Source organism: Danaus plexippus, chromosome 27 (genome assembly GCF_018135715.1).
Source record: "Danaus plexippus chromosome 27, MEX_DaPlex, whole genome shotgun sequence".
NCBI lineage: Eukaryota > Metazoa > Arthropoda > Insecta > Lepidoptera > Nymphalidae > Danaus > Danaus plexippus.
This window is the reverse complement of record NC_083555.1, coordinates 1-72,089: the sequence shown is the minus strand read 5'-3', so window position 1 is coordinate 72,089 and position 72,089 is coordinate 1. Positions and strand designations below refer to the sequence as shown.

General features: G+C 33.5%; 1 protein-coding gene and 2 long non-coding RNA genes across 4 annotated transcripts; 2 read left to right on the top strand and 1 right to left on the bottom strand.

The window, feature by feature from the left end:
* Positions 1-13,365: 13,365 nt before the first annotated feature.
* LOC116775803 (uncharacterized) lies at positions 13,366-59,497 on the bottom strand. Of its 2 annotated transcripts, none has more exons than XM_032668804.2 (15): positions 59,431-59,497; positions 51,917-52,038; positions 30,941-31,602; positions 30,423-30,623; positions 29,817-29,921; positions 29,150-29,315; positions 28,065-28,175; positions 27,257-27,358; positions 26,842-27,003; positions 26,292-26,436; positions 18,759-18,919; positions 17,272-17,385; positions 16,598-16,687; positions 16,386-16,505; positions 13,366-16,058 (listed from the first exon to the last, which is right to left on the bottom strand). In XM_032668804.2, the coding sequence occupies exons 2-15, from the start codon at positions 51,954-51,956 to the stop codon at positions 15,706-15,708; spliced, it is 2,532 nt and encodes an 843-aa protein (XP_032524695.1). In that variant the 5' UTR covers positions 51,957-52,038; positions 59,431-59,497; the 3' UTR covers positions 13,366-15,705. The 2 variants fall into 2 exon arrangements, with proteins under 2 accessions (XP_032524695.1, XP_032524696.1); XM_032668805.2 differs by having other exon boundaries at positions 16,386-16,496.
* A 4,075-nt stretch (positions 59,498-63,572) lies between these two features.
* LOC116775802 (uncharacterized) lies at positions 63,573-64,580 on the top strand. The gene is made up of 4 exons (XR_004353866.2): positions 63,573-63,736; positions 63,903-63,928; positions 64,107-64,195; positions 64,413-64,580. It is a non-coding gene; the product is annotated as an uncharacterized LOC116775802 (long non-coding RNA).
* Positions 64,581-69,027: 4,447 nt separating this feature from the next.
* LOC116775504 (uncharacterized) lies at positions 69,028-69,899 on the top strand. Its single transcript, XR_004353839.2, has 4 exons — positions 69,028-69,106; positions 69,261-69,286; positions 69,376-69,470; positions 69,767-69,899. It is a non-coding gene; the product is annotated as an uncharacterized LOC116775504 (long non-coding RNA).
* The last annotated feature ends 2,190 nt before the right edge of the window (positions 69,900-72,089 follow it).

Below are 72,089 nucleotides of genomic sequence, written 5' to 3'. Positions count from 1 at the left end.
GCAGAGATTATGCGCTGTAGAGCAGAATTGTTCTCTAGTCGAAATTGTGCAAACATTACCCCGCGCTTCGTCGCTGTATGTATGTAATTATCCGTATATATGTTCGTAGGTATGTTCGGTAATTAGTAGCCAATTATAATACGAGCTCATCGATACATGTTCATTTTGTTCGACATTGAATTTCTAAATAAGGTATTTATTTGACGCTGGCTTTGGTTTCAATCAGATTTTATTAAATATCTTGTTCAGGGTTATAAAATGTGTGTTTATAATTAAAAAGTCACAAAGCGCAGTAATGTAGTAACACGCCTGTATTCAGACAAACACTTCATTATTTTAATGTGTTATAAAAACGTAGTTTCAAAGAGAAATGTTCCTAAACATGTTCGTACTCGTACAGTTGATACTGTTTATCAAATTTGAAATACAATTTGTAATGTGAAATATTTTTACTTTTAAAAATTTAAAATGTATTGCTGCTGTTATGAATAAAAATGTTCGACATTTTCACATACAGAGAGTGAAATACGTTCAAAATTTGCTCCGAAATAGATTATAAAATACATTTAAGAGGTGGGTTCCTACAAAGATATTTGAATACTAAAGTAAACTCTCTAAAACATCGAATCATGGGATTTAATTATTTTAACTTCAATATCCTACACTATATTTTGATAATTGTAGTGATTACGTTAATTTTTTTTTTTTTATAAATTAATCTTATATAATCTCATAATTACCTTCCAATTAATGTTTGAAATATTTACCGAACATCAATATTCCCTGTTTTTCATACCTATATATTTATAAATCAGATGATAAGCGATACGCTTCGTTTATTCGTACCAAGAACATGCGAGTTGCTTAAGATCTTAACTCGCTTCTCGACACGTTAATAAGTTTTAATATGAATTAGACCGCTTTTCTTAACAGAACATGTCGAGGATGACAGCAAATCATTTTGCTGTTAAAGCCGATTCCATGTTCCCGATCACTCCTGCCTCCACAGCTCCAGTAACTTTCTGTATCTAACACAACTACTGAATGCCAGATACGTTAATAATATTGCACCAACTTTACGACCGACCCTCCAGTCTGATGCACCCTCTCGTTCTTTATTAACAATTAATATAAGACGCTTGCAAAGAAAACCGTATTCTACATTTGATCCGTAATATGATTCATATATCTTTTATTCCAATGAAAAACATATAGACTATTCAATCTCACAGATTGATCGTTTTTTTTTATGATTTTAGCGTTAATTATCATCAATCAAGGTTCCGAAGGTTCCAATACGTCTTCACCTGAGAAGAGCTCGATTTTGGACAGGAATACTCATCACCATTATAATATATTATTCAGTCGCTGGTCGAATTATTTTATTAGCTTTAATTTAAAATGTCTTAAGTTAAACTTTTAAAACTAAATTCATTAAAGTGCATTTGTTTTAGAATCTTATTAATTATCTAAGAGAAAGTGATATTCTTATGATGGTATCAGAGGGTTGAAGATCACTGGGAAATCTTTCAAACGTTCTCTATTACTTAGTACACAGTTTCTAGGATAAGTTAGTATCAAAAGTATAATAAATCTATTATTAACAAAATACTTGAGGAATCGACAGTATGTCTGACGTATAAACATTATTATAAAGTTCTGAGAATACTTCACGAAGCACGAATTTGATTGTAACTTTAGTGACGTCACATCCTCTTGCACATAACACTCAAATCGGTTAACAAGAATGTTATGTTTTTCGTAACTCTGATAAAATATTCATAAGATAGTTGAAGAAAATAATTCGCTTTATAAATAACATATAACTTAAATATCCTCAAAGAAATGTTAATTTACATTGTTCTACATAATATCAAAAATACTACAGTTATGATTTCTACAAGTGCTGCGAGTGCTACGATGGCTACGCCAGCTATTACAGCTACGACGTTGTAAAAATACAGTCTACGAAAAAAATTGTTGCGGTTTAAATTAATTAAAATATATGACGGTGAAAAGGCCTTCTGTTCAGATTGAATATATGTATCATATGTGAATCAAAATCTAAACTTATGTACGAAATATACAAATGCGGACAAAAACTATGAGCACCGCGGCTCTTATTTGAATGTATATTAGAGCTTAAATCGGATGGCAAGGTTTAACAATCAACGACGAGCCCATTTGAAAATGGACCATGTGACCTTATCCCAGGGCTGACATTCCTGTGTGTGGTCATAATCCACGGCCGGTTATAAAGCAAGGGATACTGCGACCGAACAATGGTGTATTGTCCCCGTAGGGTTGGAACTACAACTTCATGGAAGCTTTTCTGTAATATCGGTTTTCATTAGAAATTCTTTGGCATTTTATTGACATTACAAAAACGGATCTTCTATGATGAAGTAATAAAATACTCTCAGCGACTCTCAGGCCGATGTATGAATTATATGAAAAAAGGTGAATTGATGTCATTAGTTTTTTAGTATTTAATAAGTAAAAAAATATATTATTAATGGACGAGTGAATTTATATGAATAAGAATTACATTTTGTTAAATATATATATTTCTGTTACAATCGGTTTGTTCGAAACCCTGTTAGATGAAATAAAAAAAAGACAAATAAAATGAGAATGTTAAGATAATGTTTTTAAGTGGAACCTTTTATATAATAATGTATTTATTATAAAACCATTTTAACACACAACCCTTATTTCACTGAACGCAGTCAGTTATTCGGGATACTTTTGTTTCTGTTTTTGTTTCTACGTTAATCGCTCTGACGTCTTTATGGTCATGGGGCTTAAGGGAGTAATTTAAACAATAACAGCCTTTAATGGAGCGTAATAGAGGAGATTATTGTGTGCGAGCCTGGCTGGCGATGATTCACTGAGTGACTATAGAATTAAGAGGTAAATTTTTATAAGGGTTGGAAAGTTAAGGAATTTTTCTGTTTAAAATATGGTCTCTGTGTAATATTGATCTATTTTTATATCAAAATAAATAATTGCAATGAATTTCGTGGCGTATTATTTTACGCATTAATTTGGACATTAAACCTGACGCTGTGACCTCAAATATTGAAATGTGTATTGTATTCCATGAATAATACTGAATACTTTATGAACGCAAAGAAGCCTGTGTTGCAGTAAAAATGACAAAGGTTGATTGCTCAAAGCGAACTCAATATAACGTATTGTGTACGGAAAATTTTCAGCCGAAATTTTAGCAAAAATTTAATTGGGATTGTATTTGTTTAAGCATACTTCTGTTCAACATCGGACTCGTTAAATTATTAAAGGAATTTGTTTTATTTCGACGAAAGGGAATTAATTGTTTTGTGTTTGATGATTTATTGCTGCTCCGGCGATTGATATTCGAACGGGTATTGAAGTGGATGTTTGCTTATGTTTATGAATGTTCGCATTTATCTCGAAAACAGTTTGATCGATTTGCATGGCCCGGTTATTAAATACACTTGATGAGAATCTATAATTTGATGGTTAATAGAGCTGTTCGGAGTACCCACACGGTGTAAATGTCTGTTAAATATACAACATTTTAGAATGTCCTACAGCAGTTTAATTTGTAACTTGGTTTGTTGACTTTGATACATCTAATTAATTTTGCTTTTATTCTTTCTAATTATTATAAAAAGTATTAGTAACTTATTTAATAAGAGCATATTGTATATTTTATTATTAAGTTATAGAGACCAATTAAAATATTCAAAAATATTGGAAAATAAAATATCAATGTACATAATATTAAATAATTAATAGTATAGTTTATGCGAGCAATCTATTAGGTTTGTCGCCGCCATGGGGATCTAGCACCAGTTAAAAAATGTATAAAAATTAAAAACTCAAGCCAGAGTTTGGAAGCTGTTATTCTTTATAGTCCCAATAATTACTAAATAATCCTTTTATAAAAGTGTACTCAGCTGGCGAGAGCTTCTCCTTGCTTCTATCTCGATAGAATTAACATTTTGAGCGGCTTTAGCTCGGCTCTAGCGGGTTCACTCCGGTAATAGTTCAGGTACCTCGGATGAAAAGCGATCTTCATTAACTTTGGTTCAACAGTTTTTATCAATAATATAACCTTAAACAAGAGCACCAAGCGACGGCTCAATGTATTGTACTGATATTAATTTTATATTAAGGTAATATTGCTATTTAAAATTCAGGGTTTTTATTCGAACACATTTTTTCTTTGAACGTATTTGTTTTAATTCTTCAGGTTATATATAATAATAACATGCGCAAGACTAGATATATTGATCGAACAGATACTGAGACTAAGTAACACGTTTATATGGATATAAATACAAATGTATATGTTACAACTATCCAAGTTGAAACTAACCTGAAGTTTTTTTTTTTACATTCGATAATCATAGTTTTCTGAAGTTCTGAAACTGCAACGTTCTCTCTATTCGTATTTCGTTCAAAGGCAAGTATAAAAGATTTTTGTTTCGTAACTTTAGTAGCATGATATTGTTATATTCTCAACTTTTATCGCCAAAACAATATTTAAGAAATTCAAAAGTACATACAAATAAACTAAATTCTGTTAGCAAAAACAACCCACTCAGAGTAAATTTGTTTATATTTGTAAGCGGAGTCGGGGTGATATTTTAATTATTTTGAACTTCAACAAAAACATGTCGTGGTAATTTCACTTTGAACGTGTCTTATTAATATTTTAACTCTAAATTCGTTTAATTGCACTGTGTTGCACAAACATCTAAACACGGACACGGCAACGCTCGGCCATATCGTAAATAAATTTAACCATTGTTGGCGATGCCGCATCCGACAAAACATTGCGGTCAGACTGGAGCTATGAAATAAACCGACTCCTTTGTTAAGAACTTATATGTGGGTGTTTGGAGCGAGCGACGAACTTAAAATATAATAATATATAAATATAAATTCTTAGGAATGACTTGTGAGACAAATTTGATGATAACATTTTCATTAATTAAATTTAGCGTTCTTAATTTAAACATTATAATCTATAGTTCCCCCAATTATAAATGTATGTTATATTTCTTTCTGGAGTCAGTGAGAATCAGATGTGCTGTTGTGACATGATTCAGTCACACACAATATCAAACTAAACTAGATATTTCAACGGCATTTTGCTCGATAAGATACAGTTCTCGATGGTCTAATTAACTTTGCTTTATCTGACAACTCCATAATTTTTAGATCAATTGACTGTAATGTCTGAGGTGAGAACATGACTAGAACAACACTAACGTATGTCGAAGGATTATAGGGCTGTTCATCATTAGGTAGATATTCTGGTCATTCTTTTATCTTTGCAATATGTGAACAGAACACTCGTACATTACACGCGGAATTTTTGAACGTCGTCAATTACAACGAAACTGAAGCAAAACCATGGTCTTATAAACTCACGTCTCCTGGAGAATTTGTTCGTTATTCAGTATGTGACTATGTATTTGCAACATTTGTATATATTGATGCATTGACCGCTGTCGTCTCATGACTCACACCACACACCCGGCGGCGGTCAAAGTTAGTAACAAGAAATACGCTGACAGCGGCCGCTTTATTACTTTTATTGATCGGAAAAAACGCTTAGCTCGCGTCAATTGGAAACCATATCATAGAACTGAGAGATATATCGACGCTGCTGGAAAACAACTTAGCGCTTCATATTATTTGGTTTCCCTTACAGATTATATACGTATTAGTAACAATGGTTTATGTCTGTGTGTGTGTCTGTTTTTTTGTGTTTGTGCGTGAATGTTTATTTTCCTAGTCCCACCTTAAACAGTTTAATAAGTAATACAAATTTATTTTAATTTTAGTTTCGTACATATATTATAAATACATACCGTAGGGTGGGTTGAATAATTCAGTTTCACAATTAATATATTTTATGATAAAAGTTAATGTAAGCCACACTTTTTTCAACTTTTTACTCTTCGAAGAAAAACTTTTACGACGAAAGTCGTTAAAATAGCAAGCTATAAAAATATCAATAAAATTGATAATTCTGAAATCATAAAAGAAGCTGTGTATAAAAAATAACTTGAAAGATAAAATCCGATACAAATAAAATTAAAAGTTCGAAGTTAATATTTAATATATGAATGTAGGAGGCACTAAGACTTAATATATTATTCTATAAGGTCTTGTTGGTATCATGTAAGGTGCTTTATTATTGTGCACATTTTTGTTATAGCGAGAAGAAATGTATTCAGCAACATAATATCTCGCATAATTTGCAATCTCATAAACAGTCGAACAGAACGGGAACAACTCGTAAACGGTTACATGAACTTATTTAACGATTTCAATTTCTGTAACACGCTGAGAACTTTCGTTATAACCTCATTCATTAAGTTTCATGTAACGCGAGAGTAAGAAAAAGGGAAAAGTTCAAATTATATTCCCCCGGTTTCAGTTCACGACAATTTTACATTAAAATTATGATATACATACATTATTTTATGATATTACATTAGTTTTTGATAAGCCTAACAGGAGAAGTCTTGTAAAATTTTTAAACTATTTGATATGCTTACGTAATAAATACTATTCTAGTATCGCACACCAGACGCACCAAAGACCCTGCAACAATCTCCAAAGAAACAACTCAACGTACCATTTCATTTATACTTGTCGTTGTCTCGTGTTTTTTGGAAACGAACTTTCTGATATCATCTTCGAGATGATTTATACAACCCGCTGGAAAAACTTGCTTCCCCGGAGAATGGAAAACTTTCTGATGAATTTCCCTTTCACGTGTTTATATTTATTCCGCTTGTAAAAATGAATGCTTCAAAACTTCGGTTGAACGTGTTATCGAAACACTCGCCGATGATAAATAAAACAATTTATATACCATTTTATTATTAATTTTAATCGTAAATAGCAAGGCTTTATTAAACAGGCTGAACACTAAACCGTAATAAAATTAATTTCCAGTACGTTATTAGTACCAGGCTGACATAAATCAGTAGCAGTCAGAGCCAATCAAATTAGCATAAAGAACCACAATTAGCGAGGGAGCGTTTATAGTTAACGATAATGGTAACGAAAATTAATGTACCGGAGAGATTGTGGTCACCGCCATTTATAAAGGGGACTTTTTGAACAAAATGGCTGTCGGAGATATAGTTGTAAAACTGGATTTAAATAAGACACATTCAACAACTCGCTTCCGTATCCGACTTAATAACATTACATTTAATAGTTGGTGACTGAAGTCTTATTCGGTTTGAAATCTTTTTATTAAATTAATTGAGTAATTTCTTAGAAACACAAACTAAACATTTAAATAGATAAAGGTATTATTATTTATATGGGAGAAGACTAAAACAAGTTTAAGATATCCTTAGTACGATGTAATAGTTTACACTTCAACGTTAGTAGTCACTGAGTCTCCATTAGTTTTATCTCCGTTTATAATATTACAAAGCAAGTTGTTTTAATCCAACTTCTGGTATATTTAAACTAATGGTAAAAATATTGTTTCCTTAACTTTATAATCACACAATAGTTTGAAACAAATTGTATTTACCAGCGAGTTAATATATTTGTTTCAATTCTATTTCAAACAACGCGTTAACCGAATAGTTTAATAATTAAAATTAAATATTACTACACATGTTTGTCAACTATTTAATATTTTCTAGACTCCGGATGAAAACGATTTATTTTAATGACAAAAACGAACAGATGATATATTTTGTTTGGAGAAAAACTTTAAGATACTTTCTTTTAAAGTTGTATTTACAAAAAACCACCTTGATTCAAAAAGAAAAGATAAAACTCTTTGGCTAGTTATTATCTAATAAGAATATATATTTGATAATTTTATAATATTCGTCAATGAATTATTCGCAAACTTTTATTCAAGTTTTTCATAACAACCTCCCAACACTGTCAAGTCATCCCTCAGTCGTCCCTCAGCTACCGGCAACCTTAACAAACCCTTCACGAATTCTCCAAAATAATCCAATCGAAGTTCAGAGAAGAAGGTATTCCCGAAGGCTCACTCATCCATTCAAAGAAACGGAATCGAAACTGTATATGTTATATAACATCTAGTTTATATATTAAAACATTACCTTGTAGATAATGTATACACACACACACACATATACCGTAACTCCGACACTACCATGACATACATGTAATTATAAAAGAAATCTCCAAATGCTTGAGAAATATTTTCATTCAAAATATAATTCATGAATAGCCTTTACTTAGAATCTTGGATCATTACGAATATTATGAATAGAATTTACAATAAAAGATCACAATAATCAACAAAACAGAGAATATGAAGACGAAAAACAAACATACATACATACATAGAGAGTTGAAACACATAACTCAGTGCCTCGGAGGTAATAAGAGACTTCTAGAATGTGGATAAAGCAAGATAATAAAACATGTTGCAACTCGCAGGCTGTGTGCGTTCACAACTTGAAACTTTCGCCTCGGAGTCGACATTTGAAACTCACTAGTTTATGAAACTTTTTGTCTGTTAACTCGCGTTGCTGACAACTGTCTTACAACGCTCGCCTCTTAGCTTTCTTTTAAACAAAAAGAATTCATGGAGGAAGACCTAGAACCTGCCGTCTACAGACGTAGAAGATAACTATTTAGAAGAGATATTTGAAAAAGAAAGAAAGAAGAATTAACGTTTATTGATTTTATGTAATACAATCTTTAATAATCGCCTCGTTAAATTCAATTACTATATCGTATTTCTTTCATTATTGTCCCTCTAAATATCTTTGGGTATATATAACTCTGTATGTGTGTATGTCACTGAACTCTTTTAAAACGGCTGGACTAAATTAAGTGAAGTTTTTTATATGCATTTGGGTGGCACCCCATATAGTTTAGAGTCACGAATCTGCCCAGCAGATGGCGCTACAGACGATAACTAGGTTATATAAAATGAAAAGGCTACAACGTAACTTACTATATGTATTGTTTTAAAACATTTCGTACATTTCGCTCTGATGTTTAAGCGGACGGAGTCGAGGGCAAAAACTAGTATTACTATATAAACTCATATGTTACAATACGAGGATAGAAATTAAGAAAGTTAGAAATTGAATTCAGAGAAAGAGCGTAGTTGTTGAATATTATATAAATAGTTCTGGAACGAGGCAGCCTTCCAAACAAATAAAGAAAAACCGAGCGCCGAGAAAACTGAAGGAAGCGTTGGCAATTACACTTATAATAATACAACACTCATAACACATCATAAGACGACCGACACAACGCGTCCACCGAGCAACGCCAACATTTGTTTAGTTTTGATATTTCAAAAATGTTGTAACAGAAAAAACTATACATTGTATTGATTCTGTTGTAATATTAGAACAATTATTATGTGATACAAAGTCATACAACGCTCCATTTCCTATTTTCAGTGATGACAGTGTTGGTGAATACGGGGAGCTGATTTTTTGCCATAAGCCACTATAACGTGTTCTGTCGGTTCAAACGTCAATAGAATCAAGAAGTTTACTGAAGAACACTGAAATATCATTAGATCGTGTATTTTAGATCCACGACGTTTTAATTTTTGTCGCTTTAAAACGGAAACCTCATTGTTAATATAATAATTATCTGTATTAAAGTTATGCTTTCAAGTTATAAAATTAAAAGTTTCAGTTACAAAACTGTATAAAACATGAGGAAGGCTGTTTAAAATGAATCTGTGTGTTCATCTTCTTATCATTGTGACGTGATATATTGCACGCATTGTCACCACAATGATGGCGCTTAAAAGAATTTTCGACTATGCACCGCTTGAAACAGAGTCGGTTTCTGCCTGGAAAGGACTTCTATTAAAGATTCAACGCAAAAGCAGGCTTATAAGTAAAGAAATAAACCTGAGTTTTTAATAATTACGTCTTTAACTGTTTTAAGCTTAGGACTAAAAATTTTAACTTTAATCTATGAAGCTTTTTTCACTCCCTTTATTTACGCTAACATTTTTCATAAGTTAACAAAATAATGTATTAAATTTTATTTTTCTGTACATAAGGTTAACTTTCGCGCGATTTGGCTGAAAGTTGAAATTTATAGCTAGTGACATGATGACAAATATAATGGTACAATAACATTAATATACAAACTTTTACGACGGCTTTGTCTGAATTCAGCGATCCGTGAAATACTAACTCATTACCTAACAAAAGGCTGTGATGTTAACTTGGCAACGTAGTGTTGTTTGTGGACATTTTGAATCAATATCGATGTTTGTTCTGATAATAAATTTGTCTCCAAAAATAAATGTTTGATATATCTACAGCATACAACCCGTCAGTGTAATGTTTCTTTTCATCAAGCTCCTTCCTTTGTTTAATATGTTTCGTTTATTGTTGTTTCAATATTTCACACAAAGAGTTTCTATTACCTCTAATATTACGACCTTTGTTTGGGCCTCGTGTCAGGTTCGATCAGTCATTATGTGTTTTAGTTAAACGTTATTTTTTGTAATCTTCTTTAAACTTTGACTAAACTGCAACATCAGTCAAAACGTTCGGGTTGCTAGTTTTACTTATTGTGTACACGAATTGCTGTGGTCTGAAACGAATCAAAGAGCTGTCACTTTAATTGATTTAGAAATGTTTTAATGAATTAGTCACAATAACACACACACGTATATATATATAACATATATTTTTACATATACTAGGTACCAGCCCCGGCTACGCAAGGGCTCTTTACAAAAAATATAAAATAGAGTATTTAATTTTGAGAATTATGAAACTTATATTATGATAACTTGCAAATGGTACCCCGATTTAAATGATTTAAAAAGTCATTTACAGATACTGATGTAGGCTTGAAACGAAGTAATTTATTTTTATAAAATTTTATACCGTATAGCTTTCCAATAAACGCTTTAGGAATGCCAATTTTTAAAAGTTGTAAAATGGATATAGTATGTTATCCTTAAGATATAGACGTATGCCACCGCGGACTTTTCTAAAGATCTATATAAGATACATAATTCCACCATATATGTATTATTTTGTTATATCTCAAAGACTTTAGGCAGCGTTTTCGATAAAAGTTTCGATAATGTTTTCCCTACATCTTTAATAAATATCGTTAATGTACACTCAAGTAAATACAAAAACTTAACAAATTATATATTAAAACCTTCCTCGAAAATTACGCTATCGAGTGGTGATAACTACATGTAAACAGACGGACAGACAGAAGCGGCGAGGGAATTTGTTTTATAATATATACTGATTAAGACAAAACATTAGAAAAAAAAGAGACTCAAGAAACATGAGTCTTGGAAGACATCCAACAATCACAACGCCATTTGTTTCAGTTAAATTTAGCAAACATTCATAAATTGACGGAAAAACTTAAGGAAAATTCTATTACAGACGTCGTTTATTAGTGATATTATAAGAAAGTGTTATATACTATTATAAAATAATTTGTCAACTGTTTTACGCTTTGTGGTGAATTTATGTTAAACGGATTTTAATTTCAAATATTGTTTTTAACAGGTAACTAGCCGTTTTAGGAACTCATAATAAAAATCACCTCTGTGCAGCCACCTATGGTAGTGGTATGTCTGGTACACATAGTATCACCTATGGTAATGTCTGGTACACATAGTATCACCTATGGTAGTGTCTGGTACACATAGTATCACCTATGGCAGTGTCTGGTACACAGAGTATCACCTATGGTAGTGTCTGGTACACATAGTATCACCTATGGCAGTGTCTGGTACACATAGCATCACCTATGGTAGTGTCTGGTACACATAGTATCACCTATGGTAGTGTCTGGTACACATAGTATCACCTATGGCAGTGTCTGGTACACATAGCATCACCTATGGTAGTGTCTGGTACACATAGTATCACCTATGGTAGTGTCTGGTACACATAGTATCACCTATGGTAGTGTCTGGTACACATAGCATCACCTATGGTAGTGTCTGGTACACATAGTATCACCTATGGCAGTGTCTGGTACACATAGTATCACCTATGGTAGTGTCTGGTACACATAGACGCACTAGTTTCAGTCAGTTACTCAGTTTTTTTTTGGCTAATTCATCTGACGTGATCTCTGCAAGAGCGTGTTGTTGAAGCTTCATCTTTTATTATATTAGTCTTACAACAATAACAATTATTATTAAATCATTGATGTTTATCGTTCTTGAGTAAGTTTTCTTATCTACATACTTAAAAACGACATCATAAAGAAAATTTGATGTGACAAAATATCTGAATTCAGAAGCAACGCACGAGATGGGACTTTCACAAATTTGTCAGTGATATTTTTCATCAAAAAATATGAAAAAGGAAATTTTTCTCTCGTATCTGATATCAAAGCGATAAGCGTATGAAAACGCTTCCATCCTCCGCCTCCGGCCAATTTGTAACTTCGTAAGCGTTGGAAAAATGGGCTCAGCCAATGTACCACTTTGCTGTATTAAGCCTTTTAGTCCCGTCATATGTACAACGTACATGTATCAAAAGATATTCAAAATATGAAACGGCATTATAAATACATTTAATCACGTCTGCCTGCACATGTGTGTATGTGTGTATGTGAGTGTGTATGTGTGTACGTATTTGTCGTGTCATCAATGTGGCCGTAGAGAAAATTGCATGAACCGAATTGAAGCTGGAATCAATGTGGTTTAATTGAATGCCTCGGGCATACCGTCCCCTCTGAGTGTACTGGATCGATATCGATGAAACTGAGATGTTTTCTAAATAGAAATAAATTAAGCTTACTTCAAATCGAAGAAAAGAATTCTTGACAAATTTAATATAACGTGATAAAAGGTAAGTTTTGTCGAAGAGACCTAAACAATATTTAAAATATTTCACAATAAACATTCCGAGATAGGACGCCTTTGTTTCGAGTCTCGCTTGTCTGGAGATAAAATTTTATATCCAAATATATAAATTAATTTTGAAGAATATCTCTTTAATACATACAAATAACATGTTGCATAGAAAAGTTATGTATCATTTGAACTGAATAGCATTTCATGTCAGTTAATAAACACTTTATTGATAAAAAACTTAACATGTCATAGACATCAAGGCTTGAGCGAGCTTTGGAATAAAGTGTTTTAAGAACATCAAAGGGGTACAAAACACTGTTGTGATATTTTTAATTTTCCATTTCTGTGGTTCTTTTGGTGGCACGGTATTGGTTTAGTTTTTTTAGCGGTTTGTAAAAAACTATAACGGAATATTACAACTTAAAGGTTTCAGTGAAAAATCATAATCTGTTTTAAAAGTAACACTTCACTACTGTAACAGGGGTGATGAGCCATGAAATGAAAAGCCAATATTTTTCTTATGTTTATTTATTCGGTATAGGAGTTATAGTTAACACATTGCGATGAATATAATATGGTTTCTGTACATCAAATATCAAATTAAATAATAATGTATATTAATAAAATGTATATATATATATATATATATTATGATCTATTAAATTATTGGCACCGAGACGTGACACGTACTTGTATCGAAAATGGACGTAAATACGGAAACTTATGAAACGAAGTGACGGAAACAAAAGCGACCAGTCAAAGTCAAAGTACATGAACTACGAAGCAGCTCTCACTGGACACAGTCAGTATGTTCGTTCATACGTTAGTATATACTATTATATAAAACCTGACTGGTCACGAGTGTCCCGTCGCCCATGTATACCAGTATACATTATGTAATTTTTAAAGAGGTGCGGGGGTCGCGGGTTTCTATAGGAAATGGGAGAAAGTGCAAATAGATTTAAGAAAAGGTTTAGAAGAGAAAAGATTCTATAGATTCTTCTAAGGTCACCTAGCTGTCCTCCGTGTGACGGTCGCGTCTACTGTACTAGGCTGCGTGGATGGGGAAGGGGTCTAGCTAAGGGGATAGCTCCTTAATAAACTAGTTCGAACTCCGAGATGGACGGATCAGTATTCTCCACTATTCAATTATACAAATTAAATTTGATACCTTCGTAAATATCTTTTACAAACAATTGTCCAATTGACCAACATTTCCGAGACGGTACAAAAATACATTTCACTACTCTAATATAACTAAACTAACCAGTTAAACTCTTCGTTAACAATATAATATATCATTAGACCCGCGACTCGCCCGCCCCTCCGACATATCACAACACTTTACAACAATAACGATGTTTTATAAATCTGGTTTAAGATACGAAACAAGAGAAAGAGAAACACTCACTAGCAGATGAGACAGAAGAGGAACGGAAGGTCGTTACAACTAAACATTGAGATTAACACTTCAACATCAAACATTTCATAAAAATTTCATTTCTTACGAGTTCACTACAAAGTTGTTGCAAAAATCGTTTTAGCAAATATCAATCCATACAAAACACATCCGATCTAAACGGATCTCTAAAATTGACATCGAATTTACACGATTCCATTTAAGCTATGATACAAAATGTATTAGTATTATACGTTTAAGAATTTGACATCTACATATATAAAATATAAATGACGTACATGTGATGCGGCGCCGCATCTCCAACAACGTCACGCACGTTACGTCTGACAGAAAGGTCTCGAACCACATCGTCGGCACTCTCTTAATACATAAGATACACCTATTAAATCTAAACATATCGTTTGGTGTTCACATTGTGCTAAACATTCAAATACCATGTATACGACGAACCCAATACATCTAATAATTCACAATTATCAACATTTTGGCACATTCCATTCCTGTTTTAAACAATCACTAGAAATAAAATAACGATGAGAAGTACGAATAGGAAGAAGGTAAGAGTCTACGGAGATTCATTACATTAGTTATAGAGGAACATGCGCTGCAATACATTATTCATAAACATTATAAAAACAAGGACTGGCTTTAAATATAGTTCAGCAAACACAGGAGGGTAGGAAGAAATTTTGGTAACACAAATACTGCCATTATGGATTTATATCAATCTAGAATAATTATAATATAGAAAGCAATCGAGAACTTTAATTCCATTGTATACATGTTGTTGGAGGTTTGAAATACGAAGGAGAAGAAACAAAGAAATGCGGACATTTAATTTAATGTTGGGAAATGTTTTGCAGCGAACGTGCCAAGAAAGAGAGATATGTAGGTACACTACGATAATGAGTACAACAAATTATGATTATAGGAGCACTACGAAGGCTAAAATACAATGACACACATCTACAGAATAGTTACATGCGATTTTAGTCCCGAAATGATAGGACTTGTATGCATATAAAGACTAATTTACTGTAGTTCTTTAACAGTTATACAACTTGAACCGACTAACATTACATTCGTAAAAAAGTTATTTTAGACATTTCATAATCAATCATGATAAGTTGTATTTTGAGATCGTTGAGATGTTTTCGGCTTTTTCAAACTAGAAACGCTTAGACAAAACTCAGTAAAATACATGAATTAATAAAGGGATATATTATACCTAGTAAAATTTATTTCAAGGACCAATTACAAAAATTAAACAAAAAATATACGAGTTAATATTTGGTAATCAAACAAGTTTTGCATTATAGCTTTAATAACAAAAACAAATGAGATCAAGTTTTAACAGATTGAGCAGTAAATAAGATCGTATAAATGAGTATTATTTAAAAAGTTTAATAAAATATGCATACACTTAATAAAACCATAATTACTTGTGCAATAACACAAGAGCCCACAAGAGGACGAAGCTTGTCTGGATCCTGTCGACATTCGAATGTAGAGCTCTGACGGCGTGTCTTGCTGGCGTCTGCACCGACCGGCGAGGGAAGACTGCCACGGCGCCTCCCACGGACGTGACCGCCACACACCACGTCTCATCCGGATCGGGAACCAATATGACCGCCCTCCAACAATGCTGGGCCAAACCCGGCGTGAGTATGGCGGGCGTCGTCACCCCACCTCTGAGCCACAAGACGCGTAAATTGCGCCCGCAAGCGCCACACTCGAGACGGTAACCGTTAGATGTGGCTTCAGCACTTACAGCCGTTGCCGTCGCACTCCCTTTATATAAAGAACAAATGATAAAAAGATACATTCAAGTAAACAAAGTTTTTATTTAAATATTATTTTTTACAGAAACTCAGCCTTCATATTATAATGAAAATATTTTAAATACTTAAATTTAAAGACATTATATTTTTTATGTGGCAATGATTTTGTTGATATGTAATAGAATTTCCCTTGAGTTTTTTTTCCTGAACTGTTGATATCATATATTTTAAATGGTTAAATATATGGAAAGTAGTGGTAAGGGAGTCAATAACCAAACCAACATATTCTCCGTTTTGTGATATATTGATTATAACTTTAATATAAACAGATGTTTACCCGTGACTTTGAGCGTGACTCTCTTCAGTTCTCTCAACACCTTCATGTCGGGAGCTCTCGCTCCTATACAGCGATACTCGCCGGCCTCTTCGTACAGAGCATCCTTCACACCTGTATCATCTAACACATTTTAACCATATTGTTTAATACTTCCAATACAAACATTGTCTCGTCTGATCGTAGTCAATGTTAGTGTTATGTATTGTTCCTACCGAGTACTCCGTGTGCGTGATGTGAGCCTGCAGGTGTCCAGGCGTCTGTGCCGTTACCAACTATCCTCCTCCACCAACAGCCGACGGTACCTACACCACGTCTTATAATATTAGCAACATAAACAATATCTCCTTGTATATGTGTATGTGATGTAAATTCAATGTATTTTCTTTTTTAAAGTTAACCCAACTTATAGAACCGATACTTTAGCAACAAACTTTTAAAGTCCGCTACTTATTGTACATTTATAACAATATTTACGACCAGTCTGTTGTTGACTTCGTTTTTATAAATTTGCATTTCACATATTTTTACTCTTTTCAATAATATATTCTTACACTCTTCAATTTAGAGACACAAGTTAAACTTATATTCGTTGTACTGAAGCCGACTCCATTCAATATAATAAGCCGATATATTCCAATACAATCAATTTGGTTACAAACTTCGGATTTCTTGTTAGAAACAAAACAATATGATTTATTCTTCGTCAATACAAAGCAGATAACTTTTTATTGGCAATATTACTTATCATTACTGTAGTGTCTTACATATACGAGTATGTCCGCATTAAAACAAATATGCATATGAAACCTTTTTGTTACTTCAAATTTCAACTATAATTACTTCCCCCTTAGTACTTGTATGTACGTAAGTCCCAACTCTAACTAACCTCTCGGACAGTGTAACTGAACGCTCCCTCCGACCTGCACTTCGACCTTCTGGTGTTCTACCTCCTCATCAGCTCCGGGTTCTGTACCTGTTTGTGGAACTTCTTCGGCTGCAGCTAGGAGTTGTATGGAAATGATATATGTGTTATTTGTCTTATAATAAATTATTGTAATGGTCTATTTTATACCGCCTTCGATAAGCCCAATTTAGTCATCTTCAAAAATCATAATTAGTCATTGTACTTCAAATGCTTTAGAAATCCTTTAACAAGTCATTTTACATTAAGTGGATTGTCCATTGACGGAAATCACACGCTTAAAATTTAAGCTTAGAGAGATCAACAAGTAAACCTTCGCAAAACATTTCACAAAGCAGCTTCACAAATGATAATGCCCGCTCGGCTTCGACTTCCCATGGAGTCAATTCTAGTTCAGAGATCTCTTTGTGACCAAATGAATAAAGACTAGAATAGTGTTTTATTTTTAAAATGCTTCCATCACTATAAAGAAAAACAAAACATAAAGTTTAACAAAGAACGTCGTACTGTTATAATGCCGATTTATCATTAAGTTTAAGAAAATAGTTTCTAACGAAGCAATAAGAAAATAATAGCAAGTAAGAGCACTTATGGAAAATAATTGAATGTATAACAATCGACCTCTACTAATTGGGCCTCTCTATAACTATTAAAAAGTTTACGTCAATGAATATAATTTGTTGTTTTGCTTTTTAAACCTATTTATTAAAATTTCATCAAAGATTTTCTAACTTATTTTTCTTGTTATAGTTTACTTTTGTTATCGTCAACTTATTTTTAGTACTTTTGAAATATCTCTGTATATTACACATATATATTAATATATTCAGAAAGTAAGAAGATACCGTAACGAGCCAGATATAGTTCAATAGTAATACTCAACATTTTCTTCTATAGGATGACAGACTAGACAAAGTTTCATTTAGAACAGATATAAAACGATTGAGACAGAGGAGAAGAAACATATAACGAGATCTAAGACTTTCGCGAAAATTCATTTAATTGTAACTAATATTTTTCGGATTACTACGCGTATATTATTATTTGACATCTCGTCTGCCCGTGATGACGGTTTCTGTAAAGTAACCGAAACGATAGGAGTATGTAGTTTATAAAAATAACTAAATACGCGTAGTAACTTGAAAATATTAGTTTCATTTAGAAGAAACATATGTTTAGAACTTTCGACACTGTCACTCGGAGTACTGCTACATGTCATTAGGATAGAACCATCACAGCTGAAATCTGTTTGTTATATAGTTAAAAAAAACTACTAATTGTATAGTTTTAAAACTATTTCTGAATATAAATGTTGGGCTCTTAAGGCTGTACATTACATTAAATACCCTTAAGTAAAAAAAATCTGAATAAATAAACAAATCCGAAACCGTAGTTAGATTTTTAAGGTTTTGGAAAACTGTCCGGTAACCTGAACGAAATATACGACTCACCCATAACATTAAGATAGTATCCGATGCTGGAGTAGTCCGTGTCCATCCACTTGGCTCGACAGCGGTACCAGCCCGCGTGAGACTCGCTCAACACAGACCAGCGCAGGGTCGCCGCGCTTAGAGGAGATCCGGCCGCCCCCGACTCTAACGGAGTGGGCGGACTGGGGGAACGATATTGATAACAGTAAGCCTAGTCTAAGGACGCGGAATGAACAACTAAATAAATAAGTTAGGTTGCTTGGGAAGCAAGTGATTGACTTAATTTAATCTTTACTGAATGAATCTTATTAGTGATGTACAATTCCATAACAAATAAAGAAATGTATATGTTTAAAGCAACATCTAAAAACAGATAATTAAAAAAATATTATCTCAATCAGAAAAGTGAGACATTGTTATGGGAATAAAATTTCAAACAAGTATCAATAAGTAAGCTTCATATTTATAGTGAACGTAATCCATAGTAATAAATAAAATTGAAGTGTCTATTTATAATTTTAAATCTATGGCTTTTCACTATACACATGAAATAAAACATTTTTATCCAGAGGGTGTCCTACTAAGTATTTTTCCGATATTTAGCCTTGGGCATACGGGTACGCGACCCCGGATCCTCGAGCCACCACTTTCATTCCTCTACCCTCAGTCCATGAAGGTGGTGTCCTGTACCTCCCCCCATTCCTCTTCCTAACCTCTTTCCCCCCTTCTCTATCTTTTCCTTTCCTGGTTTTACCCATAAAACGGGGTTTTGGAGGTCAGACGGCAGTCGCTCCGTTAAAACCACTCCCGCCACTCTTATGGTTGCAAAAGTTTATGGATTGGGTACGGTTAGGGCGTCGCCGATAAACGACGCGCAGGCACATTGCCCTACACCTGCGATAAGTGGGCAAGGGCTACCGTGTCAAGTACGGGCACGGCTAAAGACGTCAGTACCCCAAAGGAAACTCCGCTTTGCAACGTGGAATATCGGCTCTCTAACCGGACGATGCAGAGAACTCGCAGATGTACTCATGAGACGTCGGGTCCAGTGTGCGTTCCTCCAGGAAACTCGTTGGAAGGGCAATAAGTCTCGGAACATCGGACAGGGTTACCGGCTGATATACACTGGGTCGCCTTCAGGTAAAGCTGGTGTAGCGGTAGTGCTATCTGAAGAGCTTCGGAATGGTCTTCTTGAAGTCGATCGTCGCTGCGACCGCCTGATGCGGGTGCGGGTACTGATCGAGGGAGTGATTACTAACTTGATCAGTGCTTATACTCCTCAGGCTAGATGTAGCGGGTCCGAAAAAGAGTCATTCTGGGAGCAATTTGAAGAGGTTCTACGTGCTATACCAGCTGCTGAAGTAATCATAGTTGGGGGGGACTTAAATGGCTTTAACTGGCCACGTAGGTAGGGCTGCGGAAACGTTTGATCGTGTACACGGTGGTTTTGGTTATGGTCGCCGCAATGCAGAGCGAGAAAATATTCTCAGAACCTGTATTGCGTCTGACTTAGCCGTCGTGAACACGTTCTTCCAAAAGACTCCACAGCACCTTATCACGTATAAGAGCGGGTCCCACTCAACCCAAATAGATTATCTGCTGACCAGACGGTGTCATATCGGCAAGGTGACTAACTGTAAAGTCATTCCTGGTGAAAGCCTGACGGCCCAACATCGACTTCTTGTCATGGACTATGTCGTTACCCCAAAAAAGAAATTGGCCGAGAAACGTAAGCCTCGCATCAGGTGGTGGTTGCTGAATGGAACGATGCAGACCAGCTTTCGGGCAGAGGTTGAGAGTCAAAATCTGTCGACTAATACCGAAACTGCTCAGGAAGTTTGGGATCGAGCCCAGTCAGCAATTATCACAGCAGGTAAACGAGTTCTAGGGCTTTCTAAGGGGGGACGGGTCATTGACAAGGAGACATGGTGGTGGAATGACGAAGTGCAGGAGGTGATTCATTCACATCAGTGCCGTTATAGTTACATTACCCCTATATACAAAGGCAGGGGCAGTGTTAAAGATTGTGGTAGTTATAGGGGCGTTAAGATCATGAGTCACACCATGAAGCTCTTTGAACGTATGATCTATCTATCTATGAACCTCAGGCTCCGCCGAGAGTGTACTGTCTCGGAATGTCAATATGGATTTCAGCCAGGATCGGGCACCTTGGACGCCATTTTTGCCATCAGAACTCTGATGGAGGCATACAGGGAAAAGAGGAGAGCTCTGCATGTCGCATTCCTAGATCTGCAGAAGGCCTTTGACTGCGTGCCTCGTCAATGTATCTGGTGGGCATTGCGATTCAAAGGGATCCCTGAGGTCTATATTGACATCATCAGAGACATGTACCGCGATTCCGTTTCAATGGTTAGGACTGCTGTTGGCGATACAAAACCCTTTCCGATGTCAGTAGGGGCTCACCAAGGCTCGGCTCTTAGCCCCTTCTTGTTCAATGTAGTGCTGGACACTGTCTCGGCTAACATCCAGGACCAGCCTCCATGGCTGATGATGTATGCCGATGACATAGCGCTCATTGATGAGAGCAGGTTGACGCTAGAGCGAAGAGTGAACCTCTGGAAGGGTACGCTTGAGAACGGTGGTCTTAAACTAAATGTGACGAAGACCGAGTACATGGCTTGCGGAAGCCCGGACTCTTGCACTATCCATATAGGTCCTGAACCAGCCGTTAAGTCGGAAAAATTCAGGTACCTTGGATCTATTCTGCATGAGTCCGGAGGCATCGATCACGATGTCCAAGCCCGGATCAGCGCAGCTTGGGCGAAATGGCGTGAGGTCACAGGTGTGGTCTGCGACCGCAGAATACCTACCAAGCTCAAGGCAATAATATACAAGAGCATAATCCGACCGGTTCTCTTATATGGAAGCGAATGTTGGCCAACACTGTCCAGGCACACTCAGGAGCTTCACTTCACGGAGATGAAGATGCTGAGGTGGATGTGTGGCGTAACGCGGGCTGACCGTATACGTAACACATTTATCCGAGGTAGTCTTGGAGTCCGTGACGTAGCGGATAAGCTTCAAGAGAGTCGCCTGAGATGGTATGGCCACGTTGCACGCCGGCCTGAGAACTACGTCGGAAAAATTTGCCTTGATATGTCGGTCCCTGGAGCAAGACCCCCAGGACGCCCAAAAAAGCGATGGCTGGACACCGTGAAGCAGGATATAAGAGCCAATGGACTTACCACAACGGATGCTAAAGACCGTGCAAAGTGGAGGAGTTTAAGCAGGAAGGCAGACCCTGGCTAATGCTGGGATAATTGCCAGGAAGAAGAAGAAGAAGACATGAAAGTATATACGATGTCTACATTGAAAAAGCAATTTTTAGTTTTGTTAGACTGTCTGTCTGTTTATTCTGGCTGTAAGACTATAATTCTGACCATGTAAGACTCGGGCTGCTTACGAACTATTTCACGACTTAAAAAAAAAAGAAAGTCCGCAAGTCTCACTTACAATTTCTTACGCTATTACTCTTTCATTAAAGACTGATTGCTACCAAATCAGCAACTGATGAAGGGGTCCTCTAAAAATCAAATTAAACATGATAAGAATAATAATAATAACGCGTAACTCAAAAATAGTTTAATAAGCTGGTAAAGCCGAAGGCAACATCTAGTATAAAGTATAAAAAAAAATGATAAAAAAGTTCTCTCAATGATGAGATCTAATACTTTCGCGAGTTTTATTCATTCTCTCAATGATGTCATTAATAGAGGTTAAATCATTATTATCCTTTTGTGTCAGTAACAACCAACAAGATAAACTCCCCGGGCTGTAAAATAATTCTGAACACTTGTGTAATGCTATGAAAACTGCAGTATAAATGTTTCAGGATATGAATGAAGAAGTTTTTAACGAAAAAGCAATTCCCTGTTTATTTTCATACAAAGTGAAACAACATTAACGCTAACTAATTCATACAACTGTTTGTTTACAATATTTTTATAAAACTGTTTTAAACGTGCATTAAACGAACTCGTGGTCGGAAACTCCCGAGTATTTCTCTCTAACGCTCGCTCACTGAATCCAAATGTTTGAAATAATTTATTATAAGCTGTTATGAGACGTGAGGGTCAAGTGTTGTATCATTTAAAAACACATTATATTTATATGACGAACGACCTCCACTCTCACCTTCAACACACATATTTATACGTTTTTCATTCAATTATTGACCTATTTTAAACTTTTTGACTCATTTAGAACGATTACATTAATCTAATTAGAAGTCTAAAACAAAGTCTTTTTTTTGGAATCCATGTATATTTTAATCAACACTTCTTTACACATCAATCTATTATATTCAACACGTTAGCTATATCTGTGAAGTTTGTATTTGTGGAGACTTTATGGTCTCAGAGCATCTGCTGTGAAATAACATTTTGTAGTTAAATAATAAAAATAGTAATATTGTTAACGTACAAAAAGAAGATACAGCAAAGTCTTGGGGTCTAAATAGCACCAAAAAGTGCTGGTGCAGAGGGCAAGGGGAAACCACTGCAACTATCTTCCCAAGAAAGTCATCATGTAGACGCATCACTGATACGTGATGACCACGACGAGTCTGCAAAGACTCTTGCGACGATGATGATGATGATGATGACAAAAAGAGCGTAGAGACGTTATGGTCGAGTAATATGATAATTAGATTAGTGGACTGTTTGTAAATTTTTATGTGAAAATTTCCTCTGTATTCCTGCAGAATAAATATTTTCATATTTTTTTATATACAAAAAATCTTTTTAAGTAATCATAGATTTTTGGAAAAACTGTTTTCAGCCTTGGAATCACTTACAATGTAAGAATTATTATTACACTTGATTCCCCCGTCCTGGCGGTAAGGGGCCTCTTATCACCACTGCTGTATGATATTACAACAACTAATATTTATAATCTTCTTGTTGGCAGTATTTATTTCACAGTCAGTTGATATGTTTGTATTATATAAAATAACAAAAATCCTCACATAAATGAGTTGAAAATTACTAGTGAAATCCATATTCGGTACTCAAACTACGTCTCCATAGTGAGAACTAGTACGAAAGGTGACGTTTGCACATTGATCTTAAAAGGAATCACAGCTATGAGATTACATTAAATTACTATTTTTAAGTATAAACAGTTTTTAAGGAAATTAAAAGTTTCATTTTGACCACGATAGACGTGCAATAAAAACAACGCGACCCATAATGCGTAGACTATATTTCCCGTAAAATAAACTATAGCTATTTATATGGTAATAGCTACAAAACTCCCTTAAAGTAATCCCAAAACCATGCAATCGCGTTTCACGTTATAAAGAAAAAAACTTTTTATTGAACCCTTACATAGACGAACATATAACCCTACTGGAAAATCGGTTTCAAATTATCTTTTAATAAAAGTGAAATAATCGTTGTTACTTATAGCATTTATCATTATGTGAGGATACGAATCATTGTCATGATTGTTATCATGGGGACAAACAGGTAGAAATTTACAATTTTAAGGAACAACTAAATTGAATTCATATTCTGACGTAACAAAAGCTGCAAATATCCACATACCTCACATAGGCCGCTTGTTCAACAAGTGAGTATAACATATTGAGTTCCTATCGGTATTGAGATGTTAACAGGTTAATTTTTTAAAGTACCAAACATGTAATTTTAACTGATTTAAAGAGTGACTACGACATCGATGAACAACATCTATGTCATACTTCTTAGGTATATCATAGTTCACGGCAGCGTAGTGTCTTGAAATTGTAAAAAATAGTATTAATGATAATAAAATGCATGAGGTTATATGAAGGCCCTCTTCTCATTTTATTCACAAAGAAATAAAAAAAAGACAATATGGCTAAACAGAAGCCAAAGACGGGTATTTGTGGATTGTTATTATTTTATTTTTAGACTTTTGCAAAATTTGTTTTTGTTGGAATGTCATCTAAGAGCCGCGTGGGTGGAATGTTTACTTGTAATCAGACCGTCTTTTCAAAAAACATAAAAATATTAAAACTTCTTGCCAGCTATCGTCAGCAGTCTCAGCCGTCATAAGAATTTTCCTAAACCTTTGACCTTTTATCTCACAACTACGTGAATGTTCCCGTGATTGATGCGAACCCAGCATCGTCTTTGAGGTGAGGTGAAATGGGCTGTGAATAAGGAATCATCTTAATGTTCCACTTTCACACAAAAGGTTTTTTAAGGGCGGGTTCGGAGTTCACAGATTAAACATAATGACACAAAAATAGACGCAGAGATAAAAACAATAATAATACGTGTGCTCTTCCCATTACTTCCTACTGTATTTTCTTTTTCGAACGAAAAGTGATTGTATGGACTAAGTTTATTACCTGTGTCTTCTTGCGTATTCCTTAAAGGTGAATGAAAATAAACTGAACCTACATGTAACTTGTGACAATATTAAACGCTTGAGTGAAACGTTTAGAAATATTTAAGTAATCCATCGGTTTATTATGTGTTACTTTAAAATGTACAAAAATAAAAAATGAGATTATAATGTGTTTAATTGTTATATAAAATTTAAAAATACATTCTAATGAGAGATTGTTATTCTAATTATTAACAGACAAATATTTAATAAAGTTACCGAGGAGATGGCCGCCCTCCGCTGGCGATGAAGTTTGTGCCGACACAATAACAAAAGTAACAGAATGATAACTTCCCATAAATATTTTATAGAAACGAAACTTCCCGCATTAATTATTTATTAATGTTTCTCTCTTTATTTCAACGTTTCTGGATGTTCTTGTTTTACATTATAAATCTATTTCCACTCACTCATTAACTTTATTAATAATTCTCTTTGTAATTCCTCGTAATGGACATTTTTTTTTCGTAGGAAAAGTATAAATTTACTAAGATGTGCCAGAATGGTAACCAGATTTTTTTAAATAACTAACTCTTTATTGTCACAAAATATTAAAGAGATTCATAGAAGAAGAAACATTAATAAAAACATTTTCTGTAGTATAAAACACGCTCTATTTATCTTATATAAAGTTATATTTTTATAATTTTATTTGTAAATTGATTGATTATATTTGAGTGTCTTTTTTAACCCCCCCCCCCCCCCCTCCGCGTCGGCTGCAACGCTAACGGCTAATTTACATGTGATAGAATATATTATAGGATTTTTAGTTGACACTTTAAAGTGTTTATTTTACCGACGATTCTCGGATGTTACGAAAAAGGCGTTTTAAACTAAGAGAGGGGAAAGCAGCGAGCGATATACAAAAAAAATTGGATTTTCTTTTATACTTAGAAAGATTGCAAAGAGAATATTAAAAAATTCGTTACGTTCTGCTTAGGTTTAGTTTAGTTAAACTCTAAGTTATATATATATGATAAGTTATTTACTTAAAGTTCAAATAAAGTTTAAAGAACAAACAGTAAGTATACTTAAAGCGATCCCTCCGATAGTATGTTTAATCTCATCTTCAACTGCACATATAACATAACTCAAATTGCTATAATATGGGCTAAACTATATTGAACTTTATAACGTTGGAGTACGGTTGGAACTTACCTGGAGGAGGGGCGTTCGGTGTCCTTCATCCATGTGGCTCGGGCTGGAGGGTTGGCGTCTACGTCACAACGGAGTGCCGCGGCCCCACCAGCGACCAGTGCGACACCGAAACCCGGCCAGCGAGAGATTACGAAAGATGGCGGGTCTAATTATAGTGGAAGGTGAAGTTAATTTGGTTTGATTAAATCAGACATAAAAAAAATCTGATCACTGCAGGGAAATAGAGAAACTTCGTATGTATGCTTTTGATCCATTTATATATGAAGATGATATTTTCAACAAAATAAAAATCCCATCCCAATAGGACAAATATCGAGTTTGCTGCCATTTCCCTCAGAGTATAATTAAAATGCAGAAATGTAATAATTAATATATTGGAAACTTCTGTAGTTTGTTTTGTCTATTAATGCGTGAAAAATAAGGCGTATGCTGTAAAAAAAAGCTTTATGTATTGAAAACTAAAAATCGTGCAATCTCAAATCCAGTTGCGTAATGCATTGGTAGCGATAGGATTGTAAATTTGTTTTTGTTTTGAGGTAGTAATACGTACATGTGACGTGTATCTCTAGTTTAGCAGTGAGGTGGTCTGGAGGTCGCTCCCCAGGGTTGTCGGGGGAGGGGGCGGCGCGACGCTGACGAGACGAACATTGGAGAGTAGCGTTGTGAAGCTCCCTGGCCGCCGTCACCACCACACGAGACCAGTACACGCCATCTACGAGACAAACGGTATAACCTATGGGACATTCTGTAACTGATAGCTTTGGGACCACAGTATGGTTCAAGTCAAGGACTCCAGAAGAATTCTTTTCTTAGTTTCATTTTTTTATAAGTACAGTTAGTCCGGAATACGCATATAGTCGACTGTATAAAAGTAAAATAAGTTTACATATAAGAAACAATAACTTCAACATGTTTTTATGTTTTTATCAGTAACCAAGATTATTATTACAGAAATAAATAACTACCAATAGAGTAATTAGTAGGATGTATCCTGAGATATGGTCTGTGGTCTAGGGCTGGTTCCAAAGCTAGAAGACGCCACGACAGCTCCGGAGGAGGAACACCACCTGGTGGAGAAAAATACAATTTATTTTATATATTTCATTATTATTTCGGCTGTATACGCAGAGTTACTTAATTGTGTGAAGTTTCTTATACGAAATATACCAACGTTTTAGATGAAAAATGGGCGTAAGCACTTTGCCCTGTGAAGTAAGTCTTTTAACCGAGTTTTTTTTTCACTCAAACACTCAGCGCACTGAATGGAATCGAAAGCTTCACAAACCTCTATTAGAAACGTTTCAAACTTTGAGCGCTGCCAACAAAACCACCTTTTATTTTAGCCAGTTTTGTGATAGTATGTGTGAGGAGGGAAAAATAAAGCTGCAATGTTTACACGGTTACATCTCGTTCTATAAAAGCTTTTAAAAACTTCGGGCAAAATTCCAATATTGATATTTTTAAAGCCTTTAAGTAGTAATCAATAACGAAAACACATAAATATATAGAATAGAACCGAATGTCGAAATACAATAATAAGTTTCTTCGTCACTTTTATGATTCACTTCTCGTATAGGGGATTGTTAAAAAACTTATAATTAATGTTCTAAAAATGTTTTTATAGTTGACTATTTCAATGATTATTTAAGTTTTTTTATTTTATAATAATCTCCGTAAACTTAAATCATCCTTTCCTAATAAGGGAGTTTATATGCATATCAATGAGACTTTATCAATATTAGTGACTACTAATAACAGTTACCGTGTACGAACCTTCAGCCACACATCGCACCTCCAAGACGGTCTTATCTCTGACAGGTACCCACGTGTTACCGGCGTCGAGTCTTCGGCCGTCCACCGCCAAGTAAACCGAGCGGACCGGCTCTAAACAACGTTTGATGTAAGACCTTACAACTTAATGGAGTCCTGAAGCATTTGGACTTAATTCATCGACCAGAATATAATACCTATTGTGGCTCATAATTCATATTATCAAAATTAGGGTCAAAGTGAAACTACAAAAGAAAACTCTGTTTTGATAGTCGGGCTTCACATAAAACTATACTAAACATAGGTAGCAAAAAAATGTCATATAATTATTAGACTATTAAACAATAAGCAGTTCGAATATTATATTATTAAATGGGGTTGACTGGGGCAGGTAATATATGATAAAAATAATAATGCATATATAGATTTTAACTAATATTATATTTAACTGGATCGTCATATTAAAACTTAGTGTTTTAAGGGTCATCAGAGGTCACCAAATCTTAATTCCAGGCAGTTCAGAAATAAGTAATTGATTGTTCAGACGAGAAATGATAAATAATATCTTGTCATTACACAGAAAACCTAAAGACAAAAAGGTATGAGGAATTAAATTACATATTTTATAAATTTGCAGTAAAATCTAGCTTAGGACTTCGTTATACTCTATATAGCGTAGCTTTACAAGAAATCTTAAAGTTCTCTCTTATTTAAGGAGACTATTTTTAAGCTTATCTTCTGCTTGCGATTACAAAGTAAGTTAAGATCGTGATATAATTATTTTTTGTGTAAACTATTTCATGTAACCAATACATGGTAGTGTTTGATTTATTCTTCCCTGATATCAATACCTGTATTAACTACAACAATTGTATCAAATAACTACAACCGGGGCAACAGCTTCATTTTACTGATCACACATTTATTTTAAAACAGTGAGAATTAAATAACAACAATTAAGATAAGAAATTATGTAATCAAACAATATGTCATGTGGTATAAGTACATCAAATTTTGGTCAACTACCTGATGTTACACAGTAATTAACACTGAATAGTCAAATGACAGAACATCCTGTATGTACTCACCATATATGAGTAGCCTCGTCGGCTCACCGGTGACGGTCCGCCCCGAACGGTCGCGGGCGGCGCACCTCCAGCGTGCTGCGTGTCCTCGCGATGCTCGTGGGATCTCCACTGCATCACCGTCGCGCCACGCGTCTCCGCCTCCGGGAGATGACGGCAGGTTGATTAACTACGAGAAAATACTTCCATGAGTATATAGTTCAAATTATGAATTAATGATCGGTTTCGCGTAAGAGGAATTAATATGGAATTTACTTAAATCATTTGAATTTCATTCGGCCATAAATTCCTTGGCTGAACAACCGTAATCTGAAAGTGTGGCTATTTTCCATTAACACCATAAATATTCAATCTAATCCATATCTAACCATATGGTATATTTATTTGACTCAGCTACCTGTGTTTACTAATGCTTCATTCTGTTTGGACTGTACTTATCAAACTTATGAAATATGAAATGTATCAAGATAACACAAAGACTTTCATCTGCGAGTATATTTTTGATTCAGGGACAGTATTTGTATTAGTAAGTTGTTATTATTTCTAACTCGCGGTAACGATCTAATTCTAAACGGTGAGTAATTATAAAAAAAAGTACTTGTAAATGGCAACATTTCCAAAAAAATCTATCATCTTTGTCTTATTCAATAAGAGCATAAATCAGTCTTACCTCACTGTCTTTGTACCAACGTAAGTTGGTAACATTGACCAAGTCGCAGAGAATGCGTGCTCGAGCATGAGGTTCTACTAGCAACTCCTTTTCTTGCTTCTGAGGCTGTTGGAAGGAACTTCATAGTGTAATTAATTCACAAAAACACTGTTTGTATTGTTTGGAACAAAAAGGTATTCAAATGAACAAGACTCGATCGTTAAATGTAAAGAGGTTGAAGACTCCTTTGATCAACAAGCCCCGCGCGGTTCACTTGTTAAATATTTAGCTCATAATTATGTTCAACTTCACCTAAAGCCTCCCAAGCACTCCCTCAATCGTGACGTCATTTCCAAGCAAACCCAATTAATTACGAGACGCTATCCACAAGCGACTTTAAATTAGGCCGCTACTCAACATTTAATATTAATTTGCTTGCTCTTCGTATTTCGTAAATAATTCTACATCCTGAATGTAATTATAGCTCTTCTTGTTTCGTGGTTTTACGAACTTGTGTCCATTTTATGTTATCAGAGTAAAAACACATAAATTTTGTTTTTTTGTTTATACTGACAAATCATTTAGTCTACAAATATCAGTTTTAATTAAAATTAACTGCTAGTTTACCTGCGGCGGTGGCACCTTCTCCCTCCTCATCTCTCTCATCTGTTCCCTGGGTTCATCTCTCATGACCGGTGACGGTCGTATCACGAATGCGTCCACCCGAGAGGAAGCGCGAAGACCTGGAGCAGCGCCAGCATCACCGATGGCATCCCTCACAGCTCCACGAATGTTCAAGATCGTGTCTCCAGTCTTCACACGGCGAGACTGAATGGGCATCATGGTAATTACATACAACAACCTTTAACAAACTCACACTATAAAAGTGAAAATAAATCAGAAGTTCAGTGCGCTATAAGTGTAAGAATTTAAAGTTGATTACGAACCGAACGTATTATTCAGTGTAGTAAATAATAATATGTTAATTTTTTTTTAACTATCGAAAATATTATAAATTATCGACTTGATCTTGAATGTGTCATACGAAGATGATAATAAGAAAGCCTATTATAATTAATAATTAATAAAAGCCGGTCTAAACTATTCAAACAAAAATACAACAAACAATGAGTTGATTAACATACCTTCGCCGGCTTATCCCATTCCTGTCCACTGCTGCGCTTCTTACGATCGTTCTCTTCAGAATCTCCTAAAGTATCAGTAGATGTTACAGGCGGGTTGGTGTAATTGCTGTTTAATTCTTGAAGTATAAATCTTTTATTCTCGGCCTCCACCCGCGCTTCTTCTGCCATTAAAATCTTATTTAATTCATCTACATCAGAGGCAGGTGCCACGATAAATCCGCTCTGAGAATCCTTTAGTTGTTCTGGTTGTAAGTTATTTGAATTGTTTTCTTCTTCTAGAGAGATTTCATTCTCGATTATATTATCAGACGACAAAATAGTGTTCTTGTCTTTAACGAAGTCAGTTTCAAATAAATTGTCTAATTTGTTATTATCATAATCGTTTGGATCACCAGGTGTAACCAACACATTACCGTCCTCGATGTTAGTTTCTGTGTCGTAATCGCTAACATCAATTGAGTTTTCCGTGTCAAAGAAAGGCAGGTTAGTATCTGGTTCCTGTTTACTAAGTTCGTTGCTGTTTTCGTTGTTTTGTGTATTATCTTCATAGTTATCACGAAGGGGAGGGTAGAGGGGGGCGTCTCGGAGTATATCTACCGCATCGAGGGGGGCGGGCGCTCGCTCGGAACTGCTCCGCTCGCTGAACACGCCAGGAAAGAAGCCTAACACAAATAAACTTTATTTAAAAAAAGGCATCAAAGTTCAAATCAATTCTCCTGTCATTATTGTCCACCATATTTCATAAGTTTATCCAATTATGATATAATAATAATTATGGTATATATTTCATAAATATTATAAAATTGGTTTAACTTCATTTTTACACGCTTTTATTTAGCTTCACGTGTATGTATGTATTGATGTTTGTATGTATGTATGTAAGTATGTTTGTAACCGTCTTCTTCCAACCCGATTTTGACCCATTTTAAATGGACCGATTTCAGTCAAATTTTGTAGGCTTACCAAGGACCGGTGGCAAATTAATACCTCGTAGAAATTAAATCAATTTCATCATTAGGATTGCCAGGTTCATCATTTCATATCATAGATCCTTTACATGAGAATGAAAGAGATAGAGCATGCTCGCTCAAGCGCTATTGTATTTGTTGGTAAGGAACATGGCTACAATATCAACAGCCAAAAGTCAAAAACTTTTGATAAGGAGAATTTTATATTTAATTTCTAAGTGACTGAGCTGATACTAACTTAATAGCGATAATTTAAAAAAATTTGCCGTGTCGCAAATATGATTACTGGCAGGATCAATAAGGGAGATGTGTTCCGGAATCGAACTTCGTGAATGTATATAGATTAATATATATATAGCGTTAGATGAGATGGATCGGTTACAAAACATTAATTTATAAAAAGTGACCAATAGCGCTTTTATAGATAAATCGTTGCACTACTACATTGATCGCAAGTGTAGCTATTACCTTTTTCATACGATTAGTTCAAAAATAGTATGAAAAATATGGTACAAAGCGCCCCATGCTTTTCTCATAACAATACTAATATTTTCAGCCCACCGTTATTGTTAATGTCAAAGATTATTTTTTTACTTTTTAGTTGGGTTCATTAGAAAAGCATGTCTTTTACATTTTTTAAACTATATTTTATTAAGAAAGAAATCCAAAATATATTTAACTTCTGACTGACCTCTCTCTGGCATTTCGTACATGATTTTACAACGAAAACTAATAAACAAGATGCCTATTTTCTATTGAATTGAAACATTGAATTTTTGTATATAAAATGTTGGTAAAAAATAATTAATTGTATTCTTTGAATTAGTATAAATACAAATTTAAATGAAACTAATATTTTCGGACACTACCCATTTTTTATTTTAAATCTACATAATCTCGAAGTTGTGACGGAGTTGTTTCTTTTCGTGAACACAGGCAGACGAGATGAAAGTCTCGTCATTAATGTATCTTAGATGTCAGTAATGCTAATCTAATTAATATTCGAATCTGTAGTTTTTAAAATAAAATATGTAGTATAATTTTGAAACTCAAACAATCGGAATAAAATATTTTTGAACTGTTATACTATACTGGACTCCGGAATACTTCGCATATCATGTTCTGGCTAATCTGATAGAAGGTTTTACAAGTACTAAAATAACATTGCATTATAATTATACAAAAGACAAATGACATTTCCAGAATAAAGGTACTGCTACACATACTCATTTCAAGTACGAAAACATACTTACTTCAATTGAGCACTTGCTACCTAGTAGCATGTGTGACGAAATGTTGCTCAAAATTAGGATGCTAATTTTGAGCATGCCTTAAAATCGATAGGCGTGCGACTTTTGAGCATGCTACTAGCGACGTGGATGTGACAGGTAGGCTTTAAGCACGTCTTAACAGGTTTGCTTATTGAGCATGCTAGTACCGATCAGTCATTTGCAACAGATGTGCGTGCAAAACTTCACGCAAAATGTCTCGTTGGGGCCACGAAAGACGCTCAAATTTCTAAATTTATATCTTAATAAGGAGTGCTAACGGAATCCTCGCATACAATAGTATGAATAGAAATAATATATAACAAGACTTAGTTACAAACATGGAGGATCCTTTCTTGATTGTAAAAATCATTAAAAACAAAATTAAAAACTTAAGGTCTGCGTAACACACAGAATTTACGAAAGTCGAGAATTCTAAGCGATCAGGTTCTGGTGCCGCTACGGCTCACAAATCATCCACGGCATGGTTTTATGAAATGAATTCCTTTCATGGGGACACCAGCGTGTACAGAGAAGCTGTGGAAACGGTTAGTTTCAGTTTGTAATAAATGAAAATGCAGTTTACTGATTGTAGAACATAATTATTTCTCACAGAACAAGTAAGTACATCATATTTTATCTATTTATATCATTAAACGACGATGGTGAATTTTTATAATACGACCTTGCCACGGTACGGTACAATTGGGAGTCATTTCGATGACATTCATAAGAACTCCAAGTCTTGTTACCAAAGTACCAAATGCATTTTCAACAATTCAAGTACACAAATTTCAGGTAGAAATATCGATATAGTAGATCTTCCAACGCTGTAAAGTGCTTCCAATGTATGTAAAGAATCTCCGGTTGCTAGATATCTTAATGTCACTTCCAACTTCACTTTAGCTAGGATAGCATTTCGCAAATATGTATCTTATTTCTGTATTGAGATTTTAACTTTATAGAGTAAACAAACGAATTGATGCGGTAGCATCCGCATACGGTTTTTATAACCCGAAACATCTTCTCATCGCATTTCTGTAAGCAATTGAGCACTTGCTCCAAAGTCCTGTCTTCTAGATATCCAATTACGGACCCAAATCATTCTCTTCCTTTTCTTTTTTTCGAGACCTGATATCATTTTCTGGATGCATTGCATCGCCAGCAAAAGCATAATCTTATTCATCTCCATGCGCATAGCTGTTTGATTATCCATGACTCTGTTTGAACTGACAGAGAGCGAGAAAAGCACGCTATAAAATAGCAGTGTTCATTTGTAATGCTTGCTTTGAGCATGCTTATTCAAAAGCATACTTTAAACAAGCATGACTATTGCTCGCAAATGTAAACTGCTCCCAGGCATGCATTCTATTGAGCATACTCAATAGCACGCTTTTTAGTATGCTAATTTAGAGCATGTGTAACAGTAGCCTAAAAAATAGTTTTCTTAAAAATCCAATATGAGAATGATACTAAATATAAATTTAAATAAGACACTTTTATTTTATTTTATTAAACAACAACAGAGAGTAAGTATCGTGACAATAATATTGTATAAGAGAAAATTCATTCACCAGAGATATTTAATAAGATGGCTAAAGAGATATCAATCACCCTCGGAGCTTATAGTTTGGTCATTAATTTTAATATAAAAGAGAAATTTTATGAAAGCTCCTTGATTTTGATGACAATTTGTAGCGAGTCAACAATTTGGTGTAAGCCTTTGTTCCTTAAACAACTTTGTTTCTTCGGAATTTCAATCAAAACCCTTTCAAATTTGCAATGGATTCAGAACCTAATTAGAAATTAATAAGTTCAAAGAGATTTCATAGCTGAAAAATTTAATTTAGTGTAATTTTTTTTTATAAAAGTGACACGATAGAAAAGATTTTTTCTTGTATTTGAAATCAATACTGTCATCACGTTTCATTGCAGAATGTTTATTTACGACTGTCTCATCGTCGATAACTAGACGGATTATAAAAATATATTGAAATACCTTTACTTTACGCATTAAATTAACAGAATAAGGAACAAATAGATACCAAATATTATAATAAAGCTCTTTTCATTTAATACACTTTTTAATTACTTTTTCTATTTATTTTATTGAATTATTGGACACATAAAAGGTTTACATATTAGTAAACAGTGTATTAATTTTGTTACTAACGACTACAACGCAAATAATTGTTTATCTCAATCACATAATTAAATTGTAAACTTATTTCATATTAAACAAGGCTTCACACCAGTTAAAGGAACTCGTTTCTCTTAACATACGTTTTAAAGGCGAGATGTGACTTCTGACAAAATTTAATTGATAAAATATTTTACTGAACCATATACTAATACTCAGGAACAATTGTCTTGATACAAGTCCGATGATACCAAATTAATTGAATGACGCATGTAAGAAACCCGTAGCTATTTCCTGGCACGACAACTTCATAAAATACTCCGGAGTTGGACGATGTAAAGCACCCTAATCCTTATAAATAATTCCACGTCCTTAAATTAAGAGGTTTCAGAGCGGCTTTTATAGGTCACGGTACGTAATAGAGGACTTCAGAGAGATTTTTAAAGCGAGCTTCTATCTCTTATTTCGTTTTATTGTTTGATGCTTGATTAATTTGGGGTTTATTTACGGTTGACTAAAATTATAGCTGGAATACTTTGAGTCGTCATTCTTTTTGCTTATATTTTGCTGTTTCTTTGCTTTACGATTTAAATTTTATATTAATTAAAAATTTACAGAAGTAAATTGACATTGTAATTGAATAAGCGATATTTCCATTACAGAGTAACTAGAAATATAAAGAATTTGATATACGGACTGCTGATTTCACAAACTACAAGAAGCCTTTTTATTTTGAAAATGCAATGGGCATGTAGAATGCAATACAGCAAACCACTCGGCCAGATGGGATGATTACGTGGAGCTCCCGGCAAGGCCGCAAGATGACCTCGCATGTCTGTTTGTTTCCCCACTAAAGCAACCAATGGTTATCCTTTGTGGCGTCATAACACATCACGGGACTGTGTAACATTTACCACAATACCCTGGTGGAATTACCAAACTATGGGAGCGTCTCGACAACGACAACTCGCTAACAAAGTAGGTCTCAGTGGATGGAACGGCTTGTCGCCACACTCCACTCAACATACAGCTATGAGAGGGAGTGATGGTTTATTACCACATCTTTCTTCCAGCCACCCCTACAAAACGGACTAGCGGAAAAAAACTTCTTCTTATCCTGCTTTGCCTTCGACCGTTTAGTCCAATAAGTTTCAACTCCGATTATAATCTTTGCACACGTGACACCGAGAGGTTTCCACCCACCACGTGCACCAGCTCTGCACGCTGACAGGCTTAAAACGAAAATTCCTCCAGGGTGTGTATATCCTACCGTTGTGACGACCCTTGTCCGTCAGTTCATGATAGTGGTCGAGGGTCTCTTCTCTTCTATCGATCTTATGGAGATACCAGAAGCAGATGCACAAGACAAAATTTTTGTTATCAACAGTTTGAGGTTGGTCAAATCGCCCCCTATATTTTAAACCGGAGACCAAAGCTCGTCTTCCCACTATCAAGTCAGGGTTTGGTGTACTAGAACCCTTATTCAGGCTTCTAACTCAGGTCTAACTCTATTGGCCCGGTCCTCCGCCCGGTTTTGATACGCCCGCGCGAGGATCGCTACTTGTAAGTCCCAAAACGCGTCACCAACCTAAACCTAAAACGTCTAGTGTTAGCTTCTGGGCTAAAAGAGAGAAATGATCCGCGAAGTTCCATCTGGTGTCAAGGTTGAGGACCAGATATCTCATCTGGACCTTTAGCGTCACCTCCACGCCTTGGATAAAAATCCTTGATGAAGCAGACTACGGCGATAGCCGTAAATCAGGGAAGGCCTCTGTCTTTGTGACAGAGCTGCTTAGTCCCGTTATCGCGGTGAAAGGGGTACCCCGAAAAAGTTCCTATCCCGAACGATATCGCAAAATGTCATCTAAGAACCAGAAAATCTTCGTCAAAGGCAGGAGAGGTCAGTGACAGAGCCAGTGATACCCGATCTTCCACAAGATAGGTTCTAGGATAGAGCCCTGTGGAATCCCGCAGGTAATATTGTTTACATTTATACAATCGTATCTTTGGTAAAATAATGACTCAGTTGTCGGTTCAAACATTATATGTTATCCATGTTTATCATACGACAGTGGTCATCGCTATGATACGATTAACATCAAACTCCAATATAAACACTTAATTAAAATTGCTGAGGATTAAATGCAGCCGATTTTAAATTTCTCAACCCTCTTAGGTTTTCTTTTAAGTGCTTTAAAGTTATAATAAAAAGCAAAGACATGTAAAGAGTTAAAAAAAAATATTGACTATCCTGTTTGTTCACTGATGTGTGTTCAACCAAACTTCAAAAACCTTCAAGTGGGTCACTTCTAAGTATTATTTTATTAATAACATAAAAAGTATATTAGATCATAATATATAGCTTAAGATGCAAGGAAGCATCCTTCAACCGCTTCAAGTCGTAATAAGTTAGTCGAGAGAATTAAGTTACGAGCAAGAAATTGTTAGTCTACGGAGAGGATTAGACATCCACACTCGAGAGGTACAGCGAACAGCTTCTCACCGCAGCTTATGAGATAACTACATATAAATAGCTGCGCGTTCTATAGCTGACAGGACTAACATAAAATGAGATGAAACGGAGCCTCACATTAAGCGTTAGATCTCTTAATAAATAAAGTTAGAAGTTAATTGAAATAACAAATCCAACAATCCCCGCTGCTCTCATTTACTGTAAAAGTTTTCAGTCAACAGTCTTTGACACCTCTGTTTCAAAATTCATGAGTTAATCAGAACTGCGTTAAATTTAAGCAAAATCCATCTCAAGAACAAACGTAATTTAAATCAGATTCTACGGTGTTTGACAAACAAACTAATATTAGTGGGTTGATTTGAATTGTATTGACAAGACGCAAATTTATTTGTTGGAATGTTGTTTACTGTGACACTAATTTGAACTATAGTGAAGCTGAATTGTAACCGTATGCATTAGAGAGACAAAGAGAATGTATGCTAATAGCAGAGTATCAGAAACGTCAATTAAATATTATTGAATTAATGTTGATCTAGATGTGGTTTCTGTGTACACATCAGGAATATACTTGACGTAAATTGTACTTTTATCTAGTAGCTCGTCTAAACTTTCATGGCTTCTTAATTTTTCGCGTTAATAATAAAATCATTATGAAAATCCGAACCGCAACCTCCCTGAAACCCTTACGTGCGCATCACTCAAACTTTACTAATTAAACAACTTCCAAAGGTCGCGACAACATTACACACAGAACCAGTTAAAAAGTAATCTGTTCGGGGATACGCTTACGAATTCGAAATCTGATTCATTTGGAAGGATTTAAGAGGATGTCGTAAGAGAAAGAGTATTAGAGAGTGAGGCCAAGGATCTGAATCTACTTTTATTGTAAGTTTTTCTAAATTACTCTTGAAATAGGAAGAGAGAGACTATATTTAAAGTTTAACGAATTGAAAGCATTTCGTTGACTTCTTATTCAAATGACTTGAACTAAATTCTATGGGACCCTGTAATCACTACCCATTAGCTTCGTAAAAGAATCACGTACTAATAATTTGAGGCCCTTAATCATAATAGCCTTCCTGGAGACAACATAAAGTTTATTTTTACTTCATTTATTCAATCGTAGGTTATCAATATAATACCTTTAAATATTATTATAAAAAACCACCCGGTCTAACGACATGTATCTAAAGCAATGTTTGAAATTAAAATAACTATTCTAATACGTTTATGTACGATATACATACATATTTTTTAAGGTACTTAATTGTCCAATATTATATGTATAAATAAACATATTTCATACTTACATATATTTAAAATTAACAGCTTTTGTACATCGAGCTATTTTTAGTCAGTAGAACGTAATTTATTATCACTAACTTAGTGACTGATGTCTGTGTAATGTTCTAACAAACTTGTTCTACAAACATTGAAAAAATATTTACTTTGTTTCAATTAGAGAGAATACAAAATATATATTTGTTATGGAGAACTAGAGTTTATTTGATAACGATAAATTCTAGAAATAACAAAGCGCCCAACAAAAAGCCAACAGCAGTAAATAGTGAGAGTGTTAACTTAGCAGAAACAATCGGATTCCACGTGACATACACCAGACGGGTAACAACGTTATAAAGAATGTACAGATAATAAAGATCTCTATAACTTACTCAGTTACATAAACATAAAAAAAAGTTTCGTTACTTAAAAAATTAAAAAACAGAAATTTACTTTTAAATTGAATAAAAACTCATACTTTTTATATAAAACAAATTTATTTGAACTATGGTTACTATATGGATTTGTTATCAGCATAATGAAATACTAATTATGAACACCGTAAAATATAATTTAAGGAGCTTTAGAATATTGATATTACGAAATAAATATACACGTCTAATAACTAATAACTCCATTAAATAAACTCCATCAAATAACTTGCTCATTATGTAAGAAAATTATAACTATATAATAATTGACCAAATATTAATTCAGAGTACATTTCTTATATTATTATATATTTTCAAGTTATTTACGTCATCTCAGAAACGTTTCATTTCGTGAACGTTCCATTGTTTTTTTGGGGTCATTAGTCAAATTCGCTGTTTAATATTTATATCGAGAGCGGGAGAAAGAAGCCGCAAATAAAAATTCTAATTTATAATAGACATAAAATTGGTAAGAGGATTTTATACTCGTGACTATAAAACCGGCACATATACGAAAATCTCAAAGAATTTTTAATTATTCAAAGTTGAACACGGAAATTCGTTTTGAAAACAAGTCAGTAGCAGAAACAAAGAAATAGAAGTAAAAACTAAAGCCAAGTGCACACTGGAGAGGTGAAGCAAGTGAAGTGTGAATGGTTTGGTTAGGTTTGAAATAAGCTTATCTTTTTTTCTTTTAAAATACTGAGAATAACAACATTTGCACTTTCAGACCCATCGTGTTAGTAATTCATTAAGACAATTTTATTTCTTTAAATTTCATCGAAGGCGAGCCTTTTTAATTTTTAACACAAATAATGACAAAGACATTAATTTAAATGTCTTCTTTGAGGAGGAGACGAGCCGTGAGCGACTTGTGACAGTATTCTTTCATCAGAGCTGCACCCCCCTCCTGATCTGAAGACGGGCCATACAGTAACACTTATCGTCTTTGTATGTCCGTTCACTTTAGGTTATTATTAACATCTAATCCAAGTCTTTGTAGCTTAATGTTTGGATAATTCTTAAGATTCGTGATTTGGCATCGAAATCAATACGACCGTGTTACCGATATAACATCGTCAAAAAGAATCAATCGTAGAATAAAGAACTTGAATTGTTATTCCCCTAAGCTTCACATTTTGAATATAAAAACTTTTGAAGCGATTGTAGTAATATAGAAAAATTCCTGTGATATCAAAACCTTATTAATGTGGGAGGATCGATTTTGTAGGAAGTGTCTGCAGAGGGTTCATATCCCGGAGAGCATAGACAAACTAAGGAAGATATATTTTATAAGAAAAGCATACTTACTCTTATATTTCGTGTAGTTGAATAAAAAACTAATTTGACTTGAAATTTAATGAAAAGGTTAACTTACTTTCTTTAATTAATAAGATTATTGAAGATCCTTAAAATTAAAAGCAACATTAATATTATAATTCCTTCCGTAATTAAAGAGTTCGCTTCTTTTTTTTTATAAAATGAGGTAAGTGGTACAATAGCCTTTAAAGTGAAGCTTCTTAAAAAGTATTTATTATTTTATCAATGTTGTCGATACAAGCATAGTTATCTATATCTGTCTGATATATTTCAGTGTCCAAATATACACAATAATAAAACAATATTCAATCGTATGTCGAGACAAGAGGAAAATCTCTACTCGTAAAGAAACTTCTTGAACTTCTTAATAGATATAAAAGTAACATATGTATATTATATATATTATAAATGAGAGCTGATATACGTTCTCCATTTGACTCGTAATTTGTCTTAAATTCAGGGAAGTTTGGAAAAATATAGCTCTGTTTGCACGGTGAAAGATCGTTTCCGTAGTTAAAGCAGTAAAATGTTACGTGCATATAAATTTCAACTTTATTGTTGAAGAGATAAAACATATTTTGGTTTAAACTATCCCAGTCACTTTAAGCGCAGTTGTTATTGGACTCCAACTTGTACCATTGATGCCTTCAACGAGTCCATTTACTGTAAAGAATGTATGACGCACTTCCTTCGAACAAAATTATGTTGTCTGAATATTGTCCCCTGCTAAAAAACTATGATATTTCATGTTTATTAAAACATTTAAAGTAAACTATTCATCTGGACATATTGAATTGTTTTTAGGAATAGAATGACTTTGTAAAAAAATATTCTCTATTTCATTAAATGCAAATATTCAGTGAATGGCTCTAAAACAAAAGATTTAAGCACGAATTTGCGTTCATTTACAAAAAGTTGTTAATTTTAATTTCTTTGTGACGTCTCATTTATCCCTTTATACATTATTCGAGTTGTTCTTGGCAAGCATACCTTTAAATTTATAGTAATATTATAGAAGTGCATTGAAATAATTAGGTAGCCATCTTGGATCTGCCTCCATTTTGGATTAAGTAAGTACAAATTGAATTTGTAGACAAAATTTCAACTCAATGGGTTGAAGATATCTACTTCAAAATTGATTCGCAAGATTTCATACATACATACAACTAAATAAAGGCTTTTAAAAAACGCCTAGTTTCTCTTCTCTTTGATGGAAACATAATAACAATTTATACAAGTCATTATATCTGTGGCAAAAGAAGCCGTGAGATGAAAGAAAATATATCTCACACTCTCAAGCAGTGAAACTTTTATACAAGATTCATTAAAAGTTTTATAACAATAGTCACAATTTGCATTTCTTCAATGTTCCAACATAAAAACAAGTTCCAGAGGTTTGTGAGAGGCGAAATCACGGACTGGCAAATGAATGTCGAACGCCTGTGACATTTGTGTTGCAATTAATGTCTGGCGTCAGACACTCGCTGGCCGAGTTTGACACTCGCATACGATTGATGCGGTCTGTCCGGCTGTCGATGGAGAACATTTGATCGAACACAATTGATGTGTTCTATTTAAATAGCGTTTGGTTTCTTACTCGTTGATAAATATTTATTATTCAACGACCTTATCTTATATGTGCTTAATAAATAACATATGCAAGTAAATCTTAAACAGCTACAGCGCTTAGTGAATTGGTTTTGTGAAAGAGATATTTCCTCTGTAATGAGTTCGTCATTATTTTTACCTTCGTATGTTTTTAATAATTTTTATGGGCAAAATAATTAAACTGTATTATATCATGTGGTTAAAAAAAAATTATAGAAATGAACAAAACTAATATTTTCGGATTACTAGGCGTTTTTTATTATTTTAAACTACATACTCCCGACGTTACGATTACTTTGCAGCAACCGTGATCACGGCCGGACGAGATGAAAATTTTCATCTAATCCGAAAATATTAGTTTTATTTAAAAGAATACTCGCGAAAGTCTTAGTCTTATTTTACAGAACTACTCGGGCACAATGAAATTATCTTTATTATTAAATACGACATTTTCAAATATTACACTGGTTCAGTACCTACATCATGAATTTTCTACAAGATAGAGAACTAACACGATGTAAAAGATAGTTCTTTAACTTGGATGAAATTTCATCAATGCTCTAACTTTAAGAAAGGTACATATATTTTGAAATATTTCAAATGTTTATCATTAATATATAAAATAAGTAAAATTAAGTCGACCCTTAATTAGAAGAAATTAACGAACTCTTAAAAATTATAATTTGCCTCTGAACTTTGACTTTGACTTTATGTTTGATGAGTCTCAAATGTCTCAGTTAATTATTATATTTTAAGAAGTAATATTAAAATTTTCGGACAAAAAACATATTTTTATGAAAACCGATTGAATTTTGTACCAAATTTGGGACAGAAAATTTAAACAGACGCGCGTTTGAAACACATCGTGTTGATACATTCAGGCTTAATTTTAAAATACTCGTAATAACTCACCTGGAAATAGGAAATGTTGAAAAATGTGTTAAATTTGAGTAAAAAATATTATCTGCACATAAGAGACGTAATTTATTCATAGCACTTGATAAAAAAATTATATTGGGTTAAAGGTGAACATTAGATATTAAATTTTGCTCTCAAAAACAATATTAATATAAAATACACTTACAAAGACGTCCAATTTAAGTGTCCAAATGTTAAGGTTTGAATTAAATTGCTCTATTAACGTGTCCAGGGCGCGGCAACATGCTGGATACATTTTCATGCCACTACATAAATATTTTCAGCATTTCCAAATTATAAGTCAGTTGTTTTCTACCGATCCGAGCGTCATCCCTACAAGCCGTTATATTATATTATCGTCCGTCCTCTACTTTCTCCTTTCCAAAGAAAATGAATCTCATATAATGTCAAGTTTTCATCTTCCTCGATAGAAAAGATTTGTCAAAACCGCTTCAACCCGATGCTAAGCTCAGTCCCATCAATTGGTTTTCTAAGCCACCTGGAGACATCCGCCACGCTATACAACATAAACTTGTTACACTTTTCGTTTCATTGACCTCGGTAATGTAGCTCACACTGTATGTAGCTTTTCATGTTCGTAAATTTGATTATTTACCTTAATTTCGGTAACAACTAAGCCACTTGTAAACTTTCCGGATCAAATATTTCAAGTAAGTTGTATGGACCACTCCGGTCTGTTTAAAGATTTTCAAGACGTCACGCAGATTTCATAGTGAGATCACTTCATGCCGTCGCTGCAAAACTTTAGACCAATGAACATGAGTCTAAACAAAATCGTTCGAATTTCAGGTTAAGCGAATACAATGACCGGATATTAATTTATTCGTTCACTTAATTTAAATATTCTCAAACCCAACCACGTGAGTAAGTACGATTTACGATTACATTACACTACAAGCTCATCTCTGTTTATATTATTTGCCCACGTCTGTGATAAGTAGTATTTTTGATGTAATGTAGAGATGGTATTTGTTTCGAGTAATGTAATGAATATAGCAAAAATAAATTAAATTTTCTGTGTCCTTATGAATTTTATATTTAATCGTATGACTACTACACCATAGAACTACACAATACTTTGAAACTGCAATTACAAGACCTGCACTACACGCTGATAGTACTCCGCTAACTGTTATTTCGCTCTCAAGCGGTACTATACAAAGCAAGCCATTTACTATCATTATTAGGGACTCAAACATAACTACAAAATTTCATATCCCTTCAATTTCTAATGGTTTTTAGAGTAGAAAGAACACTTTCTACTCTAAAAACCATTAGAAATCGGGCGTCAGAAAGATTCAATTAGACAGAAATAAAATTAGAAAACCGCTGGTTCTTTAACTTCCAATTGATCATATTCAAATATATAACATGACAAGTTTATTATAAAGCAGCTGTTCTCAAAACACCGAAGAGTATCCGAGTAACATTTGAATAATGATTGTAGAAGTGGACAAGCACTTCATCGTCATTGAACATTGTAATTAGTTTAATATATATTAAAACTGTTGAAGGAAAATGCAAATTGTTATCTGAGCCACTCGAAGCAGGAGCTTCCGAGTTAATGAAGTGCAAGAAAAAATTACCGGTCTAAACCTGTGTAGCTGGCGTAAGTGCTTTACGGTTTCTGTATTTTTTCCTATAAATTTTCGAAGTTCCTTTTATTTCTTTCCCAGTTTAGGCAAAAAGTTCGAAAATTTGTGAATTTGAAATTGACTTATTAGAAATATTGATTTATTTTATAAAGAAACCTATATCAAGTTTGTTTCCTAAACAACAAAATAATAAAGTTTTGAAACGTAAACTAAATATATTTCCAAGAAATACGTTCGACAACAATGTTATTAACAAAACTCACACACAATCATCTCCAACGCCGGTTAATCGTCAAAGAGGAATCGCGGCTGTAAGTGTTTTTAGCGTTAAGCTGTCTTAAAACAGTGAAGTAATTATCTAGCAAGCTCCGGATTACTGAACTCGCGCCTGACCGCTCTTGTTGTTGACCCTGACTATAATATATTGAAAATTAAATTTTCTATCTAACCTCCTGAAGAGATATTCTATTATATACATATGTTTTTATATTTTAACATTATAAATAAAAAACAAATACCTACATTAAAATGCGTGCCCGTATTTGACCTTACTAAACACCTTATAGAAACCAAATCTCAAAGGCACAATGTTTATATTTCATGGAGGGCATCATAAACGCTGATTCCACCATCTTCTATAAACTTAGGTATTTTTATTTATTTGTATAGTAATGAGATCTGCTTCGCTCTTTTGAGATCCATGTCGTTCTCGTATGTATATACATCGTACATTTAAATAAATAAGTGAACCACTACAATAAATCCTTTCATAATTTCAGATGTTGACCAAAATAATAATGTTACCCTAACCCAAAACAATAATAAAAGGACAATAGACCCGGAGCGATTACAACAAACGTTGACCTAACGAAGGGATAACATCAGATAGGTATCAACAGTTACAAATTTATATTAGGATCCGCCAGGACAACATTATATGTGCTTAAATAAAGTTTATATTTAAATATTCAAATGTCTTTGTGACTGATGTACTTTTAACTAAATAATGTAAAATAATCATATTATAAATGTCTCAACAAACTGTATACATTGACGATGTACTTAGAAGTCTTTGTGATTAAAAAATATTTCATTACATTTATTTATAATATCAACTCAACTGTTTGTTTAAATTAAATCTTTTTTTTTAATTCAAACTAAATGTATCGTGTGAAGTAATGTTAGATATTTAAGCCAACACAATAAATAGTAAATGTAACAGAGCGCTGCATAACTTGGGTCAACGGAAAGCCGCAGTTCAAATAGACTCAATAATAAATTGCGAGGGGATTTCACGGCACTTTATTGCAATTGTTCCACTTACCAATTACATTGGATGGCGACCGCGAGCTTAGGACGAGGCTCGCATAACGTGTCTGAGGATATGTACACTGACTTTACAGTTCGCGTTACGGAGAACCGTTCATAGCGACGTGTGTTAACTCGCATATCACTAAAGTCGCCGCTTAGAGTACTAGTGTCAACAAATATGGTATTGAACGATAGACTATAGTTTTGTGCATTAACAACGTGTCGGCAACATTGATTGTGTTTAGAAATACAGTATCATATAAAACATCGATAACTTTTAATGTATCAGAACGTTTGGACAATTATTTAGAAAAATCGATACTCTACTTTAATTTCAATGCTAGTATAAGAAATTACATCTTTTTGAAACGTTTATTTTATAAATCAAAGTAATGAGGTAAATATTTTGTAAGTAAACCTACTACAGGCGACTCCGCTCCAATACGGTGATTAGATGTATTATAAAAAGATTTGTTCGTCAACTGGAGCGAGTGCACGGCGGCTTAGCGGGACAAGTGTCGGAAACTCAATATTACGAAAGTTACAGTTTCGAAACCTGCTAGGAATATCTCATTTTGCATTAACTATATGAATTTTAGTTAAAGTTTTAAGCTCAACAAAACTTTTGTCCAAATCATAAAAATATTCCTAATTGAAAAGGCAGAGTTCTTACCTTTACATCATTAACTCATAAAAGATGAAAGGGATAAAATCTAAACATTAATTAGTTAAAATTATTTTTTTGTCAACAGAAATCGTTTTTTGTAATTTATAAAAACCATATTTTCCTCACAATTTATTACATTATAGTTTTGCTTTATTGCTTAATCATTTTAGAAAAAGTTTAACAGATCCTATTAATTTTTTATAGACATGAAAGTGAATTAAACAATATTCGATGAGCCAAATGTTAAATATTTACAGACTTTTATTTAGTTATTAATATGCATGTATGTCAGTCTATCGATATTATTAATAGCTGGATGCAGAATAAGTAGTTATTATGGTAATAGGAACGGTCATGTTGTTTGTGCATTAATGAGTCGCTGGACTTTCATTACTAAGCCTTTGTGATTTTAGGCCTTTTGACGTTCAGCCGGCTCCTACATAAAGTAATACATATACATACCTACTTTACGATCTATACATTAACATTAAAGACGTGATCTAAATCCATATATTACATTGGTATTTATTATATTAAATTGAATAAAGTTTTTTATATTAATAGTCTGCAAAAAGATTTAGCTTTTATTCTGTAAGAACGACACACGAAATGAGACATAAATGTTAAAGACCAACCTCAGCACACGAACACGCTACCGTGAAGCTAGGAGTCAGCTTGGCAGAAACAAATAATGTGCGTTTAGAAATACATACGGTAACTAACAGGCAGCGACATCTATCGACTGTGTTACGCGACTTCTTATATACGGCAAATATAGTTGCTTTACCTTCTTCTCACTGGAACAACACGGAACAGTTACACAAACAATAACCTATGTATATAAGGTATTATGTTGTACAGTCAGTGAACTATATTCTGTACATTTTTATAGTACGAAAAAACAAACATCTGAATGAATAAAGATTTACATTTTAAATATTAGACAGTAGAAATATGATTTTTTAATATTAATATCCTACACACCTCAATACAATATTTTAATAAATCCAAAACCTCGCTTAATTTAACGTTTCGTATTAATTTCCAAAACATGTGTACTAACGCTAACGAGCAGAATCAGGCTGTGTTATTGTTTGAAAGTAATACGCTGAAACGTTTTCTAGTTAGAATAGTCCATCGAGCAATACATTATATTAAAATCAACAATATCGATTTATTAAACTTGTTTAAATATGATTACTATACATAAAAAAGAATTACTATTGATGAAATGAATGACGCAATACTAAAACAGTAATAAATGAAGTCGCCTCTGAAGTTGCGGACGATTAACGAAGAAATTTAGCAAAAATGTAAAACATCCTCGAGGCGGGTCCGTGAAGTTATTAAAACACGAACGTCATAAAAGTTAAATTCCTATTATCATGAAAAGTTATCTCAAAGTAATCAGACGTCCGTTCCGTAATGTATTCATGGCTTGAGATTAAAAGCGTTTCACTCATCAATATTGAACGGAGCTTCCACCAGCGGCCGGCGGCTGGCTCTGATCCGATACAGAACTATGTAAAACAGTTACACCATGAATAAACCTAAACTAAACATCATTTGATAATATTATACCAGTAGTAACTTTAAACGAACATGCACGAGATACGTCTATATGAGTTTTTTGCACAGTTTAACATGAGCAAGTAATAAATTAGAGCCTGCGTCACACTTACTCGTACATTCGTCAAGAACTCGTGTAAACTCAATTACAGAAACTACGAGCTCGTTTAAAATGCTGGAGAATGTTTGTTCTCGGTATTCCTCTACCGACCGGAAATGACTGTTTATTGTTTTATAGCGTAATGGTAAATTAAAAATGTCATTTATAATGTAATTGGTGAGTAAAGTTTATGTTTTGTTAGCAATTATGAACGCCTCGGAACAAGAGAAATTCTCACATAATATCTTCAAAGTTAACATCACGACTGATGAAGGTGCTCTATAATTAGTGACGTCACTGAGGTGAGCAAACAATAACATAACAAGCTCTAGCGTAGACTGAAGTGTAAAGAAAATAATTCAACACGAACTAATTCCACAAAGTAACGGTTTTAGTTTACTAATATAAATTTACTATTGAACCAAAATATCACGACACCAATGTCTCATTCTTTAACGAACTACAAAGCCTCATACATTCACGTTCCCACTTTGAATTAAACCAAAACCAATTGGAATATTAAACTAGCAATAGATTCGTTTCGGACATTCGTTCAATGGGCGTCTGGTGCGGAGGCGTTCTGCAGACACTTGCAAATAATGTCCGCTGCGGAGAGACTTCACAGAGTACAGAAGGACAGAGGACGTACCGATACAGAGGAAAAATATTATATGACATGACCATAATACGATGTGGACGTTGAAACTTTATCGGAGACTTCGTACACAAAAGACTTTTGTTCCCCGAAAAGAAAAATAACGTAATAGAACAAAGTGAGCCGGAGTCGTTATTGTGTAGTAAAAATAATGCCGTCTGTTTCCGTGAATGAAAATATAATAAAGTTAAATACAGCTGTAGATGATCGCAACCGAAATAATACAGAACACAAGAGAATGCGAATTTAGTAAACATTTATAAGATTACTGATGAAAAGATCTGCCACAGTTTCTGCCACATTTATTCTGTGTCGGGGGAGATAGGAGCGTACAATTCTGTTGATTGTACGGATTACATCGGCTAAAACGATTTCAGACTCAGAATCCCGAGGGATAAAGTCCAGATTAGTTTGAAAGTCTAAAGTACGATATTCGATAATAAAATGAATGTGTCTTTGTAGGGGCGTAGATTGCGGACTCCCAGTTGTTTTTTCGATGCAAATGAAAGCAGAGTTAGAACGTCTTTACAAGTACAGAATTAATTCGGAGATTATAACTGTGTCAATTTAGAGTAACTAGTTTTTAACGTTGGCAAAAAGAACCTGATTTTATTTTCAATGAAAATTGAACGTTTCTTAAACTACTTTCAATTATTGTTTTATCTAATCTTTTAAGAATCAGTAATGAGTACAAAAGAGCGATACATCCGACATCCCACATAAAAAAGAAAATTATTCTATATACTTATTAATATGAGTATTTCACTGTATAGTTTTTCCAAGCCCCCGCAGACTGCATTCTATTGTCCGTTATCTTGAGGCCATTCATTAGAGCCGTAATGTCTCGTTTGCTGCCTCGAATCTGGTTTATATCGTTTGAATTGAATTCCTTTTCATAGTTTATTTGTTTTTATTTAAAAATATTATTTCGGATAAAATCAATTAACATTGAAAAGATTATTCTTGAATTTTATTATGAATAAATAGTTTATAATTCCAGAGATTCTGAAAGACATCGTCATTTTCTGGTACTTGAGATTTTAAAGCAGATGTGTGAGATCCTTTTTCATTAATAATTTTAAAATTGATAAATAATTTATAAAATAATTTGAGTAGCGATATGTCAAATGTATTTCAAATATTTCTATTCTTTTGAATCAAATTATAATATAGGTAGTAATTTCGTGAACGACCACATTGTCACAGACATGTAATTATTTCTTTTCAATATATTCGTTATCTTTTACTTTAGTTATTTTTTATATCTTAATATTACAAGTGAACTTTCCCTCATCATTATGCTCTTTTCTGTCGACATACGACTCCCTGTAGTAGTGTATTTGTCTTAGACTCTTCATCTCATCAATATTGACTCTCTGTTATTATAATATTCGGGTGTTATTACGTGCGTCACTGAATCCGTTTTTCATTTTCTCTGCCACAAAGCAATATTTAAGGACCCAGTTCACATCCATAAGCGACCGCGACATTTTTAGATTTATTTATTTAACTTTACTGTCATTTATAAGTGATATATATTTTAATAGCTCGCGGGACAGATGCATTAAGTAACTTTATATTTGCAACTGAATTGCTTCGTAGTGGCTGAGTGCTGGTCACGATGTTACATTGTGAGTGAGTCTGTGTAACGACCCGTAGACAGGTCAGGGGTGATGGAGGAGGCGGAGGGGGAGAGGGGAGGGGTCTCGAACAGTCTTAATGGGTTTATATTTAACTTTAAAAGTTAAGATTCACTCGTGCTTTATAATGTATTGACAAACATTGTATTCAGAAGCTTAAAGTAATATTTAAATATTTTAAATATTAATTCATAAATTATGACCAAAATATATATTGGAAAAAAGAAAAAATGCTAACAACAGATGAAATTAAATTTATATTAAAATTTAAAATTCTGGTAAATATGTCCTTCAAAGCGAATATCTGGAAAGGTTTTAGAGTATGGAATAAATTATTAATTAATGAGGAAAGCTCTCAATTTATTACAATTAAATGAAATTCTTGAAAAAAAATATGATAATAAATGTAAAATTTTTAAAATCGCTAACCCTACTTGATGTGATACAATCATAAAAAGTTGTATGATTGAAACGGACGTAGCAGTGACAGATTGGAGGGTTGTCGGGGGGTGTTAGGGGGTGTTCGGGGTGCGGCGATGGTACAACATACCGAGACAGAAGGAAGATGAATGTAATATCTTAAGTGTACAATTTGTATAAAAATTCTTAGCTTAATACTGTAGACGGTTATTGTTTAACCTCTGTGACTTCACTGCGGTCTTTGAACTTAAAAAGCGTAGGGTTTAAATGACCGGCTCCGTAAAGTCTTCACTCGGAGCGATGCTATCGAATGTTGCGGTATAAATTTAATCAGCAATTTAAAATTTTCCGTCTCCAATTTTATCGTTTGAAGAAATTGTATTAGTTACTTTTACTTTAGTGGACTTGTTATTTTTTATCATAAAGTACAAGCACCGCCTCATGTAAGGCTCCCACATACCAGAGCCTCTCCTGTACATAACGTATTTCATATCCGAAATTATGTTTACGTTTTTTTTATATTGAAAGTGACCTTTTCCAACGTGCGTCTTCGGCTCAGTATCTATATTAAGTACTAACAATAAGACTTACCAATACAAGTAGCAATCGTAAGAAGAACTGGTGACGTCATGGTGCGAGCGGGAGGGAGACGGGGAGAGAGCGAGCGAGACGGAAACAGGAACCGACAAAGATCATCTCCAGGGACGCAGCATCTGAATAGAAGGTAAGATCATATGAACAAGAAGACGGACAGATGAAGTAAAAGAAGAAGAAAAGAAGAAGTTTACAATGATAAAGAAAATACTTAAACTAACTTCTCTGTTGATTTTTCCTTGACATGTATATGCGTATATAAAAATAATTAGCCCTGTACAATAACATCATTGAACATGTTTTTTAGAACCAGATGATGGAATAAGAGAATGCCTAAACTCTTACATAAGAATTAAATTATAATTTTATATTATTATTAATATAATATATGAGCGAGCCTCGCTCAGTTTCAGTTATCGACCGACCTATGAGTACTGTATTATACATTTATATTGTACTATAAGGGTTCGAACATCAATCAACGGGTTTAAGACCCCGACCCCCTTCTATAGATCTCCAAATCTTTATCATTTACTATTATTCTTACATTTCACCAACTTTTTTATATTTTAAATATATTTTTCATTATTATAAGAATCCAGTCGCAGTAAGCTATACGTTTGCAAGTATTAAATGACAATCAAACTGCTATATACTAACATATAGTAAGTTGTTATGTTCTCAACTGATACTAGATGATATTTCGTTGTGTAACGAACTCTCTCTAATGTAAGCTTGTGTGATGTGTCCCGGGATGGTTGGACTATTCTCCATAGTGAGTATAGAGATCCCTGTAATCCCGGGAGACGATTTACTGCGTCTTAACGGCTAATGCGGAATGGTGGCTTGATTTATTTTATGATACCTTCAATGAGCTGATTGGTTCCAATATATATATAACAATGTCTACACTGATTTTGAATGTATGTTTGTGGAATCGATGGCGTAATATTAAAACTTATTAAACAGTCCACGAAGCTGACACAGATTTTGTAGTTTCTTGTTTTATCCTTACAAAAGTTTAAAAATTAACACTGTCCTTGAAAAATATGGATATATATTTTGCTTCATTTTATTGTAAAAAGATATAAAGCTAAAACTAAAAACGTTTAGAACCAATACACTTTAGACAAGTGATATTTAGTAAATTTGTGTTCAGTATATAATGTGAGCTAATTGTTTCATAAAGATCCGAAAATGTTTTCAACATTACGTAACACCGAAAACGTTCTCATCTCACGTTTAGGTCTTATTTTCCTTACCAATATAAGGCAGTAGGTTGCTACATTCGATATTCGATCGTATCCGGAAAACTTAAAGTTGTTTTTAACTTAATAACGGAACGAGGAGTCTGAACTCCCCCAGTATCGAAGGAAGGAAGCATTTAGAATACTTCCTGAGCAATAGAAAGTCGAGAACATTCGATAATCTTTACATGTATTGAGGTCGTATATTGAATAATTTTAGAGAAAAATCGTGACGCTCTTATGGAATTTGTTGAATACCTTCGCATTATTAATAAACGTACCAAAATACATATTCTATTTAATGTGACATTAACATCCTGAATACAGAAATTCCATTCGTATAAAAATGTCGACACTAGCTCGGTGATAGATTTATATTCGAACATAACGTTGAGTTGTTTCCTGGCGCTAGGATCACCTCGCACGGAGAGTCGTTCATCCAATTAAGAGTTTAATCAGCGAAAAGAGAACTGTGACACTTTGCAATAAAACCTCAATTGCATTAACAAGACTCGGCTAATTATAACAAGAGATTCGAAAACGCTCTCCAACACAAAGCAACAAAGTAGCTACTGCGTTTCGTTAAACGGAACACCCTCACTGCGGCCACGTGCGCTAGTATAGAAATGTGAGCTCTAAACCTCAGACATAAAGATCACTTTCTAAAGTCTGGACACACCCCAAATAGTGTAAAACGATAAATCAGGGTTTGATTAAAGCGTCCGTCCGCGGCCTGAGAATAAAAGACACGTGACTTTGTTTGTTAAAAACACTTTGATGAAGAGAATTGTGATTGTTTACTGAAGCGATGTAATATACATTGAGGCGACACCTCGATACTAGTAGAATAGATTCATTGTCATGAAGTGGACCAGCGGCGACAGAAAAAAAGACAGTTACGAGTTGTTTTACTGATAGTAATTTTTATACATTTTACTTAGTTATACTTTAACCATACCCTAATAGAAAAGAATATTTTAGAGAATGAATAAGTTTATTCCTTAGTAAGGACTTTTAGGAATCTATGTTTGTTATTGTTATTTCATCAATAATATTTCTCATCAAAGTGTCATGTTCTATACAACTGTATTGATGAATGATTGAACCTTTTCTGCATTATACTCCTTTAAATCTCAACCGATTTTAAATATTTTTCAACTGCTCATTGCTGTCAAACTATGAGAACAGTGGGAGTACTAAAAGTGTCTTAATATTATTTTATAATAACGTCATTTATTTCGTAACAACACAGATCTATGAATATAATAAATGTACGTAACAATGTTGTATTTATATGGACGTGATTAATTTATCAAGTTTGGTGAAATCCGACAGATGTTAACATACCAATTAACTGAAAGATTTTAACTTACAAGACAGGGTTCAAATACAAGAACTTATAAACCTAAGCAAATAATAAAACTTTTAACACGTAGTAAGCAAGTTACCCTGAGTTCCTACCCACACATGCACACACACACGCTCACACACAAACAAATACAAATAATAACACGGACAAAGGGGAAATCAATATTATTTGGCGATAGCCCTTTACTTAAGACGTCTTAGATGTCAAACGTGTAGGTTGTTTGGTTTGGGTATGAACTTTGTTTGATATTAAGAATATGATTACTAAAATCTACAAACATTATAATATTTATCACAATGTGAGAGAAATATCGCTTGGGTAGGTTATAATATCACCCCTACACTGTAATATTAAAAACAAATTATATTTATATCACAGACCTAAACTTCTTATGTAACGTCCTTGAAACGTAAGCATCTTACCTAAACAAGTGGTTAGGAACTTAATAAACTTTTGAATTACTTTTGTATTATTAAACTATATAAAACAACATCACTGATGTAGACATGACTTCTAAGTTCTAAACATTTTTTATATACAATTGAGTGAAATATTTTTCTAGTGACTTCTTTGTGTGGTCGTCTATGCCGAGACACTAATCCTATTTTCTAGTAATTAAGTTTGTCATAAATCGCTATGGTGTGTCTCCCGGGGGCCGCGGCTAGCTGATTCATTACGCAGCCTCTCCCAGGAGACGACATGGGGCCTGGATCGTGTTATCAGAACGAGCCAGCGATCTTGGCATTGAACTCAGATACATGGAAAAGGCGTTCACTACACTCCAGTCTGAAACGCGATGTTCCTAATGAAATATGACTTCCAAACAGGAAAGAATTTCATCCAAGTTGGTGCGTACACCGTATACTGTTACTTTTTTGAGAGTGGCAAGTTACACATGACTCTAAAGTAAGTTCTCGAAGGTTCCGACCGCTTCTGCTCGAGAAGAGCAACAAACTTTATCATGACCAAGAAAGTGAGTAGTTTTATTAATTTATCATCATGGTATGATTCGGCTGATTTTCTGCATGGTTTTCAAATTTATCGTGTCTTTTAAGTGTTTTTAGTATCAAGCGAACTTTTATTCCGCCGAATGACTACTTTTAATGATAATAATTAAGATTTTAGAACTATCGAACACGCTAATAAAATGGTATGGAATAAGAATAAGACAATGTATTAAAAAATATTAAAAGATTAACAGATTGCGAGCAAAATAAAGAAGTCACACAATAATGAGACAGGTTTGTAGACCTTCACTAACTTATAGTTTTGAATAGAGAACTATTTCGGGATCAAGGCTTCGAACACAACTCTCACGGTGTAATTTATGAGTTTTCGATTTGGGCTCGTCAATAGCCATAGGATTATTGGTTTTTCATTAACTTAATTTCGTTTGTTTAACATTTAAAGTGTGTCGAACACTTTGTGATTATTTTATAATAATAGTAATACTAATAAAGTTAAGGTTTCTTTCCTTTTTGCAAACGCTTTTTCCTGAGCTAATTAAATAATAAGTATCTACAATATTTTGAAACTTGCATCTTACAAAACTTTTTTATATAATTAAGACTGAGTTTCTGTGTACAAAATTCTAAAATAATCTCAAAATTAGAATCAATTCGTTGCCCGCTTCCAAAAAACTAATATTAGTTTATAAGTAACAATGATTAACATAATAGCAATAAATAAAAATTCAACAACTCCATGTTATAAATTTATAATAGTTAGACAAAATATGTAGGTAAAAGGTAGTTGATTCTCATCCCTGTGCCTCATTGTTGTGTGTTTTTGGTCCGTTTAGAAACGCTAAAACCAATCGGATGACACTAAGAGTAGGAGTAGGACATGGGTAGAGGAGAATAAAATATATAAGCTTTATAAAATAAATATAACGAAAATCAACATCATGAACATAACAGCGTCAGAACAAACCATTTAAAACCGTGTAATGAGGCAGTATTATGTTACTAATGAAACTGAAAAATTATTCCCAGAAGCAAAATAATAGCCTAATTAACAGAGTAAATAGTAAATATGTCCGGGAGAAAGAAAAACCTTAGAGTGTTGTGCTTGAACCAACATTCATAATACTGGAGAATAGAACCGAGAGTTAAAAATGCACTGAATTACTTTGTATACCACTTTTATATGTGAAATATTAAAAGATATTTCGTTTGTTCCTTGTTTGTAGTTTTTATTTAAAAAAAAGAAAGAACTATATGTAAATGATAACGTAAAATATGCTTAAAATACAAAATAAGAGAAAAAATATGTAATAACGACAGAAAAGAACTCGTAACGGATGTTATTAAGATGAGTATGAGATAGATGTGACACAAGTCGGAGGACACGTCTCACGACACGAGACACAGCGAGTTCAGAATTAATGACTACACTTAAATAATATATATATAACGCATGTCGTCTTCGGTCTGAGAAACAAAGAAATTCATTTCACGTTTAAAATTTGTTTCAGTACAGTGAATAGGAACTACAAAGCTGTTGCTGAGTGTCCAAGGAATTAGATCTGTGTTTCTCACGTTGTGTTTCAACCCTGAATAAATTCAGCCCCAAATAAAAATGCAGCGTCGAGATTTCCCGTCCCTAATCGCAACATTATTCGAAATTCCACAGCTGACAAGCGACACTTAGCAATTTGGAGGAAAATTATATTATTGTTTCTTTTTCTAATTTTGTACGTTATGTCCAAGTTACAGCTGAATAGGGGATCTCTGTGTCTCTGTCACTCTGATATAATTTACAAAATCTTTTGCCTTCATAATGAACCTTCCGTAGACCTGACGGAATTATTCAGGAATATATAATATTTCCAGTAAAAAATATAATTTGGAGAGGATTTTGGGAAAAAATTTCACAATTTATTACAAAAAGATATTTGGAGCCTTGCGTTATTATTCTAGTAGCATTAGCCTGGATACTTGTAGCGCCTCACAAAGAAGACTGTCAGCTCAACAAACCTATCACTAAGACAAATTCCTGTAGGTATTTTTCAGTATCCGTGCCACATGTTGTGTAACATAATTCGTAATTCCGCCGTCGTCCGGCTACTAACGGTAATACAATCTATCCAAGTACAAGGACTCTCGTCCTACTCTTAAATACGTGACTCCCGACAATCTAATTTGGCAGCATCTCATACCAACACAAGTAAATAGTTTCTACGCAGTTGGATTCCATAAATCAGAATGAATGACACCAAATAGTTTACTTTAAAATATAAACTCTTTTAGAGCGGTTTTTCTTGCTTTGAAAACTTACATAAATATTTACACTAGACTATTGTTCTTCAAATAGAATGAATTAATTATTTATTATTTAATAAGATCTTCTCATTACATTCGAAACAACATTTAAAACAGTAACATTATTACAGAACACTTTAATATGTAAATTGAAACTTCGGCCGTATGTAGCTGGAGCTGGGAATGTTTTCTCGCCCCAGAACTATAAACCTAACTAAGCTTACCTAATTTTATGACTTCAAGTAACGACTTAACTTCACGGTCCTAAAATTGACGGCGGTCTATTTTGTTTTGACTACGACTTTCAATATAATGTTGTTTGTGTAAGTAAATGATTGAAAACGCAGTCTGAGTTACCGACCGTAATATAGGATCCGTGAACCCGTGAGTTGGCTTAGAGATGAAAAGTTCGTAAGCTGTTTATAGAAGCCATAGACCATTTAATTCAATGGGGTCACGCGAGACACATCAGAGGATAAATTATGAATTAAAAATTAACTGTTTTAAGACGATGTTTAATATTAGAGTTTAAAAATTAAAAATTATAACATCATCATGTGCCGAACCTTCTTTACCTACCTTCTGCCTACAAAAAACTAGGCGTTATTTAATCAGAGCGATCCTATTTTAATATATATTTCTGATCTCGACAGAAACCCTTTGTACTTATTAATATATCCTACCACTTTTAATGATTAAACTGTGCCAAACTCTACTGGATATATTTTAATTCATCCGGTTTTAATGCTATTCAAATTACTGGAAAACAGAAATAATTAAACGTGACAAAAATAAGTTTTAAAAATGATAGACAATTAGAATAATGAGAGTAATCATACAAAAGGGCCTAAGTTAACATTAAAATTTAAAAACATACTCTTATTGAAGGATATTTAAAATTGTAGGCGTATACAGGAGACCGAAAACATTTAACGAACGAACGCAATGCTTCCAAGCTAAGTGGCTGATAAAATTCATAATGTATCCAAAGATATCTGTACTCAAAAAGTTTTAAAGGGGATTATTCCTAGAAAATAAAGAAAAATAATAGCATAGAAAATGAATTAAAAGATGATGATGTCTCACAAATATTAAAAAATCTACAAATTAACGAAAAAAAATGATAAGCATGGTGGTTTCAATAAGGTACAGGTCTTCCTATGATATATTTAATAATATTTGAACATCAATGTAATATATGTCTCTTATAATTTAAAAAGGATTTATTCGGATTGAAAACGTTCACATATCACATATTAATATAACGACATATTTATCACTGACAGTGATATTGATAAATAAGGAAATATAAACACACAACATCCGATTTTTATTACAAACTAACTAGTTAATTATCAAAATATAAACTTTCAAACAACAGAATTTAGTATTTATTAAATTGAAGTCATTCAAACTTTGAACAATTCGCAAAAAAAAACAAAAACGCCACCGGTTTTTTCCAAATAAAATGTAACAAAAGATCAATTTCATCCGCAGATTCACAGCTTAAATACAATTGACGTTTTTAACTATTTAGTGAACTATACGAACTTTTTTAATTTATATATTTTTTCCGAATACTGTAAAAAATATATAAAAAGTAATTATGAGTAACATAAATATTTAGCTCACCGCGAAAAGAGAACAGCTCACACAAAAACAAACACGTCCACGAGGGAAGACTGTCGCGTCACAACTGATGGAGAAATAGTGGTGTCCACCCTTCCCCCCCCTGATCACACCCCCTCCAACCCCGCACCGACACAACATAACCCTCCTCCCCTCTACATCCCTCTTCGCACACCCTCGGGAAAATGGGATTCGGGAGATCCCGCGAGACGATTACGTAACGATATCTCGACGTATTTATGGCAATACACGGACATCCCTTGAATGAAACGTGTGACCGTCTTAATCTTTAGACTCCCTGAATTATTAACATGATAAGTAAAGTTCTCATTTCGTTTATATCTACACTTCTAATATCATTTATTAAAGCTAGCACTGTCAATCTTTCTGTCTGAGACAGTGTTCCTCCTCATGCTTCCCTATCGTAATAAACCTTTATTTTTCTTTATAAAAAATGTACATTAAAATAATTAGACGGAAAAGAGTAAAATCTGGAAGGTTCTGTTGCGGTAACTTTTGGATAAGTTGATATGTTCCTATGAATCAATCTAGAACACGCTGCAACTCCACAAGCCAGGAAATGTTTCTTTTATCTTAGTTGTCTTGATGTGAATATTTCTGTGAAAAAGGTAAATAAGATTCGTAATTATTAAATTGTTTATATGTTTCGTTCCAATTACATATAAATTGGCATTTTTAATATAACAATAAGATCAAAAGAAAGTAATTTTTTTTTATTTATTACTTTTAGCCCCAAAAAAAGTATTTTCCTTAAGATAACTAAAATCACAAATATGTAACTCGGCAAGAAAAGAACTGTATTCTAATCCAATATAAACTTTAAATATTTAAAAGTGTAGAGAATAGAAACTCTCATACATTTTGAGATATTTATGGGAAAATAAGGTTTTCTACTATTTTTGAACAACATAATCACTATTATACGGTTACAAATAGAGATTATGTAGTAAAAAAAATAATAATGAAAAACTTTCATATTCGTTCAACGTCTCAGCAAAACATTCATGATTCAATGATAGTTACTTGTTTCCAAGTAATTTTCGTAAATATATTGTCATCGTGTCGTGAGGTGTGGTGCAGGCTGGCGAGCTAAGGTCCTATTGACGGTGAGCAATATCGAAATTTAAATACGGAAATGTTCATTAATTTAACGACTAACAAAGGTCTATGACAACGCGTCTGAACCACAAAAAAAAATATATACTTACTATTCTCGTCTGGATTATAACACCTCGCGTCTATTAAAATTATAGACGTAGGAAGAGAAGACCACAAAGAGTCGTCTGAGAGTCTTGTCCGTTCATCAAACGCTCCACATATTTTAGTTCTATGTGGCAGAAGGCAAAAACAACCGTCTTCACCGCTTGTAGTGTAGTCGCACACATATTTTTAATATTTTTCCTTAAGACCTTGGAATTATTAAGGGTAGTTTAAATTATCAGATGTCTCCTGCATAACCCCTTGCGTAGCCACCTGTGCAAGTGTATGTCAGTTGGTATAAATAGAGGCGAGGGTCATCATCATCATCATCAGCCTATCGGAGCTCACTCCTGAACAAAGACCTCTTCTCACATGGAGAAGGTTAGAGTATTAATCACCACGCTTGCTCAAGGTGGATTGGCGATTTCAATCTTATAATTTGAAATTACAAGACCAGGTTTCCTCACGATGTTTTCCTTCACCGTCTGCCAATGGTGTCTGAATACTCTTAGAAAGTACATATGACTCGGAAAAGATCACATTGGTACTTGCCAGGTTTCGAAACCGCGCTCTCACGTATAAGAGGCGGGCCTTTTAACCTCCAGGCCACCACAACCACGAGGCGAGGGTAAAAATACAAAAATAATCTCGCTCGAGCCGTTGCAGCGATCGGACCTCTTTGAAATAAAGGATTCATTACACCGTCTACGAGATTACCATTAATAGCCTGAGAGCCTGAAGAGAGTCGAGAAGAATGACCTTGGTTACGTCAATTAGGCTGGCGTCATACTGTTTTAAAAACAAGGAAGTGATTATAATTCCAACATATATATAAATTAATACTAATTAATTAATTATTGTAATTACTGTTTTTATTCCACTCAAAATACTGGTCATACCCAATGAGCCCCAGTAAGACTTAGCAATGTGCCTTATTTCACAAGAGACAGTCATCGCAAGAGGCACCGTCCACTCCTTCAACAGGCTTTACTTCGCTCCAGTAAAGAAGAAAACTTCTCGATGCTCTTTCCTCCTTTACAAAGCCCTTAAGTTGAAATATTATCGAAATACATATTTGCAATTCACAAAAATAGAGTCATTATTCAAGTAGTTAATTAATACAGTAATACATTTTGTTATTACATTAGTATTGTATCGTATATTAATTAATTGCTGATTCGTAATATAATAAAGGATTAATAACGATACATTTGATGTAACATGACCGATAGAAAATATAGACAATACACATATTGATAAAGCAAAATAAATTACGATACTATAATTTTTATATTATAATATTATTGTTGACCAAAGAATAACACAACACGACAAAAGGTGACCTGTGGAGTTGTATAAAAAGATATTATAATATTTTTATTTCTATTACTAAACTAAACAAACTTTCACTTATCTCTTTCAATGTTAATTTACACTTAATCACAAAATTAGTTAACAAAGGATGCTCGGTTTGTATCTCTGTCAACCAATCCTTAATATTGTTCATGATATTTTAATATTTTGTGAATATTTCGGAAATGTCTCCTATGTCTTTTATATTGACCTTTTTACTTCTCTCTATTATAAAACTGATTAGTATGCTTCTGCATCGTGATGTCATCTGGTTTCTCTCTGTTATGTTCGTAAAGGAAGCCACATATCACAACCGTTGTATTTAAGATGGGTTTCAAAAATTATCTTCTAAAACTAAACATTATTTAAAGTTCGATGTTACTTTCTTATCATCCAAAACTATTTTAAGTCTGTATTTTTAATTCAATAATGTCGTTATTTCAAATGATTCCTCGGTTACCGAACAGACCCGCAGCTAAAACTACAAAACCTAGAAATATTACTTTTTAAATTAACTTATCACTCGCTTGTTGTCTTAATATTGGAAGTACATTTCATTTTTAAAGAGTTTTTTTTCCGAGAATTTGTTAAACAATAATGAAAACAAACTGTGCAGCCGGAGTCCACGTGATATAACATATTGAAAATAATACAACGTCTCAACTCGTACTCGCAAAGATACTCGTAAAGATAAATCTTTTCGAGTATCTCTTAGTTTGGTGCATGCCATTGTATTAAAAAAAAAATTACCATAAGTGACCAATGGGTATGCTGAAGTGACTTGGCAGCACCTTTTAAAAGGTAGCAACTTTTAAAGAGTGATCCGGAACAGTGCAAGTCTACGAGGTGTTTGGTGCTGTAATAATAACTCAAATACTGCAGTAAACATCAAAAACATTTAAATAAATTAACATCTTCAGATGTAACTAAACCAGCTGCAAAGTGTAATCTTTCCTCATGAATTCTTATTAATTGAAACGAGAAAAAGGAAGTTAACGCAACTTCAGCACTACTCATGTGAGTAAATGACTCAGACGACTCGTACATTATTTGAATCCAATTGCTTAAATTACAACTTCTTTAGTCAACTCAGAAATTAGTTCTTACTTCACCTTGGTTCTTATAATTCCTTTTTTTTATACAATTAAAAAACAATAAATTAAGAATTATAATAAGCGAAAAACAGCAACCAGACAATTTTAAACTAAATTAAATTAAAAGCAATAAGGTTTTTCAAGGGAAGTGCAGCCATGAACATAAAACTTTAAATAGATAGAGTCAACTGAACTTCATATATGTTTCTATATTTACTTCTAATACCTTTATATAAAAGAACTTAAACTTATGTTAAATAATTCCTTTTTTTTGGAACAATACCTTCTGATACTGTTTAAAAAGAAAAATAGGTGCGTATATTGTATAAACCGCTATTATCTTGCTAAATGTCATCACGACTTCCAGAACTGAATGCCATTAAATATAAATATTAATCGAAGGCTGTGACATACATATTTAAGACAATACACAATCATTACAATGTCAACCTACACCACGCATGTGCGTTAAGAAACTTCTGCAAATAAAACCTTATAAATATTCATTTTATTTCTTATCACTATATAAGTCTATTACAAAATCAGTTCGAAGCAATCGTTTGTCACTTCTAACCAACAACATGTCTTCATATGGTCTGATGTCGTGGAAACTGCTAGGCTTAATGTCTATTCTGTTGCTGGTTAGTAAAATAATAGTTGTGAAAGAGTATTTTATTACTCATAGTAATATATTATTTAGGCATAAGATATTTTCATTTTATATTCAAATAGGTCACATATTTTTTTATTGAAGTCGACCGAAACTTCAAAGGGTGCTTATTAATTAAGTTCCTTTATATTTTCCAGTTGTGCTCCACCGCAGAATGTCAGGAGTAAGTTTTTCATGAAGTTTGAATAAATACTTCAATTAAATAATTAATAATAACAAAAATAGTTTTTCCTCTGGGAAGTGATTTCCATAATTTAAAACGATGAACAAATTACCTTTTCATAAAAACATGATCTTAGACTTAATTTTAATCTATAATATATGTAAATATATATTTTTAGTAACGTCCCTTCTTTGCTCTCACTGTTGCTCATCGACAAAATCGAGAACAAGATTGACAGACTGAACGCTCTAGTTGACATAATATCATGTAAGTAAACACCGTCCCATATAATAATAATAATAAATTAAAAGTGCACACTTATATGTAAAATATAACATCTCCAGTGCAGTTTACTAATTGTTTTTTTTAATTTTTAATGTCTATTTAATGTTCATTAAAGTGAAACTATTTAGATAGTACAACCTTAAATATAACCTTCTCTTATATCATACGTCGCGATGTCTGATCAATCTTCTTGTTTCAGTGACTTTTGGATGAACCAAATCTGCACCATCTTCGTCCTCACCACGATTAAGTTGTAATTATATTTATATCACAGATACATATTATTTATAGTTTTAATGGTTGTGATCACAAAATAACAAAAAAAATCTGATAACTATATTAAAACTATTACTCTTCATAAAAATAAAAAAAAACGATTAAAACTCTAAAACATTGTTTTTATTACCTTAACATGAAACAAGTATTATTTTATATAATTATAATAACTCCCCTTTGATCAGTTGTTAAAGTAATCTTATGGAAAAAAATCCCTAAAATAATTTGGAAAAGAGGTTATACTGTGACACTACTGAACGGATGTGAACCAATCATAGCTAAGGACATCCAAAACGACACTGTCACCCACATGAAACCGTCTCTTCGAAATCGGTGGATCCGTTTGAGAGCTACAATGCCATACGCACACATACAACCACTCACACACACACACATGCACACATACCTTTTCCGCTTTAATTTTGCAGGGTAATTGAAAGGTGCAAATTTACAAGAAAACAAAAACGCAACATGATAAAAGTTATTCGAGAAAATTATTTTAAATTTATTCCATTTCCTTCTAGTCTAATACACCACAATACTTAGCAAAAAGTAGGATTCAATAAAAATGATCGATAACCGACCGAACCTTTTACAGTTTGCAGTCATATTTATTATTTAAGGAAGTCCTTCCACAGCATATGCTTGCTTTTATTAATTAAGAGCATCATGAAAATCATAACTGGCTTTACTCAAAATATTTTCTCGCTTGATATCACAAAAGTTATGAATCATGTTAATTAAGAAATGTTTAATACAAAAATAATTTTCAAATTTATTAAAAAGGCCGATATTTTTGAAAACATCTGAAAGAACGTAAAGAATGTCAATGTTCATACGTATCTGTAGAGTCAGCAACGCCGAACTAACTTTTAAACTTTTACATTGTACGGTTATAAATATATAATATTAAAACTTTCTTATTAACGCGACCACTATACCTATCTGCAAGCCTCCAATCATTACACGCGTGTATGGTGTGTCAGGCGAGGTCGCACTCACCGTGATCACATGCTAAACATACTCTATATATCTCTCTTTTTGTAATATTCCTCTCTTTTTGTTTCATATTAATTTTAAATTGAACCCTCGGAAATTCTAAACGCAACATATTATACTACCCGCATACATTGTTATTAAATTTCACATTCAAAGATTTCCACAGTGATAGTGTTTTTAAATATTTTAGTATAAGTGTTGATACATCTGGCCTTTCAAGTTCACAACAATGATCATGTACATCGATTCCATATTTATTAACAAGACATTCCTTGAAGCTTTAATTGTATTCCTTCTTTCCTTTTTACATATTTATAAAATTTCATAAGTCTATATACTTCATGTGAATTTGTCAGTAAGCGGCAGAGAAAAAATAAATTACAGGAACAATTATGCTCTGCTTTAATAATTTGATATATTATACATATGAGTGTTTATATACAGCTGCAAGGGTTCATATTTTTAGGACAAACTTCCATAACGACTCAAATTATTATCTTTTGACTTATTTTTTTGGCAAGGAAACCTAGAACAGCCAGACAGCAGAGGTAAAGATAACACGTAGTCTCAGCTTGGTGTCGTCTTCTATCAAAAAAAAAATTGGTATTAAAACTGTCCTCGTTTTCTTTAATACGCTTCCGGCTGATTGATAGTATTATTAGGAATTAAAGCCGAATTGTATAAAAAAATAATCGAGTGAGACAAATCACAATTATTTATTGCTACGTTACAAATTAAACTTTAAAATCAAAAACAAGCAATAATACAATAATAATATTCGTAATTAAGAAACAGCCATTAGTCACATAACATTAATAATGTGGGTACACTGTGAAAACTACTCACTGCAAATAGCGACGCCACCTCACAAAGAGAACCGTTCCGTACGAAAGCCAACCAGGAAATGACTTATCCCCGAAATACCTTCACTTTTATAATATTTGTGAGGTGACGTTTCTAAACGTATCAAATAATCTTGTTTATTGTTGTATAATATTTTTTTATTATTTATTATATACGACTACCCGGAGTTACGTTACATTATTAAAAACTTCTGCCCGGAGAGTCAGGTTGACGTTGGAAAGACAGATAGCGCTGAAAAGACAAATGACTGCTGGAAAGACAGCCGAGGGCAACGGCATAGCAAGCCCAGCCTGGTATTTATAAGGCTAAAAGTCCTATTAAGAAAATTACTCCTAGGACAGTCCGAGAGTCCACCGCACGATGTAAACGGCGAAAACGGCGCGAATACGGATTTAAAATGCCCAACTTGTGGGAAAAATTACAAGAGATGAGCCTGGTATATCAAACACCTAAAATCACATAATGCTGTTGAAGCACGACATTCGTCGGTAAGTTCTTCAACTTTCACTTCGGATAGAGTTGACCCTCATGTAATCCCATTGTGAAACATTAACTGGAAACTACCAGGAGTCCATTGACATCCGGACACGTATTAGCATTCCAAACAAGAAACCATCCACTTGGAAAGTTCACGACGACAATGTAGCGGTCCTGTTAGAGCATCCGGACTCGAAGCAGGAATTGAACTCGTGAATAGAAACTCTCCAAAATACTATTTAGGACTATTTTAACGAGAGATATCCACCTCGATATCGTTACGCTGGCAAAAACAAAGAAATTCTTTCAAGATAAAAAGGACGAGGAAAAAGCGGGAATTAATAATTTATGTACGTATAGCCAAAGCCCTAGGTGACAATTATCTTAGTCATCAACTAGCTAGGGCGTTAAGGTCAATCCTAAAATTAATTCAAGGAATATCGGTGTAAACCGCAGAAAATCGCGATAATTTTGATCAAGCAAAACAGCAAGTAGATTTTGATAAAAACAAAAAAAAAGACAGAAAAAAAAAACAAATATTACCTTGAAAGAATGTTTTACGAAGGTTTAAGTTAACCGTCGTATTTCCTATGTCGTCTTTTTATTCTATTTTTTTTTATATTTATTTTAGTAGTATAACTATGCTGTGAAAAAGGAATGACTCTTAACGAACACCTTTTTTTCTTTAATTATTTATCATAGTTAAAAATTTTATATTGATATCTCATTTTTGGATTTTATTATTTGAATATGAGATATTTCTTATTGATGTGATATCAAATCTCTGGAATAAATTCGAATTGGCCTTCTTGAATTTAGATTCATTAGTGTCGACATTAATTCCGTCTTCGCAAAACTAGCAGTCTTGTTCATTAAATGCATATTTCTATCCTATGTCCATGTCTAGTGTTAACGGTGCATCACAGGTCCCACTCTTACCTTTTAATAAACGAGAGTGTTTCAATTATTACCTCGGCTTCTCTCCCGCCTTATTTTTGCTTATATCATTTTGTGCATCATATTTGTTATTTTTCTTTCTAAAAGTATTTAGACGCCACTGACGGACGGTAAAGGAAAACATCGTGAGGAAACCTGATCTTATAAATTCAAATTATAAGATTGAAATCGCCAACCCGTCTTGAGCAAGCGTGGTGATTTATGCACTAACCTTCTCCATGCGAGAAGAGGCCTTTGCTCAGCAGTGGGCTCCGATAGGCTGATGATGATGATGATAAACTTTCTCGTTTAGTAAACCCACGTTATACACATTAGAAGGCGCAGGTTTAATACCGGATAAAAAAAAAATTAAACATCATATCGTTGTTGCGATTATCCTTCAATGATATACGTTCCATATTCATGACATGAAATATCAGAAGATTGTTATCGCGTCATTCAGAAACTGCCTATAGTGTGCATTAACACACTCTTCCTGGTCTATTCTTCCAACTCTGTTTGATTCCTACTGACCCCAGAGTTGTATGGATAACTTTCCACAAGTATGCTGTCTGCGTAACGAAAAATACTCCATAATAGCTAAATTATACTTGTGCAGTCAAAATGCAGTTGAAAAGGGGTATTCTATAACGTTCTCTTTTGATTGCTTATAAACTGTTCTATATACCAAACCTCATTTCTTGTACTATTCTTTATTAAACAATGTTAATATTCATGTTCATGTTAGATGAGATTGCATAAATTTTCTTATTAATGTCAATTTATGGCTTAGTAAAAGTCTGAAGCTATTTTGTAAGTAATCCCTTTCTTCTGTAATTTGTTACTTGTGTAAAGAATTGATCCAGTTTGGCGAAAATCTCAACAAGAACGATTACATATAGGATTATGTTGAATAGTTCAGATTACTGTATGTTATAAAGTTTTTTTTGCTGTAAAAACTTCTTAAATTTGCTTTCTAAACTTTGGTGTCACTGAATACATAATTTCTTAACCTTTTAACATAAAACTTAAACATATGTATGTCGGGAATGTATGCATAGTGTATGATGGGAATTTACAAATATTTATTATTAAAACCTTTACGACTACAATACTTTGGTACAAAGTAATACTAGGCCAAGGTGTTATCTCACATAAATGTACAAAGAAAATAAAGCAAAACAAAATCTCATTAATATTAATAAAGTTTCATATTAAAATATAAGCTGCAAAATGGTTCAGTTCAGTCTGCTTGAAGCTCTCACTGAAGACATGTCCTCATTATCAGAGTATCGGGGGTTGTCCTGGACAGCGTTTTGTTTTGTGACAATGCTTTTGATGGTAAGTGATATCTAAGATGATATTTGGAAATTATCAGAATGTTGAAACATTTTCATTTTATTATTGTATTTAAAATAGAGAAGTTAATAAACGAGACACTCCCATCGAATAGATCCTAATAAATACTTTTATTGCACATATTCTTTATTTTCAGATGTGTTCTCATGTGGAATGTCAAGTGTAAGTAAAGGATATTAGGTCTTTTCGCGTCATTGTTTCATATCTAAGGATGAAAATGTACAGAAATTTAAAATAATATTAAATTTCAGGCTGCCATTTAATGTGACGTCACCCTTATCAGTATTCACTCATCAGTTGGAACACGCATTAGATCAGCTCAGCGCTGTGGCTGGAGTGGCCGCACGTAAGAACAATTATTAAAGTTTATTTTAGCACCTACACCTTACACATTTTACAAAAGAGCATCCTACTACTACATACACTCTAATATGTAAAGGTCCAGTGAGTTACATATGGTTTAGAATTATTCCCTGAAGCTTTATACATTCTTGTCTCGACACATATCAATCCCAAGAAACACTCTAGAAATTGTAATACCATAAATTCTATATGAATCCTTTGTCTTTATATAAATATGTCAACCTCATGGCTGATCTAATTCAATGATTACTAATTTTTAAGTTATTTATTCTGTTTCAGTTTTTGGATGAGTCAGGCAATAGACTACAGTGAGATTTGGAAATGAAACTTGCATAAAAAAAATCAGTTATCTGTAATTTTTTTTTTGTGAAATATTATTGCCTATGTTTAAATAAAGTTATTCTTAAATGAATGATTTTTTTATTTATTGATTTAAATATTTTGTTTCTTATTTAATCTAATAACATGAGACGAAACCTCTTAGTATTCAATGGACTCACCTTGCGGGTGCCGGGTCCATCGCCTTGTAGGGAGAGGCGAGAGCTTGAGAGCTTCAACAGTGCCTGGGACTTTCGACCCACGTGTTTAAGGGGCCCCTATATAAAGCGCGTTTAACGCTCACCTCCACCGTCCAAGCTTCTCTCTCTACCTAACCAAATTTGAAAAGAACCTACTAGGGCTGCCTTCGAAGTACGTTCCAAGAATGAATTCATATTAGTTCTGGACAGGCCCAAGTCTTTTAGTAGGTTGTAGAAAGATTTTGCCGTTATTCCTTTCGCTCCCACTTCTACCACGTCTAAATCCAAACCTATTCAGAGTGAGTTCGTTTGTGAGCTCATAATATATATTGACCTTGATGGTATGGTCTTTGGGAATGTTGGTTTCCCAAGGAACCGTAAGCTCTGTTATCACAACACGCTTTAAAATTCGCGAATACATTTAAATGTATCTGGTCTGGAGGACAAGGCACAAATATCGTCTGAGTTTTTGTATTGTTTCTCATACGTATCCATCATTGTAGTCCAATTCGAAGACGCTTTAAGGATAGAGTAAGGCTTGACGTTTGATTTTGTATTATTAATTCAAGACCAGTCACGATAAGTTATGAAAAAAACTATTACTATCTTTTAATAACAGATGGAGTTTAATTTTGGTGTTAAATTTATATAAAATAAATATCGATGTTTTTTGGGATTCAAAGACTACAAGAACCAGAAGTTTCGTTATGTTGAAAATAAAATTAGATACGGAAAGTGGCGTTTGTATTATAATATAAATATAAAATTATTACGATGGTTGTTAACTCATATAAAAAGATTATTTTTTTAAATATCAGATACTTAAAGCCTTTGAGTAAATACATTAGTATTAAGATAATTTATACAATAACAAAACCATGCTTTGAAAAACAATTTAAAAAGAAGAGTTTAAGACATGAAAAAGCTAAAGCAATCAATTAATTGGAAGCAGCGTAACACAAGCTAAGTTTTTATTACTAAAGTAATGTACTGTACTGTAAAAATTTATAAATAAACACGAACACGGTAAGAATCACTAGTTTTCGCATAAAATCTGCCAACTTGTCTGAATTCCTCTTCTCTCTTTTTCCCGACGTCAATCTTTGAGAAAAGAAGTGATGTGTTGATCAGTAAACTTTTTTTTTTTTTTGCGGATACCTTCGGCAATAAGTGAACACGGTAAATAATTGGGATCACGAAGGTATTTTATGTATTTTGAAAAGATATAATTCAGACCACTGATATGAAAGGTGACACGTATATTCATAAATTTGTATGTGACCGTACAACATATTAGCGTCTCAACTCTAAAAACTCTGTTAATACATATTGCAATATTATTATAACAGTCGCTTCATTGAAAACGAATAAGAACTTAATTTTTTTTTTTTTTTTTTAATTTCACATGAACATACTTAACGCTAACATTGCTGAAATCCGTGAAATAAACTTAGAGGACATCAAAGGTCAAGAAAAATAGTGAATAATTTTTAAGTTTTCCAACATCACACATTTACATTGTCCGTGATTTTATTTAATAATATATAAAGTGGTAAATCCGAAAATTATCCTTCATGTAAGAAAAAATAACCAAAGGAAATATCAGAAAAAGAGTTATGAAATACTTCGTTAATAATAAAACATAACATAATTTGCCAGTTTGCTTTAGACTCGAAACATATCAGTAACACTTGAAAACTGCATTTTGCATAAAAGCGCCATCTACTGGCTCGTACTGAGAAAATTATAAGAAGCACACTGCAGATTATGAGATGAACGTAAAATTTCATAGAGCACAGCACATAGAATCACATTAAACATGAAAGATAGTTAAAAAAAATACAGGTTATAAAAACGTTGTAGAAGTATTGTAGTGTTCTAATGCACAACAAGTAAGAATAAATAATAGTTTAAAAAAACTACAAAAAACACGCTTTTATAAAAATCCAACTAAAAAACAGAAAATAAAATTTAATAAATGTAGATTAAGAATAGTAAAAAAAAATATAAACATTTAATTGACAGATGAGTAGAATGTTTTTTTTTTTTTTTAAAAGCACTGTAAAGTAAACTGTAATTGGTTG

Excerpts from the sequence above, each read along its gene's own strand:
- LOC116775803 (XM_032668804.2), bottom strand. The coding sequence starts at position 51,956 with ATGACGTCACCAGTTCTTCTTACGATTGCTACTTGTATTG. Across the intron at positions 27,004-27,256 it reads TCCTACTAATTACTCTATTG|ATGGCGTGTACTGGTCTCGT; the intron begins GTAGTTATTTAT and ends TTTGTCTCGTAG. Across the intron at positions 16,059-16,385 it reads AGTCACGCTCAAAGTCACGG|GGAGTGCGACGGCAACGGCT; the intron begins GTAAACATCTGT and ends CTTTATATAAAG.